Here is a 72,089-nt window from a genome sequence, read left to right as displayed (position 1 = left end):
CAAGATTGGATGTGGATGAGAGTTATACTTGGATAGAGTTCATTGCAGAAGAGAGATTTCAGTTGCAAACACTTGTTCCAGCTAGGTGTTGGAAAAGAAGAAAGAAAGAAATATATCGGCACCAGATACTTGTTCTAGCTATGTGCTGGAGGAAGAGGAAAAAATAGCAACAATGGCCATATTCTCAGAATTTTCCTACCATGGGAGTCAGATGTAGAAGCCTCATGCATCAGGAAAAAAAATGTGGAAGCCTTTAGTGAAGATGAAGATGTTTGTATATCTTTCTTTTGGTGTCAAAGTGTGGGACACACTTTTCTATCTACCAGGGGAGTCTAATGCAAAAGCATATTGTATGAGAAATTTTATATTTAAAAATTAAAAAAATTAGAGAGAGAAAGTGACGAAAATAGAAAGAAAATAATAAAAAATAGAAAAATAGGACAAAAGGAGAAAAGAGGAATTTCTATTTTCAAGGTGCATAGGTGGTGTAAATAGAAAAATAATAAAAATAGTTGTTATTCCATTAATCAAGGTGTGTAGGTGGCATCTCAAAAAGTTTGTGGAAAGTTCCTTAAATCATGCATTTAATATTTGTTGTGATCTACAAAAGATATGTAATTTTCTAATTGGACCACATGATGGTGCTTAGTTGTATTTAGGTGAAAATTCTAGAAAGTTGTAAATATTGTAGAAGGTTGTGGATATTATAGAATGTTGTGGATAAATCACGCATTGGGTGGTAAGTGTCTATTTAAGGAAGGCTTATGTTCATTTTTAATGAAGCTCTTTGAATGTAATCTCTTGTAAGGAAGGTCTCAAGGTGTAGCGAACAAGCTCTTTTGTTGTAAGCTCTTCTAGTTGGAAGCTCTTAGTGAGGAAGCTCTCTTATACTCTGATGTAGGAGCATCCAGAGGTATAAGGGCAATCCTGTGTCGCCCAAAAAAAAGTACCTAGACATAGTTTTTGTTTTATGTGTTTTTATTTTTGGATACCTATTTGGGTCAAATAAAGGTTCCAACTCTCACAGTTCCACTATTAGTGTTCTAGGTTAGAGTATTTAAGCACCTTGGGATATGTGCAAATGCTAAAAAAATAGGACTATGTAATTGAGCCATAATTATGGTGAATTAGAAGGTGTAAATTGGAGGGAGGATTAAAATTGTAATTTAGAACATTCCAAAAAAAGAACCAGGTCAAAAGGCTGGACAGTTTGAAAGTTATCACAGTTTTTCAATTTTTGGAGACCTCCTAAGAATGCTTCAAAATTAGGTTCGAGGCATTAAATGACCTTGTATAGGGCCAAAAAATTTGGAACAAGAAAAGCTTGCCCATAGGGCTATAGAGCACTCTGAGAGCTTTCTGAAAATGCAAATGGTTCATCGATCAGAGCTACAGTTCAAAAGTTATGCCTCCCGAAAGTTCAACTACCATTTCTAGATTCTTCTAATTTTGTACTGACTTCTAAAGTGACTTATGGAGCCTTCCATCTTGGCGGTGGATGCCTACTGGAACTTTCTAGAATGGATTCCTAATCCCTAACCCTTTGGGGTCTATTTAAGGATATTTCTGGCATTGTAAAAGGCAGTTCAGAGTGGAGTTTGAGAGAAGGTACTAGGAGAAGAAATTATCTCCAGATTTATGCTATTATGAGCCCATAAGGCATGTTTTGGAGTCTGTTTCTCTGCACTAAGTGTACTATAATATTTTCATACTTAATAAAATTTTCCCTTTCTTGTTGGTCCATTTTGCACTTGGGTTGTGCCCCCATCAAGTGGTATCAAAGCAGGTTTTTCTGAGTGTGTGGATAGAGCGTTGACTGTGAGGCAGTTTGCACAAGGACTGTGTGGTTGTGGGTTTGAGTTAAGAAGATGCATCCATGAAGAGAGCATGGTGGAAGGGCTAGAGCTATTAATCCTAAGGAGGTTGGAACCCTCCAAAGGTAGGTTCAAGCATTGCAGGAGCAGCTCCGTAGAGGAACAAATGTTGCCGCAAGTGATGAAAGTGAGGATGACAATGAAGAAGAAGAAATTGGACCAGAAGGGGAAATTGAAGGGGAAGTACTAAATTAGGTAGAGGAGAAGCTTTTTAGGGCCATAACTAAGTTTGGGATAAGACCTACAATTGATGTGGGTGTATTTTCAAGAAATCTAAAACTAGATGAGTTGATTGACTGGATTAATGAACTGGAAGAGTACCTTGAGTATGAGGATATCAGGGATCCAGATACGGTTAAGTTTGGAAAGGCCAAACTGAAAGGTCATTCCAAAATCCAGTGGCAAGAGGTTCAATTGGAAAGAACTATAAGAGGAAAGGAGAAGATCACAAGGTGGACAAACTAAAGAAGCAGTTCATTCATGTTGACTACAAGCTTGATTTGTTTAAGAAGATGCATGGGTTAAAGCAAGTAGGAAAATTAGACTAGAAATATACAGAGGAGTTTTACCGACTTCTAATTAGAGAAGGGCATGTAGAAGAAAATAAGGAGAAGGTTGCTCGTTATATCAGTGGATTACGACCTAGCATCTAGGAAGAATTAAGTCTGGTAAGAATGACCAACATTGAAGAGGCATACTAGTTTTCCCTACGAGTTGAAGAGAAGCTAAATAAAAAGTTTGAAGGGAGACAAAGAGGGTGTGATCAAGGAGGAAGGGGCAGTGGTAGGTCATCTAGAGGTCAAAATGAGACCCAAAATAAAAATGAAGATGTGGGTACTAGCAGGAACTAGAGGAACGAGGATTTCAACAAGGATTTTAACCCATATAGACTTAATGCAATCAGATTTCCACAATCCATGATTTATAATGTTGATTTTCTGGAATAGATTGTGTAGAGATTTTTTATCAACGTTTCGAATCACACTACATGATCCATCATCAGGAAGAGAGAGCAAGAGGTGTCAAATTATGTAAGAAGCAGATTTGGCATAGGGTCACAATTTAAGGAGACCAAGAAGAGAGGGACTGCACACACCCCAACGCAAGTCAAAAGAAGTCAAAATAAAAAAATAGACAAAAAACAAGCATGGGGGAGACAAAAACCACCCAAGACACAAAGAGAAAGCACCAAGAGAGACCATTATAAATGATTTGATGCGTGCATGTTTAGAGGGTGTTTTTAAAAGTCTACCCATTAGTAATAAAAAGTAATAACAATAAATGCGGGGGAATAACTAAATAAATACAAAAAATAATAAAAAGATAAAATAAAAGAAAAAATTTTAAAAACATAAGAACAAACACCTCTCAATCTATATGTTTATGTAAGTATGCAAGTGGATAATATAAACAAGCGTCCAAATATCAAAGAACTCCCATCCTAAATTAGAAATTGAATGAATATATATAAATATCTATATATACTTACGAATAAGTGGGCAATATATATAAAAATGAGAAAAACAAAAACAAACAAGTGGCACAAAGTAACATATATATATATATTTATTAATGTATATATATTAATGTATATATACAAATGTATATATCTATATATATATATATACATAAATATATATATATATATATATATATATGTATATATATATGTATATATGTATGTATCTATATATATAAATAGAAATATATATATATGTATGTGTCTATATAGATATATATATATATGAGTATATATATATATATATATATATAATGTGCACACATCACGACTAGAAGAAAACAAACGCAAAAAATAAATGAAAAAATAATAAACAACCCCCATACCCAACCCACGCCAGGAACTGGATACAAATGATACCACAAAGCAAGAGAATGCAAAACAAATATATAAATGAAATAAACTAACGCAAAAGTAACAAGGGAATCAACCCCACACGAAGGGACGAAAACAAAAATGCCAGGAGATAATGCGGAGGAGAGAGGAAGAAACACCAAAGACACAAAAGAAGAAGTGGCCAACCTGGGGTAATGTGCAAGGCACCAGAGGAGAGGAGAGGGGGAGAGAGGACAAGAACCGAGGAGAGAGGAGCAGCAAAGCAAGACGGACGGAGAGAGAAAGAGCTGAACCGACGCAATGAGGGTGTTACTCCGCATAAGACACCAAAGGATGCCACGAGGGGTTGAGAAGCCATCCATCATCATGATTGAGGTTGATGGGGTGGTTAGCTTTGACGTGATGCCAATGATGTCCTGGTAAGCTTTGACGTGGTCTCTCTCTTCATGAAGGTCCCTATCCCTGATTCCATTGAAATCGTGAAGCGCAAGACCAATGCGGAGATTGCCAGTCTGGTCGAGCTTTGCCTCAGGTCAACCTTTTTCTCCTTTCAAGGGGTCATCTACGAGCAAGTTGATGGTGTGGCCATGGGCTCCCCTCTCTCCCCTATCATCGCCAACCTGTATATGGAGCATTTTGAAGAGGTGGCCCTTCGTTCCTTTCCTCTTCAACCTAAATGGTGGAAAAGATATGTAGATGATACTAACATTTGTTGGCCTCATGGGCTGGACAAGTTAGAAGAGTTCCACCAGCACATCAACAATTTGACCCCCTGTATTTCTTTCACCAAAGAGCTAGAGTCTAGCAACCAATTGCCTTTCCTTGATGTTTTGCTCATCAAGAAATCGGATGGCTCCCTCGACCGTCGTGTGTTTAGAAAGGCCACCCATACCGACCTATACATTCATCTGTCCTCCCACCACCATCCTAGCCATAAAACTAGCACTCTCAAGACCCTGGCCCTAAGAGCCTATAGGATTTGTGATGTTGATAATCTAAACCTTGAGCTCAACCACCTTCGCCAAGTCTTTCGGCTGAATGGTTATTCTACCAGGCAAATTTCTAGGGCCCTAAACCAAGCTAGGTCCCTCCACTTTGCCTCCTCGCCCCCTTATCTTCCCCCCCCTCGTACTCTGTTTGCCTCCCTCCCTTTCGTGGAAGGCATTTCCCATAAGATTGCCAAGATCCTGTCCAAAAATGGGTTGCATGTTGCTTTCAAGCCCCTCTTCAAGCTCAAGAATCGTGTCCCACCAATCAAAGACCCCATAGATCCGTATGCCAACTCAGGGGTTTACAAAGTGGTCTGCTCTTGTGGTACACCCTATATTGGCGAAACAGGTCGCTCCTTCCACACCCGTATCAAGGAGCATGTGGCAGAAATTAGACATGATAGGGTTTACAAATCGGCGCTTGCTGAACATTCCTCCTTGACCAAGCATCACATATGTTTGGAGGACACGCAAATCATTTCCCACGAGGACAACTATTTTAAGAGGAAGCTTAAAGAAGCAGTTGAAATTATTAACCACCCCATCAACCTCAATCGTGATGATGGATGGCTTCTCAACCCCTCATGGCATCCTTTGGTGTCTTATGCGGAGTAACACCCTCATTGCGTCGGTTCAGCTCTTTCTCTCTCTGTCCGTCTTGCTTTGCTGCTCCTCTCTCCTTGGTTCTTGTCCTCTCTCCCCCTCTCCTCTCCTCTGGTGCCTTGCACGTTACCCCAGGTTGGCCACTTCTTCTTTTGTGTCTTTGGTGTTTCTTCCTCTCTCCTCCGCATTATCTCCTGGCATTTTTGTTTTCGTCCCTTCATGTGGGGTTGATTCCCTTGTTACTTTTGCGTTAGTTTATTTCATTTATATATTTGTTTTGCATTGTCTTGCTTTGTGGTATCATTTGTATCCAGTTCCTGGCATGGGTTGGGTATGGGGGTTGTTTATTATTTTTTCATTTATTTTTTGCGTTTGTTTTCTTCTAGTCGTGATGTGTGCACATTATATATATATATATATATATATATATATATACTCATATATATATATATATATATCTATATAGACACATACATATATATATATATATATATATTTATATATATAGATACATACATATATACATATATATATATACATATATATATATATATATTTATGTATATATATATATATATAGATATATACATTTGTATATATACATTAATATATATACATTAATAAATAAATAAATAAATAAATAAATAAATATATATATATATATATATATATATATATGTTACTTTGTGCCACTTGTTTGTTTTTGTTTTGCTCATTTTTATATATATTGCCCGCTTATTCGTAAGTATATATAGATATTTATATATATTCATTCAATTTCTAATTTAGGATGGGAGTTCTTTGATATTTGGACGCTTGTTTATATTATCCACTTGCATACTTACATAAACATATAGATTGAGAGGTGTTTGTTCTTATGTTTTTAAAATTTTTTCTTTTATTTTATCTTTTTATTATTTTTTGTATTTATTTAGTTATTCCCCCGCATTTATTGTTATTACTTTTTATTACTAATGGGTAGACTTTTAAAAACACCCTCTAAACATGCACGCATCAAATCATTTATAATGGTCTCTCTTGGTGCTTTCTCTTTGTGTCTTGGGTGGTTTTTGTCTCCCCCATGCTTGTTTTTTGTCTATTTTTTTTTATGTTGACTTCTTTTGACTTGCATTGGGGCGTGTGCAGTCCCTCTCTTCTTGGTCTCCTTAAATTGTGACCCTATGCCAAATCTGCTTCTTACATAATTTGACACCTCTTGCTCTCTCTTCCTGATGATGGATCACGTAGTGTGATTCGAAACATTGATGAAAAATCTCTACACAATCTATTCCATATAGACTTGTACATGTATGTAATCTTCATTCATGTTTAGTTAACGACTGAGGAGGAGCTTACATAGGTTGATGATGTCATTTTTTCAACTATTTCATTTGGTCTAGAGTCATCTATGCTACATTATGTTGTGTTCTCATTGTGTTTCTATTTGATATTGGAACATATATGGTTTCTAATCTTTCTTTTCTCATGCAGGTATAACCTGTCAGTGGGGGACAAAGTGTGGGGGCTTGAAGTACATCTCATCAATAAGGGAGAGGTAACTAAGTGTTTTAAAAGTGATTAAATATCAATGCATTCTTGTAGCATTTGTGTGTCAATGAAATTTAATTACACGCTTTATTGTGCAAGGTGTGGTTACTAGTGATGAGTCTAGGAAGATTTGGCATCACAAACCCTATGGCATTTCCATTCATAGTGAGAGACCTATCATATGTATATATATCATTTATTTTTTTATTTTCCTTATTTTCATTAAAAATTGAAAACCTAATTTCCATGATATTAATGACCTGGCTTTTGCATCTCACAGGAAACACCTAGTGTGTAAGAGGCTAGACATAAGAGTTTTGTATCTTTTCTCATGCAACCATTATTTCTAGAGGAGGGGTCAACATAGATAATTTTTAGTCTAAATTCTTTATTATATGTTATAAATTTTGTATTCTATTAATTATAATGTTATAGTTTAAGTTGTAGATCCATCTGAAAATAATACTTGAAGATATACAAACCATAATCAACAAGGTGTGAGCATTGCTAAGGACATATGAGAGGACTCCTAATCATCATAGAAGGTCAACGAGAGAGGTATTTATGATGATTTTTTGAAACTATAAATATTCATTAAAAAATGATCATTATGCATTTGAATAATTTAATGTTAGATATATAAAATCATATAAATTCAGTAGACTAACTTTGGGTTTTTCTTTTTTGTTTATGTAGGAAGCATCTGATCCACCTAGTATAGTGAAGAGACTACATTTTGATGATCCATTTGCAGCATAGGATAGTATGGTTTTCAAAGGATAGGTCATGAGACATTTTGAGATGGCATATGTCACATTGTATACAAAAACTTTGATATTATACACATTTTGATGGCACGATCAACCATATTTTGTATATGGATCTATGTATTTTGATATATATTTGCATAATTTATCTATGGGTACATATATTTTGATATATATTTTTTTCATTAATGTTCACAAGGATATACATTTTAATTTATTATAGCATTGTTGAATTTATCATGCATCATGTGTATTGTTCATGTTTATGGAATATCATTCATTTTGATCATGTTCGTTATATTTGATTCAAATGTACTAATTTGTGACAAACATTTTGTCAACCTTTAGGGTAAAATTTTAATGAAAAATTTAATTTTAGATTATATCATATATTTTTAACTTGAAATGATGTCTATAGCCCCTTAAAATGTCTATAGTTAGCCAAATTGATGCCCAATTTGGTCTTAGGAGCCCATCTTTGGTCTTAGGGGATGCTTTGGTATGTAGTTGTTACAAACATTATAGGGGATTTGTGGTTAAAATAGGGTGTCTATAGGGTCTACCCATCCATTTAGAGCTAAAAACATTGATGATTTGATGCCAAGATCAATAGTTCGAAAGTAGGGCAGTGATGCACCAATGAAGTGGCGTACACTGCAAGTTTTGACATCAAGCGAGATCATTTTTCCAAATCCAAATGGAATATGATCTCTCTGAGATGAGAGAGGTTATTTTAGACCTTGGAATCACCATCCTATAGCATTCAAATTTTCACCAATATCCCTCATGAGCTCTAAGTTATGATCTTTGAAATATCAATCTCCAAATGCACTTAGAGCATCTTAGAGACACTTTGGTAAGGGGTGTCCATGGACATTGTAGGCTCTCTCTGGTTAGAACAAGGGTGTTACTAGGGTTCACCCACCCATCTAGAGCCAATGAAGTTGAAAATTTGATGCCACAACCAACAGTTTAAAAATTACACAATGATGCACCAATGAACTGAGGCACAATGCAAGTTTTGGCATCGAGCAAGATCCATGTGTCAAATCCAAATGGAATGTGATATCTCCAAACTGAGAGAGGTTATTCTAGACCTCAACATCACCATCTAGTAGCATTTAAGTTTTCACTAATAAACCTCATGAGCTCCATGTTATGAACCTTAGAATATCAATCTCCAAACACACTTAGAGTACCTTAGAGACTCTTTGATATAGGGTGGCTGTGAATGTTTAGGCTCTTTGTGGTTAGAAAAATGTTGTCACTAGGGTTCACCCACCCATTTGAAGCTAATGGAGCTAATGATTTGATGCCACAATCAATGGTTTCAAAGTCACGCAATGATGCCAATGAACTGAGGTACAATGTAAGTTTTGGCATTAGGCGAGATCACTGAGCCAAATCCAAATGGAATGTGATCTCTCTGAACTGAGAAAGATTATTGTAGATCTTGGAATCAATATATTTAATAATTTTAAATTTCAATGATAGCCCTCATGAAATCCAAGTTATGACCCTCAGAATATTGATCTCCAAATGCACTTAGATAATCTTAGAGACTCTTTGAAACAGGGTCACCATGAACATTGCAGGCTCTTTGTGGTTGGAACAAGGATGTCACTAGAGTTCACCCACCCATCCAAAGTTAAAAATGCTGATTATAGAATGCCATGATTAGTGGTTTCAAATTTACACATTGATGGACCAATGAACTAAGGCATACTACAAGTTTTGGCATCAAGCAAGATCATAGTGCCAAATCCAAATAGAATGTCATCTCTCTGAACTAGGAGAGGTAATTGTAGAACTTGGCATCACCATATTGTATCATTTGAAATTTCACTAATAGTACTCATGAGCTTTGAGTTATGACCCTTAGAATATCAATCTCCAAACACACTTAGAGCATCTTAGAGACTCTTCAATATAGGGTGGCCACTAATGTTGTATGATCTTTGTGGTTGGAACAAGGGTGTCACTATGGCTTACCTTCCCATGTAGAGATAAAAAAGCTAAAGATTTGATGCCAAAATAAGTGGTTTTAGAGTTATACAGTGATGCACCAATGAATTGAGGCGCACTACAAGTTTTGGCATCAAGTGAGATCATTGTGCCAAATCCAAATGAAATGTGATCTCTCTAAATTGGGAGAGGTTATTGTAGGCCTCAAAATTAGTGTCATGTATCATTTGAGATTTCACTAATAGTCCTCACAAGCTCCAAATTAAAACCCTTAGAATATTGATCTCCAAACACACTTAGAGAATCTTAGAGATTCTTTAGTATAGGGTGGCCACAAATGTTGTAGGATCTATCTAGTTAGAACAAGGGTATCACTAGGGTTCACCTGCCTATCTAAATATAATGAAGTTGATGATTAATTTGATGCCACAATAAGTGGTATCAAAGTTATGTAGTGATGCACCTATGAACTGAGGCACACTACAAGTTTTGTTTTCAAGAGAGATCATTGTTCCAAATCCAAATGAAATGTGATCTCTCTGAGTTAAGAGAGGTTATTATAGACATTGGCATCATCATCCTATTGTATTTGACATTTCACTAATATCCTTCACGAGATATTAGTTACAACCCTTGGAAGATCAATCTCCAAATGCACTTAAAACATCTTAGAGAATCCTCTATATGGGGTGGTCATGAATGTTGTAGGCTCTCAAGGGTAGGAACAAGGGTGTCACTATGATTTATCTACCCATTTAGAATTAATAAAGTTGATGATTTGATGCCACAATTAGTGGTTTCAAAGTTACGTAGTGATGCACCAATGAACTAAGGCACATTGCAAGTTTGGCATCAGGCAAGATTGTTGTGCCAAATCCAAATGGAATGTGATCTTTCCAAATTGAGAGAGGTTATTTTAGAACTTGGCATCACCATCTTGTAAAATTTTACATTTCATCGATAGCCCTCACAAGCTCCAACTTACGACCTTTAGAAGATCAATCTCCAAACACACTTAGAACATTTTAGAGACTCTTTGGTAGGGGGTGGCCATGAATGTTGTTGGCTCTCCATTGTCAAAATAGGGGTGTCACTAGGGTTCATGTGCCCATCTAGAGCTGATGGAGATGATGGTTCAATGCCACGATCAGAAGTTTCAAAGTTACATAGTGATAACCCTCATGAGCATGAAGTTACAACCCTTAATTGACAAGTTTTTATAATAATTATAATTTGTGTTAGTATTAAGTAAAAACATCATTTTTTAGCTCCCTCCATATTAATTACATTGATTAAAAATATCATTGTTGATTACATTAAATCAATAAGTTTATGTTTACAATATCTCAAGTGTTTCATCATTATTACATCAATACAAAACTACAAAAAATTGTAGTGTCAAAATAATAATAGATCTTTCTTCATTCCGCTCCTTATTGTGTTTTTATCTTCATGCAAGACTACTCTTCATGATGTAATTACATTACAATATCATTAAAAATATCAATATTATGACTACATAATAAAAATTTAATTGAATTTAAACAAGATGGTCATTGGTCCATCGAATCATTATGAAAAAAAGAACATAAGAAGTAAATATACCTAGTCAAGTGTTCATGTAGGGTCCTCTCTCTACTTTAGGGTCTCTAATAGGGCTTCATGATCAACATTACTAATAGTAAGAAGTTCTTTTACTTTTGGTCTTCCTTGATTCTTCAACAACTTCATATTTGTTTCTATAATAAGATGTGAATATATGAGAATTATTTTGTGCTTCTGATAGTATTTGAATGTGGGAATTTCATTCCTTCTAAGAATGTATGTTCGCAACCATGTTCCAACAACAACAAATAAACCATTATGATATGTGAATCCATCATCATCTATAATTGGTTGTGCAATCTTTTGCTTACCTCTTACACAACATACTAACCAATAATATGATTTCTCATCATTCCCATGTGGTGCAACTAGTGCAAAGATATGTCCTAGCTGAAGAAAATCTAATAGATGGTTATGCTCAACTAAAATTTCCATGTTATCATTTCTGATAGAGGGTATGAAAGAAAAAGGAGTAAGATAATGTGGATCCCATGTATCCACCCACTCACTCAACTCACAGTGATGCCAATCACATTGAGAAAAACTAGGGAAAAATCAAGCTAGCTATCATGTCCAATGGTCTATGTACTAGAATCAGATCTCTAGAATGAATGCATTTTTTGAGAATATCTAATAGTAGAAAAATATAATTCATCACCTATGGACCCCTCCTCAACCGACCAAAAGAACTTACATACTATTGAATCAAGATTCCCCCTCCCCTGTGATAATGCTAAACTACACCAATCAACAAGGCTATGAGCATCAAGAAACTTTGCTCCTAAAATATTCAATTGCTCCTTAACTAGAGCTCTCTTCACACATGCCTCTACTCCATCATGTTTCCCTTTCCTAGGGTTGGACTAAAAAAAATCCATATATGAGGAACCCCTCTCTCTACATGCATCCTACACAACCAATAAAATATGAGAGCATTCTTGAATTGACCTATGCAATTATCTGACCAAATGATATTACTATCCATGGAAATATCATACTCTTGAAAGAAATAAAAATAATTCTTGAAATAATGTTGCACAAACTCATGAGAGTGAGATCTATCATCACTCATGTAAACATGGATTTCTCTAATAATCTTCTGATTATCTTATGCACTATCAAGGGCATGCCTATATGTTATGTGAAAAATTTATACAATATGAATGGAGTTTTAATACTAAGACTGTCTCTCATTTTGGGGCTGCAATGTGTAGTTCTCTGCATATTAAACAACTGATATAATAGTTCCAATGGGAAAAGTATCCTTACACATTCTAAATTGTTGATCCTACCACTGAGACATGTGACTATGCCTTGCATACTTGTAGAAAATATTTATCTTGAAATCTGAAATAAAATTAGCCACACTAATTTCTTTTGAAACTAGCTCACATCTAGAGCTCTCACCTCCACTCTTGAATGTGTATTTGATCATTTCATATACCTTTGTTTTTACTATTGTCCTCCCAAGATCTTGTTTGAACCCCTTATGGAAACATGTTATAAAATTGGATAAGCCACCACATTCTAAACATTTTTCATTTAAGAAAGCATCTCTATAAAAGAAACAACAATCAACTCTAGGAAATAAAAATTGATCTAGCAAGTTTCTTGGTGATTTTGGAAGCCCACTAGCACCACAATTCTTCAAAATTTCATTCCTATGCAAAGTAGAATGGATGAAGAATAATAGTTCATGGTGCATAGAAAAAATCCACATGATATTTACAAAAACATATATTTTAAATCTTAAGTGGCACACAATAAAATGGCTTTATGGATTCAAAAGCCCTTTGTGATATATGCAATATTTGATGAATCTCTCTAAATTGTTTGAACAAAATAGTTTGACTTACCTCCAAATTGTGTTTAGGATGTAGTGTGCGATCTCTAATTTTGATTCTCTAGTTCAATGTGTCTTTAGCATTTGGTGAGACTCTTGAGCTAGAGTGCCAAAACTATGTAATTTATTTCTTCACATCATTAGTTGGGTTCTTATCAAAATGTGGAAATCTCCCACCAAAAGCCCATTATCATTTTTAAGAGTATCATCAACTATCTCTCATCTAGAAAGTGCTCTTCTCAAATTAGTATGATTTAGGTTCAGGTCAATACAAGTTTGTCTCATATATCTACCCTTTTGATGACTTACCAAAGAGGTTGTAATAACCCTTTGAGCAAATCTCTTGTCCTTCTCCCTACTATTTTCTAGTTTCTATTGAGAGCACTAAAAAGATTCTTCACATTTTCTTATTGACACAAATCTTTGATTTGGAAAGTATGGGTCTTACCTTTTGCATCTTTAATAAGTGCACAAAAAGTTGACATTACTCCATCATTGCCATGTTGCCAAAAAACATCTCAATAGATTTGAAGCCCATAACTGAATGGTTCTTTGTGATTTTTTCCCTTCCAAATTACTAATAATGGTTTTATTAATTTCAATTAACCATTTTGGTGTTCTAGAACCTTCATTTTAGTTATAATTAGGAGATATGTAAGGTTCCTATGCATTTTCATTTTTGACATTGTCAATCTCGACATTCTCCCTATTTTCAATCTCGATATTGTCATTATCAATTGGTAAATTATCATTCCCCAATTGAACATATTCCTTTTCTAACTCTATAACTTCACTTTCAATCAATACATTATCAACTTGATTGACATTTAGCATACCTTGTCACTTCCTTCCGTGATTTTCCCTACCTCTTTCCCTATATGTTACAATGTCTTCATTCGATACCTTCCTTTTTTGTTAATCCTTTTTATAGCTAATGCTCCCCATTCAAATAATAATACAAGACACCTTATCAAGTTTTGTAGCCACCTTTCCAAATAAATTTCCCCAAATAGTGTTTTCTCTACAAAAACACTACTAAAACCCATAAAAAAGCCAAAAAATGTGATTCTTGGCTCTGCACTAATAAAATATATTTTGGTAAAAGTTTACTAGTAAATAAGATCAGGTACCTAATGTCATATCAAGTACCCGAAAGCTACGCCCAAATAATGGGGGGAAATCAAGTGGGAACATATTTTTTAAACTAGGAATATTTTTTAATGGGACAATTATATAAGTATATATAATTTAGCTATTATATATTATTATATATTATTATGTATATTATATAATATAGTATTTATTATATATTATTATTATTATGTATTTATTAGAATTACACATTGTTTATATATTAGTATTTATTATATCATATATATATATGTGTGTGTGTGTGTGTGTGTGTATTTATTAAATCATATTTATGTATTTATTATAATTACATATTGTAATTGATCATATGGGTCAAAGGGGGTCGTAGGTTAATCTATGACCCCCTTCGACCCATTTTATTATCACATATGTCCCTAGGGTTACTAGAACCCCTAGGGACATATTGTAATTGATCATATGGGTCAAAGCGGGGCGTAGGATAACCTACCACCCCCTTCAACATATTTCATCACAACATATGTCCCTAGGGATCCTAGGACCCCTATGGACTTATTGTAATTGATCATATGGGTTGAAGGAGGTCGTAGGTTGTCCTAGGACCCCCTTTAACCCATTTCATCACAAATATGTCCCTAGGGGTCGTAAGACCCCTAAGGATATATTGTAATCAATCATATGGCTTGAAGGAGGTCATAAGCTAACTTATGATCCCCTTTGACCTATTTCATCACAAAATATGTCCCTAGGGCTTGTAGGAACCCTAGGGAAATATTGTAATTGATCAAATGGGTTGAAGGGTGTCGTAGGTTAACCTATAACACATTTTGTCCCTTCCACGACAATATATGTCCCTGGGTATCCTAGGACCTCTATGGAAATATTATAATAATTCATATGGGTTAAAGGGGGTCATAGGCTAACCTACGACCCCCTTTGACCTATCTCATCACAATATATGTCCCTAGAGGTCCTAGGACACCTATGGACATATTGTAATTCATCATATGGGTCAAAGGGGGTTGTAGGTTAACCTACAACTACTTTTGATCCATTCATCACAATATATGTCCCTAGGGGTCCTAGGACCCTGAGGGACATATTGTAGTTGATCATATGGGTCAAAGGAGTTTGTGGGCTAACCTACCACCCCCTTCGACCTATTTCATCACAAAGACCCCTAAGGACATATTGTAATCAATAATATGGGTTGAAGGGGTCGTAAGCTAACTCATGACCCCCTTCAGCCTATTTCATCACAATATATGTCCATAGGGGTCCTAGGACCCCTAGGGACATATTGTAATTGATCATATGGGTTGTAGGTTAACCTAGGCTAACCTATGACCCCCTTTGACCTATTTCATCACAACATATGTCCCTAGGGGTCTTATGACCCCCATGGACATATTGTAATTGATCATATGAGTTGAAGGGAGTTATAGGTTAACCTATGACCCCTTTTGATCCTTTCATCACAACATGTCTCTAGGGGTCTTAAGACCCTTAGGGACATATTGTAATTGATCATATGGGTTGAAGGGATCGTAGGTTAACCTATGACCCTCTTCAGTCCATTTCATCACAACATATATCCCTAGGGGTCCTCCCTAGGAACATATTGTAATCAATCATATGTGTCAAAGGGGGCCATAGGCTAACCTACAATCCCCTTCAACCCATTTCATCACAACATATGTCCCTAGGGGTCCTAGGATCCCTAGGAACATATTGTAATCAATCATATGTGTCGAAGAGGGTTGTAGGTTAACCTAGGATCCCTTTTGACCCACTTCATCACAACATATGTCCCTAGGGGTCCTAGAGATCCTTTGACCCCTAGGGACATATTATAATTGATCATATGTGTCCAAAGGGGTCCTAGATTAATTTGACCCATTTCATCATAGTATGTCCCTAGGGGTCCTAAGGGTCCTACAACCCCTAGGGACATATTGTATTCGATCATTTGTGTCGACCCCTTCAACCAATAAGAAATTATATTTAAATTATATACTACTACACAAAATTATATTTATTTAATAAAATTTATAATACAATAAAATAATTCCTAATACTATGTTAAAATATAAATTCTAATAGATATATTTCATGATATATTTATAATTCTATATTTATATACATTTGATACTATATAAATAATATTTACAATACTATAGATAATATAGAATACCATATAATAATATAGAGTACTATCATCTTAATATATACTATGTAATTATATTTAATACTTTATATAATATAATAATAAAATAATTAATTATATAATGTATATTAATAAAATAAGAAATAATAATATTCATTTATTATTACATCTTAAATGCAAAACATATTTAAATATGTTTGTAAATGAAAAACATATTTTTAAATGTAAAACCTTTTTAAATGTAAACATATGGTCCTCTAGATGTAAACATATGATCACCAAAATGTAAAACATGTGGTTCCCAATATTTCAAATTTTAAAATTTGAATTTGTTGCTAGTTTTCAAGTATCTAATTCTATATCAGGTACCCAATCCAGATTTGGGTGCCCGATCTAGTTTTAGGTACCCAATTAGGCTTGGTATTTACAAGCCTACTTGTTCAACTCAAAAAATGTGATTCAACCATGTTTTCCTAACATCTAGACTTTAGGTGATCATCAGACGACTCTTTTTCCATCCAAATTCAATGAAATGAAAAGGGTTTCTTGAGAACACTTTCAAGATTCCATCAATATAATTGTTGTCAAATTTTGAGTTTGATTAGTATTTATTAGTAAATGTCTAATGAAGATGCCTATTAAGTGTTGATTGACATATAGATTAAAAAATAACTATAAATTTCAAATGGTATAATGTTTTTGAAATACAAAAGTTTTGTCACATTCTATGCTTTGCCTACTAAAAGAAAAGAAAAAGAAAATTTTAATTTTCAAAATTTTCAATTAATTAAGGTGGTCATACATGGGATTTTTTATTCTAAAAATGTTATAGTAGAAAATTCATAATTAGTTATTTATTTGGAATAAAAATACCCAAAAATATGTAGTGTTGGATGATACTCCAAAAGATGATGTTCTAGCCATTCTTCATGATGTGCAACAACCACAACAACAAATACCACACACACCAGTGAATGTTACATGGTCAACAAGGCTAATTAGATCTCAAGAAATATTTTCTCCCTCTATGTATTCTATTTTACTAATAGATTTTGGTGAACCTAAATGTTATGATGAAGCTATGCAGGTGGATACTAAGATTTAGTGGGAGTCAGCAATGAAAGACAAAATGGACTCTTTGCTGAAAAATTAAACATGGGATTTATGCAAGTTGATTGCAGGTAAAAGGGCTTTATAGAATAAATGGGTTTATAGGTTAAAAGAAAAGTATGGAGGTAAGAAAATATTTAAAGCCAGGTTAGTGGTTAAAGGATTTGCATAGAAAAAGGGCATTGATTTTGATGAGATATTTTCTCTTGTTGTTAAGATGACTTCTATTCACACTATTTTAAGTATTGTGGCTACTGAAGATTTTCATTAGAGTAGCTTGATGTTAAAATAGTCTTCCTTCATAGTGATTTGGATGAAGAGATATATGACTCAACCATGGAGATTTGAGATCAAAGGTAAGTAGAACTTAGTGTGCAAATTGAAAAAAAGTTTATATGGCTTGAAGCAAGCACCTCGACAATGGTATCTAAAATTTGATAGTTTTATGCATGATCATGGATACAATAGGTGTCATTCAAATCATTGTGTTTATTTTAAGAGGTTAGATGATGATAGCTACATTATTTTATGCTTATATGTTGATGATATGCTTACAGCTAGGTCTAACATGAATCATATTAAGGGGCCAAAATGCCAATTAGCACATGCATTTTCTATGAAGGATATGAGGGAAGCAAAACAAATCCTTGGTATGAAGATTTTCAGAGATAGGAAGAATAGGAAATTGATGCTATCTCAGGCTGCGTATGTTGAGAAGGTGTTGTAACATTTCTCTATGGAGAATGATAAAGCTGTTAGCACATCTTTACCTAGTCATTTGAAGTTGACTAAGGAGATGTGTCCCAAGACACAAGAAGAAGAGGATAATATATCCAAGGTACCCTATGCTTCAGCTATAGGAAGCTTGATGGATGCTATGGTATGTACAAGGTCATTTATTGCACATGTAGTGGGATTCGTTAGTTGGTATATGAGTCATCCAAGAATAGAGCATTGGAATGCAGTAAAATGGATTCTTAGATATTTGAGAGGAACATCCAGTAAGTGTTTACGCTTTGGGGCCTCTACTATTGATTTAAAAGGCAATGTTGAATTAGATTTGGTAGGAGATATTGATACCAGGAAAAGTACTACAAGTTATGTATTTACTATTGGTGGGGTAGCCATAAGCTAGGTTTCTATGCTACATAAAGTTAATGCTTTATCCACTACAGAGGTAGAGTATGTTGCTGCTATAGAGGCAACCAAGGAGATGATATGGCTTCAGTTATTCTTGGAAGAATTGGGACACCCTTAGAGGGATGATTATTGTTTAGAGATAGTTAGAGTGCCATTCATCTTGCAAAGAATCCAGCTCTACATTCTAAGACTAAACACATTTAGCTGCGGTACCATTTCATTTGGTCAATTTTGGATGATGGACAGTTAACACTAGATAAGATACATACAGATGACAATCTAGTGGATATGTTTGCAAGGGTAGTGACACAGGAGAAGCTAAATTCCTCTTTAGTTGCAATTGGTCTTCTAGACTAAACAAGAATAAAAGAATAGAAGAGTCCAAGGTGGTTTGATCTAGTGGGAGCCTCATGGAGTAGCGACATAGCTACAGGATTAGTCTCTAAGTGGGAGATTGTTGTCTTGTGTGGAGTTTGATCAGTCCCCAAGTGGGAGATTATTAGTTTGTGGTGACTGATCTGGGAAGTATTGTACATACTCCATAAATTCTTTGGCATTTGAGGCATCAACCCAACAAAAGTTTTGGTACTATTCATCGATTCACCACTAAATTTTGAGCTAGTATTCACCAATTTATGGCCAACATGTTGTAACCCTAAAGTGGCAAAAATACTTGTATAAAAGGGTGTAGGATTAGGGATTTTTTCATTCTGAGTGATGCAAAAATTGGTTCTTATGGTGGTATTGAGCTATAAGGGATTACAGATTGTAATCAAGTTGTAATCACTGGATTGTAATAATATTGAACTTACTATTTGGTGGACATAGCCTAGGGATTAGGTGAACCACATTAAATATTGGTGTCTTGTGTTCTTTCTTATGATCTATTATTTTTTGATATTATTTATATTTGCATGTAATTATTATTTTTGTCTGAGGTTTAATCCTAACAGACATTGGGTACATTCAAATGCTCTATGTCCTTCTTCTCCATTGTGAAAACATTTCCCATACAAGCCTCCTCTTCTTGATCCTTGTCCTCTACCTCTTCTTATGTGATCTCTATTGTTCTAATCATAGAAATGATTGGAATTGTTTCCCCTCTAGTTCTAACTACTACTTCTAGTCTCATCCTTATTCTTTTGATCATCATTACGACTACCATAAAATCATCCACCAGATCTTCTACCATGACCTCTTCCATTGTTCTTATTGTCAAACTTCTTACTTAGTTTCTCCTCAACTCTTAGGGAAAACTAGCATGCCTCCTCAATACTAATCATTCAAACTAGACTCAGCTCATCCTAAATGTTGGGCCTTAACCTATTAAGATAATGAGAAACTTTCTCCTTATTAGTTTCTACATGTCCACTTCTAATGAGAACTTGGTAGAACTCTTTGGTATACTCTTGAACAGATTTTCCCGCTTGCTTCAACCCTTACATCTTCTTCAACAAATCAAGCTCATAATCCATAAGAATGAATTTTCATTTTAGCTTATCTTCCATCTGATCCCATCTAGTGATTTTTTCATTTCCCTTTCTATTTCACTCCAACTGAACCTCTTGCCACCAGATCTTTGCATGTCCCTTCAATTTTGCCTTTGCAAACTTGACCCTATTAGGATCATCAATAACTTCATACTCAAAGTACTCCTCCAGTTCATTGATCCAATCAATTAGCTCCTCTGGGTTAAGATTTCCCAAAAATGTGGGAAACTCAAACTTATGTCTTTTTCCAATCTTGGAGATGACCCTAAAAAGCCTCTCTTCCTCTAGATTTAGAAATTCCTCTACTTTGACATTTTCTTCTACTTCATCCTCATTCTTGCTTTCATCTCTTATGGGAAGATTTAGTTTTCTATGCATTTTTTCTTCTAATGCTTGCATTTGTCTTTGGAGGGCTCAAAAACCCTCAGGTGTAACACCTATAGCTCTTCTGCCATGCTCTCTTCATGCAGGCATTTTCACACTTTCGCTAAAACCCTAGTGCATACTAGCTCACAATCGGCAATTTGTCTACACACTCAGCCTAAACCACAGTCCTAGTGCAAACTACCTCACAATCAGTGATCTATCCACACACTCAAGAACTCTAGCTCTAATACCACTTAATGTAGGGGACTCCCATTAATTCATAATAGAAAAAAAAAAAATAGCAAATGTGAGAACAAAATATGGACTTCTTATTATTGCCACAAATGTGGAATTATAGTATTCTCAATTACAATATGCTAACCCAAATGGGTGCCTTCATTAGAGTAATCTGCAAGACAGTGCTGTGAACTATCACCTAGAGCTGAGTTCGAGCCTTTCTTAAATAGGCAGTTTAATGCCACTTAGGAAGGTTCTAGATGCTCAAACTTAATACCTGGGGCTGATAGACCCTAACAATAGACATAGAGTCAACCAAATACATCTTTGACAAATTATTTTAGAAATTTTGGTAGCCCAACTTCTGAAGGCCATAACTCACAAATCATTGCTCTGATTTGCTATTATAACCAACCTTTAAAAATGCTAGCTCTTGATCTACAAGATCGAAGTGACGCTAGTGCCCTTTTGTCGAGTTTTCAGACCTCATCTAGGCACTCTAAGACATCCAATAGTGAGCCTAAATATTTTTCTGCAAATTTTTCCACCAAAAATATACAATAACTTCTCTGATACTAATGCTTGAGCAATGAGATTTTTATGGTAGGCTTACAACTCTAAAATGAACCTTCCTGTAGAAAATGAGAACATTTCAAGCTCGCATGACAAATTTACTAAAAATAATAAGTTCTCATAAATAGTAACTACCCTATCTACTAGTCCTTATTAAAATAGAAAAGACTAAAAATTTTATGTTTTTTGGGTGAGACAAGATTGCCCTTGCACCTAGGATGCTCCTACATCAAAATGTTAAGGAAGAAAAGGTAGAAAGGAAACAAGATGATTAAATAGAAAAATTTGCTAATGGTGATGCAAGACCAATAGCCCCAGGACTTTTCATTGAGGGAACAAAGGAGGCAAGACAATTGAGTTCCACTAGTGAACACAAACCAAAAGGGATCGAGCCTAAGGAAATTAAGGCTATTCAATTAGTCACTTAAGGATTAAGCATAATTGTTCAAATACAAGGCTTGTAGCTATCACTATTAAGATCTAGTACCCCTAACTCCAAAGGTAAGAGGATAAAGAAGAAGAAAGTGAAGTCAACTAGAAAACCCATGATAATTGATGAAGTTATTGTGATTCCAAATTGGGACAAAAATAACTTAACCTATGAAGAGATGATAACTGTATAGGAGTTATTAGCTAGAAAAACAAAGCTAGAAGAATTGAAGAGAGAGAAATAAAAAAAGTATTGTATGAGATAAGAGATATTTTCCTAGAGAATATTGATGTGGAACATCTCAATGAACAAGCTCCTATTATGGAGCAATTAGTTCAATTCATAGAAAAGCTAAATGACCCTAACATAGATGCTAATGAGAAACTGCTACAATGGTCAGTGAGGAAATTTGAAAGGAATGTTATAGAGAAAGTCTCAACATAATTTATACTAAGGAAGGTTAATCTTTCAAACCTTATTAATATTTTGGAAGTTGTTAAGAATGTCCATTCTTTGTATAAGAAGTTTTATGATGTTACATATTTTACTAAGGAAAATCAAGAGGTAATAAATAAGCTATAAGATGATTTACAATGTTTATAAAGTACATGGATCATGAATGCAAGTTCAAGCTCATTTCATTTTAATAAGTTAACATTTTCCCAAGAGAGTTTGGTCAAGTTGATGGTTGTGGATGGCAAAATAATGGATAAGCTTATCTCAATTCAGACAATATTGATACCTCACTTGGAGGTTATGAAAAGAGAGCTACAATATGTTAAGGAATTAGTGCAAAGAGATACAAATCTATCTACTACTAATAGCTTGGTAGATCTTGCAACTATGATATAACTTAAGATTCAAGTTTTGGAGTTAGTAAGAACTAGTTGGGACAATTCTCTAGCAATGATATTGCAGATTCATAATCCATTTTTGGACAAGTATGGTTTGTCCCCTACCCCCCAATAGCTATAGGTGAAAAAAAAAGGGGGAATATAACATAATTTTTGATGGATAGAGTGTACATATATATACTGAGAGAAAATTTAGTATGTATATAATGAATGTCGAGTGTAAGGTATGAAATCAGTTCATAGTAGAGAAGTTTTGAGATTTTGAAGGTTTACTATTTTGAAGTTTTTTTTTGTAATGATCATATCAAGATCACGACCAATTTTTTTCCACTAATGACAAAGGACGAGATTGTTAAATCCTTAAGGCATGTTTTCTATTAGTGTCAAACACTTAGTCAATTTCTAGGAAAAAATGTTTAGCCATTACTATGACCAAGCCATCTTAATAGGCTGAACAAATGAATGGAGTGATGTACTTATTTAGCTAAGATTGAGTAATTGTATATGTTGAGTACACACCATTATCACTGAGTAAAATATTTCAAGCCAAGTAATGAAGAAGTTGAGTCAGATAGAAGTATAATTCAAGCAATTAGAAAAGGCCAAGCTCAGTATGAGCCAAGGGACATCAAATGTAATTAGTTAAGGTTGAGAACCAAAACACTATAGAAGCTGAGTAAGATATTTTTGTATAATTTTTTTAATGGCACATAATTGTATGTAATAATTTTTTGTCGAGTTGGGAGTACATTTAGAGGATCGAGGAGAGATTCAAGGAGTTGATGACACATTCATGAAAGGATAATTAATTCCAATGCAATGTAATTAACAAATCAAAAATTTAGAAGGGCTAAGAAACAAAAGGGACATATCTAGATCATTCGTTTAGATCTAGAAACTTTGTGAGATGATAGAAGTTGTGTGAAGGTACTAAGCTAAGGTGAATTAGTGAGATAAGGATAGAGGTGATTGAGCAATGAAGCATAGAGTAAAAAAGATACATCAAATAAGAGGAAGTGATCAAGGAATTGGATAGAGGATATATGCTATCAAAATTATAGTGTGTATCAAAGAATTAGGTATTGAACATTCTAATAGGTGTTTTTAGGGTTCAAATATCTTAACAAAGTAGCTTTAATAGGGTTTTTTAAATCTCCTAATAGAGTACATTCACTTAGCTATGATGTAAAATCCTTTAGCCTAGGTAGGACTTAAGAGTTTTTAAAGAATTTAATAGGGTAGATACCTTGTAGGGTAGATCATCAAAAGTAATCAAACATTGTAGCCTTAATAGGAAAAAAGATTATTGTTGCAATAATGAGGATTTTGTGGGTGTCATCTCCATTGAAGTTTTACCTTCACCTTAGAGGGTTTCTATATTACCAAAATGTGTCTTAATGTGTTATGTATTTATGAATTTTCATTTGTGCAATTAGAAGTTGGATTTGATGATATATTGAATTCTATGGTTACATTGGTATGAGATAAATGATCAAATGAGGGTTTATGTGATGATATCAAATATGTTTCATGTTTGAAAGATGAAATTTTCATGGATCTTGATTCACCCCTCCCCCCTTCTCAATATCTAACTTTCTCTATTATATTTCCAAAAAGATCTACATTGAGGAGGAAATTGATTCTAAAGGAAAAATTATTTGTATAACTGAACCTAGATCTATGGATATGTGCTTTATATTCACCGAATTGAACCCTTAGAAAAAAACTCAACCATGGGGTAACAAAGCTTAATATGGTTCAAACAAAGAGTGAAGTAAATTTGAGCTCAAAAGAAGACATGTAGAACATTGAGGAAGGGCATCATGATCTAGAGGAAGGAGAGATGAGGAAGAAGTCCCTACAGAGAAATGTTGAACATTAGGGAAGGAAACAAATATAGATACAACTTTGAAAAAGCTAGATAAAAATAAGATTATGGAGGAAGTTATGATCTCAAAAGAAAACATGGAAGATGGAGTCTAGAGACTCAACAATGGGATCTTGGGGAAAGTTGTGGGAGATTTTGTGATGAAGGATCTTAGGGTGAAATGCATACACCTAAAGAGAAGCACCAACAATAGGCCCAAATATTTAAGAAAATGACAAAGAATATGAAGCTTATCAGTGAAATGTTACAAGATATTCAAAAAAATAGGATGAGATAAGAAACCAATTAATTTACTTGTATAGCCTAGAGGAAGTTTAGGAAATAGAGCATAACTAGAGCAAGGAGATTGTAGTGTCTTAAATGGGGGTAAACTCTTAGTTAAATGAATCAAAAGAAAGGAAAGAAAGAGACTCAAAAGGTCAAGAAAGAATAAACATTCTAAGATGAATGAGTCAAAGTTTAATATAAGAAGATATCAATCATATGGTTGAAGCTTTACTTTGGAATTTGACAATAGATCTATAGGTAATAAGAATGAAAATTTTCTACTAGATTATAAATAATTCAAAAATGGACTTAGAATTAGATATTTTAAAATATTTAAAGAACCAAACTAGTCTAATAACTTAGGAATTAGAAATGCATGTAGATAATATAGTTATTAACACGATTAAGCACAAACCAAATAAGAAACAAAAGTTTTATAAAATTTGGAAAACACCTATTCGAGGTAAATATATTTTTGAAGAAGATACACTAGTTAATCTTAAAAACATTGAAGGGAAGATAAATAAAAAATCAACTTTTAACATGATCTTAGATTGGAAACATAAATTGATGCAGGGAGCTCCCCTTAATACCATAAACTTATAACAAAAACATAGAAATAACAAAAAATGTGAGAACAAAATGTGGACTTCTTATTTGCACCACAATTGTGGAATTATAGAATTCATAAGTATAATATGCTAACCTACATGGGCATCTTCATTACAACAATCTACAAAAGAAAAGCTACCAACTATCACCCAGAGCTGTCCTAAACAATGTTCAGGCCTTTCTTAAATAAGCAGTTGTATGCCACTTGGGAAGGTTCTAGATGCTCAAACTTTATACCTAGGGCTAATAGACCGTAACAACACACATAGTGTTGGCCAAATACATCTTTGACAAATTATTTTAGAAATTTTAGTAGCCCAACTTCTTAAGGTCATAACTCACAAACTGGTGCTCCGATTGGCTATTATAACCACTTTTCAAAAATGCTAGCTCCTGATCTATAGACTCTAAACTATGCTAGCTCCCTTCCATTGAGTTTTTAGACCTCATCCAGGCACTTTAAGGCCTCAAATGGTGAGCTTGAAGATTTTTCAATAAATTTTTCCACCAAAAATCTGCAATAACTTCTCTGATACTTATGCTTGAGCAATGAGATTTTCATGGTAGGCTTACAACTTTAAAATGAACCTTCTTGTAGAAAATGAGAACATTCCAAGCTTCTATGAAAAACTTACTAAAAAGAGCAAGTTCTCATAAATAGTAATCACCCTATCTACTAGTCTTTATTTAAATAGAAAAGACTGAAATACAAATATTTTTGGGTGATGCTAAAACATTAGACACCCAAAGTAATTTGAGAAGTGATCCTATCACATCTTAGGTTTTTAGAGGAAAACCAAGATAGTTAACCTCCTCCTTTGCTAGCCATGACAAATCCTCAACTAGTCTCCCTTTCCATTTGACTAGATATTCCTCATAAGTTCTATTTTTGGTACTTTTTCCAACATGACTGTCTAGTATTTCCTCAATCTCCTTTGTAGCCAAACTAGTTACTAGAATGCTCCACTGCACTTCTACAACTTCATCTCCATCACCTCCTTCATAATACTCTATTAAATTTGAAATATTAAATACTAGCAAAATATTCAATTTAGCAAGCAACTCCACTTCATACACATTTCTAGAATCATGCCTCTTCACTATCTTGCATGGTCCAAAATTCTTCATTGTCGACTTATTATATGTATCCACTAGAAAACACTCCTTTCTCAAATGAACCATGACTTCATCTCTAATCTAACATTCCTTATATCTCCTTTTCACTCTTGCCTTAGCCTTATACTATGTATTCATCTTTATGATGTGCTTCCTCACCTCCTCATCGACGTTCTTCAAATGTTTAGCAAATTTTTCTAGTTTAGCACTACTTATCTCTCTTTTATCCAACTGCCTTAGTTTAGAAGAATTTCTAGGACTACTCCTTTATACAATATGGAATGGTGATTTACCAGTACTCCTATTGATAGAATTATTATATTCAAATTCAGCCTATGGTAAAATCATATCCCATCCTTTTGGTTTATCTCCAACCAACCATCTTAGTAAGTTTCCCAAAATAGGATTCACAACTTCTATCTATCCATCAGTCTATGGAAGATGTGATAAACTAAACTTCAAATCTATCTTCAACTTCTTCCATAATGTATGCTAGAAATACCCAAAAAAATTTGTATCTTGATCTAAAACTATACTCTTTGGTAGACCATGTAATTTCACCACTTCTCTGAAAAACAACTCTGCTACATGAACATAACCAGTCTTCTTGTAAGGAATAAAATGTGCCATCTTTGAAAACCTGTCAACCACCACAAAAATAGAAGCATGCCCATGTTGTGTCCCTGATAATCAAAGAAAAAAATCCATGCTGATATCCTCCCATGGCTTCTTTGGTACAAGTAATGACTAATACAACCCTGTATTCTGCTTCACTCCTTTTGCCATCTAACATACTTTGCAACTTTGTACAAATTTCATTACATCTTGCTACAATTATGGCTAGTAATAATTTTTAGCAACCAAAGCTATGGTTTTATCTCTGCCAAAATGTCTAGCCAATCCTCCACTATTATTCTTCTTGATGAAATTCTCCCTCATTGAACTTATGGGAATGCACAACTAGCTTCCTTTAAACAACATATTATCCTGGATCATGAAATCCAACCACTTTGTCCTATCAAGTGTAACATGTTCTGTACAAGCCTTCTACGCTTCACCAAAATTAGGATCATCTAGACATAATATGCTGAGTTCCTTGAATTCAACCACCTCTATCTTCATTTTTGTTAGCAAAACTTGTCTTCTACTAAGAGCATCTTCAACTTTGTTAGACTTCCCACTCCTGTGTTTCAAAACAAATGTGTAACTCTACAAAAACTCAACCCACTTTAAATGCCTTTGATTCAATTTTCCTTGACTATTCAAATATTGTAAAGCTTGATGATCAGTATATAAAACAAACTCCTTAGGAAGAAGATAGTGTCTCAAATTCTTCAATGCTTGAACTATACCATAAAATTCCTGATCATGAACATAATATTTTCTTTTTGCATCAGTCAACTTCTCACTGAAATAAGAAATAGGTCTATCTTCTTGGCTCAGAACAACTCCTATTACAGTACCACTAGCATCATAGTCTACTTAAAATACCTTGTTAAAATTAGGAAGTGCTAAAATAGGTTTCTCAATAACTTTCTATTTCAATAGATTAACACTCTTAGCTCCTCCTACAATCCACTTAAACTCTTTCCTATCCCCTCTCATTATTTCAGTCAAGGGTCCACAAATACTGCTAAAACTTCTTATGAACTTTGTTTAAAATGTAGCTAGTCTATGAAAAGATCTTACCTCTGTTGCACTCCTTGGAGTAGGCCATTCAAGGATAGCCTTCACTTTCTCTAGGTCCATTTTCAGACCTTCTCTTGAGACTAAAAATCCCAAGTACACCAACTCTTTCTTTACAAAACTACACTTCTTCATGTTTATCAACAACTTTTCTTCCCTCAACTTATCAAACACCTTGCAAATATGAATCAAATGTTCCTCTAATGTCTTACTAAAGATAAATATATCATCTAGGTAAACAATAACAAACTTACCCAGAAACTTCTTTAGTACCTCATTTATGAGCCTCATGAAAGTGCTTGGTGCATTGGTTACCCCAAAAGGCATGACTAACCACTCATAAAATCCTTCCCTTGTGTCGAAAGTTGTCTTCCACTCATCACCTTCTCTGATACAAATCTGATGGTACCCACTCTTCAGATCTATCTTTGAGAAATACTTAGCTCCACTCAAATAGTCCATAATATCATCCATCCTTGGCAATGGAAATCTATACTTCATTGTGATCTTGTTGATAGTGTGATAATCTGTGCACATCCTCCATTCTCCATTCTTCTTTGGTGCTAATATGGTTGGTACAACACATGGACTTAGACTCTCTCAAATCAACCGTTTGTACAACAACTCATGAATTTGCCTATTCAACTCTTTACTTTTTGCTTTTGTCATTTTGTGCACTGCCTTGTTTGGAAAAACTACCTCCTGGAACCAAATCTATTTAGTGACTAATCTTCCTCACTAGGGGCAATCCTTTAGGTACATTATCTGATACTATATCTATCATGTTCCCTATTTTGCCCCTAAATTTTAAAATAATAATAATAAAGAACAACATAAGGAGTCTAATAATAAATTATATTATAATTTATTACATTTAGTGTTCATATAATAAAATATGAGAACATGATAGGAATAAATTATAATATATAATAATATGATATATTATTATATTATAATATTATATTATTAATAAAAGATCAAACAAATAAATAATATAATTAAGAATGATAAGATATAAAATAATATAAATGAACATAATAATATGTCATGAACCAAAATTAATATAGTTCTTATTTAATGTATTTGATTAAATATTTCTTTGAAATATTCCCACATTACAATTATTTAATTAATTCTGTATTTGAAATTATTATATGAGATGTCTTTCCAATTAATTCCTATCTCTTTTGATTTCTATCCTATACAATAATTGCTTTCTTCAAAATATATTAAATTGTATATGTCAATTAAATCTAAAAATATAGACTACATATTAATTTAATACATTAATCCAAATCTTTACTATACTTATAAATATTTAATGGAAAACCTAAACCTAAACCTAATGTTGGGAATCACATAGACACGACTCTCCAATGCAACAAACCTACATGTATTAATAGCCCTAAGCACAGTCTCTAAAGGGACATGAAGAAAAAAGGAGATCATAAAATATAATGAGTTTGAACATGGGATAACGATACTCTATATACATTAAGCAAGCTTGATGCTGTATCAGGGTACAAGGAATCATCACGTAGTACGAGCGTTGCCAAATCATTGTTCCGTAGTGAGAATATAGGTACTATCACAATTTCCTCCTGTACATTTCAAATAACCAATTGTATAATATTTTGAAGGTATCGAAATAAATGTTAGCTATGTCTTATTACAGTAATGTTAATAAATACATATGTTATTAAGTAGGATTATGAAATACGTAATCCCTATTTCATGCCTTGACACATATAATCAGAATTGTTGGGATTTTTGCATGAGAGTATTATTATATTTATGAACTCATAAAACATTACTGCATGCATATTAAGATGAATATTATAATAAACAAGAAGTACTCAATGTTATTAAAATATTCATATGTACAGATTACCATGTTTACATTATACACACACATATATATATATATATGTGTGTGTGTGTGTGTGTGTGTGTGTGTGTATATGTATGTATATATATGTATATATATATACATGTATATATATATATACATATATATATATACATACATATATATATATATACATACATATATATATATATATACATACATATATATATATACATACATATATATACATACATACATACATATATATATATACATACATACATACATACATACATACATATATATATATATATTATATATATATATATATATATATATATATATATATATATATATATATATATATATATATATATATATATATATATATATATATATATATATATATATATATATATATATATATATACACGTGATAACAAAGGTTCCAAGTGGATATTGACACATAATATAATAATAGATATTGTAATCAAAGGATACTAGTACAATAAATTTATATATGTGTTTGTGTGTGTGTGTGTGTGTGTGTGTATTTTAATAACATTAAGATGTATTTTGAATTATAGTGTAGAAGGTTGTGTCTTCACCTGAATTATGAAATTTTGAGATAGGGAGTTGGTGTGGGGAAAGGCAGAGTAATTTTGAGTACTTGTCAGATACGCTTGGAGCTTGTTTCATGCGCCCTCTACACTATCATTCTACCATCTCGGAATGATCATAATCAGGAAGAGAAGATGACCTGAAACTATGAGGAGAAATCTTCTATGGAAACCAATAAATTAACAATAATGCTCAACTCCTCACATAATTTAATAGCAGAAAGGATCATAGGTTGTTTAAATTTGATGATTTCCTAATTTATGCCTGAAATTGAATATTAGGTTAAAGATTTTAAAAAGGGGCCATCACAATATCAGGAAACTCTCTCAACATATCTACAAATTTTGTAGGTACCTCCTCTACTTCTTCTTTACTATCTTTAGGAATTATAGCAAAACACATATGCTCATGCTTCATACCTTTAAGAAACTCTTTTCCATCAACAAAACATATCCTAACAGCATTACATACCTTTTCTTCTTTATCCTTCAACAACTTCAACTTATGTTTCACTCCATATTTAGTTAGAGTGTAGGTATTTGCTAACCCATCATGTACAATGTGCCTATCAAGCTACCATGACCTACCCAAAAATATATGACATATGTCCATAGGTATGATATCACATAGTACCTCATCCTAGTAGCTTTCAATCTTGAACTTCACTAAGCACTATTCATTGAACATGACCTTATGGTCATCTTGCACCCAAGCAATATGGTATGGATGTGAGTGTTTTTTCCTTTTTAGCTTCAACTTGGTGACCATCATTTCTGACACTAGATTTTCAATACTTCCACCATCAATGATCACATCACAACACTTATCTTCACATTTGCACCTTGTGCAAAACAAGCTCCTTCTTTGTTCAGGTTCATTCTCACCACTCAACAAGACTCTTCAATTAACTAGGACTTCTCCTCTTTCAACATCTTTGGAATGTGAGGATCTGGCATCTTCATCAACATGTGCAACACTCACCTAACCTTCTATTCTTCCATCTATCCTTCCTTGGCACTGGGTAGATTCAAATGTTCTATGCCCTTCTTTTCCATAGTGAAAACATTTTTCATGAAAGCCTCCTCTTCCAGATCCTTGTCCTCTACCTCTTCCCCTCTTATCTCTATTGTTTTGATCATGGAAATGATTGAAATTGTTTCCCCTCTGGTTTTTACTACTACTTCTAGCCTCATCCTTTTTATTTTGATCATCATTACAACCACCATAAGATCATCCACCAGATCTTCCACCACAACCTCTTACACCATTCTTATTGTCAAACTTCTTGCTCAGTTTCTCCTCAACTCTTAGGGAAAACTAGTATGCTTCCTCAATACTACTCATTTGAACCAGACTTAGCTCATCTTGAATGCTTCACCTTAACCCATTAAGATAATGGGTGACTTTCTCCTTATCAGCTTCTACATGGCCGATTCTAATGAGAACTCGATAGAACTCTTCAGTATACTCTTGAATAGATTTTCTTGCTTGCTTCAACCCTTTCATTTTCTTCAACAAATCAAGCTCATAATCCATGAGAATGAATTGTTGCTTTAGTTTATCTTTCATCCGATCCCATCTGGTGATTTTTTCCTTTCCCTTTCTATTTTGCTCCAACTGAACCTCTTGCCACCTAATCTTCACATGTCTCTTTAGTTTTTCCTTCACAAATTTGACCCTATTAGGATCATCAATATCTTCATACTCAAAGTACTCCTCTAGTTCATTGATCCAATTGATGAGCTCCTTTGGGTTAAGATTTTTTGAAAATGTAGGAACCTCAAACTTAGGACTTTCTCCAATCTACGAGATGGCCCTAAAAAGCCTCTCTTACTCTAGATTTAGAACTGCCTCTACTTTGACATTTTCTTCTACTTCATCCTCATCCTCACTTTCATCTCTTATCGAAAGATTCATTCTTCTACGTATTTTTTCTTCTAATGCTTGTATTTTTCTTTGGAGGGATTGAAAACCCTCAAGTGTAACACCTATAGCTCATCCACCATGCTCTCTTCATAGAGACATTTTCATGCTTGCATTGAAACCCTAGTGAAAACCACCTCACAGTTGGTGATTTGTTTACATGCTCAACCCAAACCATGGTCCTAGTGTGAACGGTCTTAGTTGGTGATCTATCACAAACTTAAGAACTCTAGCTCTGATACCACTTGATGTAGGGAGCTCCCCTTAATATCATAAACTTGTAACAGAATCATAGAAATAATAGAAAATGCTAGAACAAAATGTGGACTTCTTACTTGCACCACAAATGTGAAATTATATAATTCATAAGTACAATATACTAACCCACATGGGTGCCTTCATTACAACAATCCACAAGACAAGCTACCAACTATCACCTAGAGTTGTCCTAGACAATGTTCGGGCCTTTCTTAAATAGGTAGTTGAATGGCACCTGGGAAGGTTCTAGATGCTCAAACTTAATACTTAGGGCCAAAAAACCCTAACAATACACATAGAGTCGGCCAAATACATTATTGACAAATTATTTTAGAAATTTTAGTAGCCCAACTTTCAAAGGCCATAACTCACAAACCATTTCTCTGATTAGCTATTATAACCACTTTCCAAAAATTCTAGCTCATGATCTATAGGCTCAAAACCATAGTAGTACCCTTACATCAAGTTTTCAGACCTCATTTGGGCACTCTAAGGCATCCAACGGTGAGCTTGAAGATTTTTCAATAAATTTTTCCACCAAAAATATGCAATAACTTCTTTGATACTTATGCTTGAGTAATGAGATTTTTATGGTAGGCTTACAACTTTAAAATGAACCTTCCTATAGAAAATGAGAACATTCCAAGCTCATATGAAAAACTTACTAAAAATATAAAGTTTCCATACATAGTAACCACCCTGTTACTAGTCCTTATTAAACTAGAAAAGACTGAAATACAAATATTTTTGGGTGATGCTCCTACATCATAAATTTAAGGATCCAAAACCCACATTAGCAGATTAAAACAATGAAGATGAATAAAGAAGAAAAATTGGTTAATAGAAAAAATCATGGAACTAGATAAGGAGGAGGAGGAAGAAGATGAAATTTTTGAGGGAGATAAAGAGAATCATATTTTGAAAGATTTCATAGAAAATAATACCTCATTAGTAAATTATAACTTAGATCCAGATATTTTAGAATGAACCAAAAAAGGAAAGCTTACATTTTTAAATACTTTAAAAGAGTCTGATAAAGTAAATCACCATAATAAAGAAACTTGTTTTCATTCTTGGGATTTAGTCAAGAAAAGGTTGAAACAATAGCTATATTCCTATTGAGGTAGAGAATTTCTTAAGAGAATCTGAATTGATAAATCAAGAATAAATACAAGATAATTAGAACATTCATAACCTATAATCTAATAAGTCAAGAAATATTCATAATTGGGAGGAGTTTGGATTTCAAGAATTAGAAGATATACAACAAGACATGGATGAGAGAATTGGAGCTAGTAATGAATTCAATAAAATAATAGACAAAGAAATGAATGAATTCGATAAAGAAATTAGTAACAAAATTATTAAAGAATTAAGGCAAGATCCTACAACACAATGGTAAATTGTGAGCCTCTTATCCAAGATGTCTTGGGTTTAACTCTACGCAAGATTAATAAATAATAATAATTAATCACATCACATAACAATAATGAATCTTGGCTTTGGCCTCTTACTAATCAAAAAAAAAAAAAATTAAAAATTATAAAAGAATTAGAAAAGGAATATTTAAATAAAAAGGAAGAAGTTTCAATTAATACTAGTGTGCAAAATTCTAATAAAAACATATACAACCTTGCTATTGAAGCAAATGTGAAATATTTAGAATTTCCTTAGCTAAACTTAGAGTAGCTATAGATCTGGCTAGAAACTAGAAAAAGATTAAAGATATTTTGAATGTAGGGAAGGGAAAGTTCCCTCCCTCAGAATCATGAAACTAACTTCATGGAACATTAGGGGTCTAAATTTCCTTAACAAAAATACTTATTTAAGCATAATTTAACATTATTTAAATTAGATATAGTATTAATTTAGGAACCAAAACTCAACAATGAAGAGGGAGAAAACCTCAAAATAAAATTAGGTTTTTGAAGAATAGAACTGGTAGACTTAGTTGGGGCTTTTAGAGGGACTGGTATTATATGGGACATAAGGAGGATTGACTTATCACCACTTACATCTAATATAAACTAGATTTGGGGTAAAGTTAAAGGTTTCAAAAGTGATACACAATTTATTATTATTAATGTGTATGGTCCAACACCAACAACAAACAAGAATCATATATGGAATGCGATATATAATTTTCTAAAATCTAATCATTTAGAAAAAAAATCATTGGTGGTGATTTTAATGCTATTCTTGACTCAAAAGAAAAAGAAGGTGGTTCTTTGAACATTAACTAGGTTATTTTTATAGATATTCCATCTTCTAATAGGATCTTTACTTGGAATAATAGATGAGTTGGCTTTTGTAATATAGCTAAAAGATTGGATAGATTTATCTTTAAAGGAAATTTATTTTCTTTTAATCATCATTTTAGTACTGTCATTCTCCCAAATGTAGGCTTTGACCATTTTTTGGTTAGGCTAGAAATTGGGGAACCACAAAAACCTTGGAGAAATCTTATTAAGTGTGAAAAAATTGTGGTTCTTAGATAAAAATTTCCTAGATAAAGTTAAACAATAGTGGCATGGAGAGAAATTTGAAGGATAAAAAATATTTTGTTTTATATATAAATTGAAATTGTTAAAAGAAAAATTAATAAATGGAACAAAGATCATTTTAATGATATTTTTAAAGACAAACTAGAGAATGAAGGAGAGTAAAAAAAAACCTAAACAAAGAAATCATTAAGGTAGGAATGGTCAATGATAAATAGAACAACAACAAAAAGATCTTTTGGCTAGACAAGAAATTATCCTAGCAAAAGAAGAAATATTCTAGAAACAAAAATCTAGAGAAATTTGGTTACTAGAAGGAGATAGTAATACAAAAAAATTCCATAATAGTACTATCAATAGAAGAAATATAAATAGACTAGAAAAAATCAAGGATCACACATGAAGGGTAAGTGAAAATCCAAATGAAATAGTAGAAATTTTTGTTAAATATTATACAAATATTCTAAATAATTTTGATTCCTCAAATTTACTATCATAAATAATTGTAAAGAACAATAAAATCGTAAAGTAGAATTTTACCAAAGAAGAAATAAACGATGTCATTTTTCAACTTAACCTAGATAAATCTCTAGGTCTAGATGACTTTTAGGCCTTTTTTCTTTCAAAAATGTTGGGATATTATAGGAGAGGATCTTTGGAAAGCTATCAAGGCAACTAAGAATTCTAGTTCTCTTTTGGCTGAAATTAACAACAGATTATCAACTTTAATTCCAAAGAAATTTGAATATGAGGAGCCAAGAGATACGTCATATAATTTATTTAAAAAGTTCTAAAGCCTTAGCCAATAGACTAAAAAAATTACTTCTAAAACTCATTTCAAAAGAACAAATAAGTTTTGTTCCTAATAGGTTAATTTTTTATGAAATTGTTATTAATCAAGAATTGATCCATTTAGTACAAACTAACAAGTATTCTTGTATGCTAATGAAATCGAACATTCAAAAACCTTATAATAAAGTAGAATAGATATTTTTATGCAAAACTCTCAAAGCTTTTTCTTTTTTCTCATCAATGGATCAACATAATATTTAATTTTATTTCAACAACAAAAATATCCCTTCTCATTAATGGATGCCCTTAAGGTTTTTTTTAGTATATCTAGAGGAATCAGACAAGGGGATCCTGTATCACCCTTTCTCTTCATAATTATGGTAGAAGTTTTTGGAAGAACTATAAAAAAGGCCCGATCTTAAAGGAAAAGAGTATACAAGTTATTGATGTAGTCTCTAATATTACACATCAACAATTTGACTATGATACTACTCTTCTAGGAGAAAGTACATTGGAAGAAGACCAAAATTTTAAACAAATAATAAATAATTATATGGAAGCATCAAGACAAAAGGTTAATGCTAACAAATTGAAGATCTTCTTTATTATTACCAAAGAAGAAATAGAAAGAGATATATGTAGAATAATGGATTATAAAAAGGAATATTTCCATGTAAATATCTTGGTATTCAACTTGAATTAGAAAATAAAGAAGGTAAAGCTTGGGATATTATTATAGAAAAAGTGGATGAGGTAATGGGAAGTGTGAAAATAAAATGGTTAACTAAAGAAGGAAGAATGACTATGATCAAAGTAGTACTTTCAACCATTTCCACATACCATGTCATGTCTTTCCCTTCCCAAAGGTGTAAAAATTAAATTAGATTCAATACTTAAAAGCTTTTTTTTGGCAAGGTACTAGAGAAAAGAAAACACAAGCTTAGATTAAATGGGATAATATTTGTAAACCTAAAGAGTTTGGTGGACTAGGTATAAAAAACTTAAGTTGGCAAAATGAGGCATTGGGGGTAAAACTTATTTGGAGAATGTTCAAAGAACATGATATTGTCAAATTATTATATCATAAGTACCTAAATAGTAACAACCCTTTATCTTTGTTTAGAAAAATTAATCCTCCAAAAGGCTCTAATATTTAGAACTTTATGTTGAATTATCATCCATTAATAACTAAAGACTTAACCTCAGATATAGGTCTAGGGAAAGATGTTTTTTGGGAAGATTCATGGGATGGACTTTCCTCCCCTAATAGTGCATATTTATCTATAAATATAAAAAATACTTTATCTATAGTTAGTGGGGTAAGTATGTGAGTGTTTACAAATTTAAAATTAACAATAATCAATATGGAAGGTGGCAATGGAAATCCTAAGATGAAACATCTCTTTCATTACAAGAAAAGAATGTCTTCAATCAATTCCTTAGTAATAGACAGATAAATCATAAAGAGATAAAAGATAGACTTATATGGAGAGCATAAAAGGATGTAAATTATAGAGTCAAAAGGATATGAAAAGATCATAAATTCTCAACAATGAGATAAGATTGATATCCCTCTCAATTTATGTTTGGATCTGGCATGCTTATCAAAAGAAAGTATCTTAATGTGGGAAACTCTTCAAAATAGAATTCTTATAATAGATATATTCACAAAGATGGGTTATGAAGAGTTTTCAAGATGTCCACTCTGTGAAAATGATTCAAAAACTTATGAACACTTACTTTATGCTTGTCCTTTTGCTAAGACTTGTTGGTATTGGTTATGTAATAAACTAAACTAGAAAACTACACTATCTATTAATCTTTTAATTTTTTAAAGAAGCTAGCTTATGGAAGCTCTAAGATCTATAGTAATTTGTGGAATATATCCCCATCTATTCTTTTAAGAGAAATATGGAAAGAAAGGAATAGAATAATCTTTTGTGAGAAAAAAATGGATGTAACTTCTTTTTTTAATAAACTAGAAGCCTACATTACAAAGGTTACTAACAATAATCTTAGAAACACTTATAAAGAGGAAGGATCATTTTCAGATTGGGATGCAAAAATGTAGAAAAATTGGTTTAACCTTATCAATCCTCCATTGATGTACTCCAAAGCCAATAAAATTTATAGGAATAGCTATAAATGGGAACCTCCTCCTATAGGTTGGACAAAGCTAAATTTTGACGATGCTTCTAGGGGTACTCTAGGATCAGTAGGTTTATGATGTGTTATTTATTTAGATAATGTTGTAAGCCTAACTAAACATGTCAAACATTTGGGCATAATGTCTAATAACTTAGTAGAATTAGAGGCCTTAATAGAAGGATTAATCTTAAGTTGACAAATAGGAATTAATAAATTAGTTATTGAAGGGTATTCACAAATTATCTTAAATGCTTTATGAAAAAGAGAAACTCCAAATTGGATCCTTAATTCCAAACTTGAATATGACTTAGCCATATTTAAAAGATTTGAAAAAGTTATTATAGAACATATATATAAGGAAGGCAATAGAGAATTAGATGATCTAGCTAATAAAGGAACAGATGGAGAAGATATTCTTATAAGAGAAATTAATAAATTAAGGATAAATTGGTTTCTTTTCTTATATTATTTTTAGAAAGAATTTGGTTTAGAACCTTTATGACTATAAATTTTTAAAAAATAAATCAAGGAATGAAAAGTTATGATTACTTAGACAAGAGCCTACAACACAATGGTAAGTGGTAAGTCTCTTATCTGGGAGGTTTTGGGTTCGAGTATACTTGTGCTTAATAAATAATAAGAATTAATCACAACACATAATAATTAATCTTGGCTTTGGTTGGCCTCTTACTAATCAAGGAAAAAAATGTGGGTTTACAATATTAAATAATTGATTATAAATAGACGAAATATATAATAATAATAATAATAATTTATTTTAAGATTTGGGTGATCAAGATCAACTTTTCACATGGAATTATAATGCATTTCAATAAAATCATGATTAAGATTGCAAAAGATAATATAATAATGAAACACCTCTACCTCTTCACTTAGCTCAATACATTCAAGATACATCAAATTGTCAGTTGAGAGAAACTATAAAAAATATTAGGTATTAAATTGTCTCATAATTTTTTTCTAAAACCAAAGTTGTGTCTTATAAGATAAGATATATAAAACCCCATGTCCTCATGCACCTACTTAGTGCAACTTTAGGCTATATTTTAAACCGCTTGAGTGTCCCCATGAAAACTTTTAATCTTGGAAAAGGATAAATTGGAATCTTCTCCTACTTTAGTGAAAAAACTATTATTTAAGAATTGAAAATAAGTTGTGGGGAAAATGGGGAGGCAAGAAATAAGTAGTAGCTACTTATTGTGAAAAACCACATGTGTCATCATCATCTATTTTCCATCTCTTTTCTATATTTCTTATTATTCTATTTCCAAATATATTTATAATTATTATATTTAAAAAATCTTCTTTAAAAATACTATTTAAGAGGTTGCTTAAGAATGAATAGCAAACTTTACCATTCATGGGGCCACCTATGAGCAATTTTTGCTAGCAATAATAAGCTAAGTAGCAGCATGGGGACCTGCCCTAAGAATTTGTGTTAGAAATATGAGTTTGTTGAGATTTATTATGAAGATTTTAAGCATATATATATATATATATATATATATATATATATATCAATGAGTATTTTATTAAGTTAAATTATGTAAAATTTGTTAAATTAATATTTTAGGTGACGTATGATCTATTATCAAAATGGAAAAAGACAATTTTGATTATCATGATGTAAAAGAAAATTTGTAGGGATTATTATATAGTATGATTTGAAATATTCAATGTGGAATGTCATTTGAAATATTATTGTAAATAAATCACATGTAGTTGAATCTAGAAACAACAATTACTAATTAATAGATTTGTGAAATATAATATTTCACCAAACTATTTATTTAATTTTAATTTTTTCAATTGGTACAAAATATTAATTTTTTTATTTATTGTGATAATATTTAGTTTATAAAGATCCTTTTAAATTTAATAATACAAAGCATGAGATAAAATCAAATTTAAATTATCATAAGTTTGAAATAAATATAAAATAAGATCAAATAAATTTTTCAAATATATTATTGTAAAAAATCAAGGTAGCGTCTGCATTAATAGATCTATTAAGTTAATCCAATCTCATTTGAGAGGAGATAAGTGATGTGGGTTTCTTTGAAAAATAGATGGGTCAAGGAGAGTTTTGATTATGCATTGGAAAAATTGGACTCCTTTGGATTTGGATTCATTACAAGAGGCTCACCGAAGATTATTATTGATATAGGTGCATAGAAGTTGAAGGATGGTTCCAATAATCTTATAGAGGCTCAAGTGACTCTCAAAGAATTTTTCATGGAAAAGAAACTTGGGGTGGAATTGTTTTTGAAGGTCACTCATTGATAATATTGAAATATCTTTAACAAGGTCAGGCACTAATGTGAAATATCAAAAAGTATAATAAAACTACTTATGGCTAAGTGCATAAACATGGGGGATAAAAAGGGGGTTTAAGATGCCACATTTTTTCCTCAAATGACTAAATTTTGAGCTTCAAGAAATTGAAGATGCTTGGACTTAAAATTTCAAGATGTGATAATAACAAAAAGTTGTAGTCCTCTAAATTGAGTTTCTAAACTACCAATTGTTTTTTATAATAGTGGAGTTTAAGCACTCAAAAAAGGGAGGGCACCAAAAGTGATAATTTCTTTGTGAAAGAATGTAACATAGTGACTAGTGTGATCCCCCTAAACTATTACCTTATTTTTATAAATAAATAAAAATAATTTCTTTGGTGAGAAGTTAGCTAATGCCACGTAGTTTCTCCCAATTTATTTTTATAATATTTAATGTATATTTGAGCTTTAATAAATTTTGTGATTGGTCACATCCTTGAAAATGTGAAAATTTTGTGTAACCCCTAAAAGTCATTAAAAACTAATCAAAAATCAATTTTTTTTTAAAGTATGTAGAATAGAGTCTAATTTCTATAAATCTAACTTGTTGCAAAATTTGAATACTAGGCCAAAATCTAAGCCCAAAATACTACGTGTTATTTTTTGACAAAAATTAAGCATGCATTCAAAAGAAATTAGAGACTAAAGACTTAACATAATAAATTAAAAATAAAATATAAGTTTAGATAGCTAATAGAGAGATCTACAATAACATGTCATCCAATTTTATCGTCGTTGAACCATGAGTAAACCTAACAATATGCACTCAAAAAAAGTTATGATTTTTTTGTATCCTTGTTGGGAAATGCGTCTCATACTTTTTTGTATCCTCCAATTCTTTGGGTTGGATCTCAAAGGAAAATATAAGCCTTAGGGTTGGTGGATTATAATGCATTTTAAAGCATACACACATAATAGTATGCATGCATTCTATATAAATGCAAATTTGTTATATTGAGGTTGCATTTGGTGCAACCTCAAAATATGATGTATCACATAGCGTGTATGCCCTATATAATTCATTTAAAAAAAGATTAAAAGGGAGGGAGAGAGAAAGAGTTATAAATTGTGGATGTGAGAGGACACCTTAAGACCCAATAAGATACCTTAGGACCCATTTTGGCCCTTTAAACACCTTAGGACCAATTACTGCATGTTAGTATATTGAATAGATGTAGTTTCAATCTTGTGTTCATCAAGAATATACCTTGCACCATGGAGTACTATATCATGGAATTTGTTAATATTTTTATTCTTCACACAATTCATAACTAGATTCTCCATGTAGTCAATATAAGAGTTTGATTCATTGATATAATATATTCTAAGGTCTCCACCTCAACACCCTCCTTTACAATAGAAGGGATAGTGACATGTGTAGAGTCTTCTCTAACTAGATGCCTAGTGTGATGTAGGTGATCTGAGGACCTTTTAGGTCTTATTATAACCCATTATGCTATAGTAGGACACCTCAAGAATCATTCAAACCTTTTAGAACACCTTAGGATCCCTTACCACATAGTAGGCTATTGAATAGATGTAGCTGAAATATCATGTTTATTGAGAATATATATTATGCTTAGTGTGGTATATAAGGGTCCGAGTCAATGATCAATATAGATTATGGGTATGATCTTGTAATTGAATTCACACTTGGTAGTTTTAAAAGGTCTATTATCACAACATCCAAATCCCACTATAGGTTCATTTTAGATGTTAAAGGTTGAGTGCATTAGAAAAGCTTATATAAAGGTTAATTTTCTTGATATCCAAATCCTTTGGATCTCACAAAACCACTGGACCTATTGGTGTCAATCTATGAGACTCTTGAAGCTCAAAAAATATCATAGGAAGTAGGGGGAAAAAACTTATGGTTCAACTATCATCTATTTCCACAAGTTTCCAATAGGAGAAGGAATGTTCAAGAAAGGTCTATATATTATTATCCTTGGATGTCTTCCATATCCATCATTCAAATTATTAGTATATGGAAGACATAAAACTATTAGAGGTCTTATGGAGTTTTTATAAAATTGAGATCTATTAGATTAGAATATTTAGAGATCTCATTATAGGTTAAGGTGAGATGAAAAGGTTAGGGAAATACTAGGATTTGATAGAAGTATGTCCTAATAAAATTTTCTTAATTCTACTTGTCTCCATATAAGTCATTATCTTCTTAGATAGTCAAGTAGCGGTATGACACTAGTATTATCCATAGTAAACTTATGAATTTTTTCATTAGTTGTTTATTGTATTGATGATGTGCAGAATAATTTTTCTCTTGACTTGATTTCAAATTTCAATGTCTAACTTTTGGCCCTCACAAAAGACTACTAAACTAGTGTCAAAGCCACAAACCCAAATATAGACAAAATGACTACTTTAAGCTATTGTGTGACTCTAGTAATTTCTTATGGTGGATTTATGGTTAGAGAAGAGGGATAGGTGAAGAAATTTATAGGTACAACTATGGTATTATCCCTATTAAAATTGTAAATCCACATCATCTTCTCATTGTAATGATGGTGTGAAGAGTAATTTTTTTCTTGACATGCATTCACTCTACAATGCGAGTGAAGAGAAGCTGTTAGTTTTTTCTAGTTCCTTTTGATGTAGAGGAACAAATTTTGAATCAGAAAACTCAGTCTCCTTCCATCCTTGACACTAGGATTCACTTGGTGGAATAGGTGGGTCACCTTTGCACACTCCTTGTTAACAAGTTATCTCCAAAGCATCCAAAATGTCTATTCTAGATCATGTAAATCTCTGGGCACTAATTTCTCACTATGTGTTTGACTTCAGGACCTCACAAAAGGATAGAAAACTAGAACTACAAATCTAGAAAACCAAATACAGAAAAAATGCTACCTTAAGTTGTACAAATTTTGTGATTTTGTGTGGTAGATTTATAGTTAGAGAATAGGGAGAGGTTAAGACTTTCAAAGGTATGACTGTGGTATCATCCCTAGTAAACTTGTCAATGCACATTAACTACTCATCATAATGATGATGTGAAGACTAAATTTTTCATTTATATGCTTTCACTTTTCAATATGAATGAAGAAAAGTTGTCAGTTTTTAGTTGTACTTTTTGATGTAGAGGAAGAAATGTTGAATAAAAAAACTACAAGTATTCACTTAGTGGATTAGGTGGCCATCTTTTCACACTCCTTGTCAATCAGATGTCTTGAAGGAATCTAAAATGTTGCTTCCATCTCTTGTAGATCTATGAGTGCAACTTTCTTATTACATGTCTAACTATAGGCCTTCACAAATAATAGTAAACTATAACCCTCATGTCACAAATTGAAATGCATAAAAATGCCACTTTAAGCTATTGTACAACTTTGGTGATTTTTTCTTATGGATTTTTAGTTAGAGCATGGGGAGAGGTGAATTCTTTTAGAGGTACAAGTACAACTCTAGTATTATCCCTATTAAACTTATAAATGCACATCAATTTTTTATCATAACAATGATGTGAAGACTAAATTATTTATTGAAATGCTTTCACTTTGCAATGTGAATGAAGAGAAGCTATTAGTTTTTATCTAGTTCATTTTGATGCAGAGGATGAAATGTTGAATCAAAAAACTCATTCTCCTGCCCTTCTAGACACATTTTCTGGATTCAATGAAACTTCATACAACATATCATTTGTAAACTTGTATTCTACATATGTAACACAATCTTTTTTGTGCATTCTTGAAGAATTTCCCTATAACGCAAGAATAAATTAGCCCTAGTAAGCTTATAAGTGCATATAGTTGTGTAAACAAATTTTTGAGGATATTTTGTATTAAATATAGGGTGTGTGTGCTTTATTGCATACATATTATAGTAAATTACTACTATAGTGTGTTAGTGTGTGATTTTGTGTGTTGTGCATTGGTCTAGGATCAAAAAAACTAAGCCATAGTGCATGCATTCTATAGTGTGAATGTGCTTTTGAGGACCAAAAATATTTTTGGTATCTTATTGGTCCCCCATCTTTGTGCACTTCCCCTTATAAATTTCTAAAATATTAGTCTTTAAAATATCACGTGTGTAATAAGTTGGAATGAAGTGACAAACACATATCCAAGTTGGTAGTATTGTTCATTGAAGAAATAAAAGCTAATTATTTTGGAGAATTTTGTAGATTTAGGATACAACAAAAAATGATGAAAGTATGCTACCAATGGAATATCACTATTATTTAGGTGAAAAAATTAAAGGTTTATGGAATATTGGGGATAAATGACACTAATGTATGCACCTTTTTCTCTAGGAACTCAACTTTAAATTGGGTAATTCCTAATATTATCTCTGCAATGAGTTTTGTGGAAGTGTGAAAACACTATAAAGAGGGAGTGACTTGAAGTGTGGATGAAACTTTTAAGCTCTTACTGTGAAACAACATCTCAATCTTTGTGTGAAATCTCATTAAATCATGAATGTTTCAAATCCATAATCCATACTTATGATTTTTTTTGGATATCATATTCAATTAAAAATTCATGAAAATAGAAAACCAATACAAAGTTCATGTCAATATCATCTCAATGTTCATGGCATAAGGTTTAGAATTGGTCACCAAGGTAGAAGAAGAATGAGTGATACATAGATGTGTTGATGAAGAATGAGTTTCAAGTTAAATGTAATGTTATTTTCATATATCTTAGAGAAAGGAGTCAAGGATGATGGAGGAGATTGGCATGATGTAGAGGAAATTGAGATGGTCTATGGTCCTACTTTTTTTTGGAGTACAAAGGAATGAAGGGAGGAATGTGTAAGGATAAATGAGAAGTAATGAAATAAACATAATTTTATCACATAAACTAACACATCAAAGAGGAATCAAGGAAATGTATCCTTTCAACTACAATTCTAAGGTAACTAGATCTAAGAAGATTAGTGCCAACTAAGTGATAACAGAGCACAAATATAACCAAAGATCTAATGATCATAAAGTTAGAGAAAGAATACAAGACCATTAAAACCCTAGTGTAGAAAGAGCTATGAAATTTTATTAAGACATAAGTAAATATTCTAAAATAATTAGACACATTAAATGAATCACCTTAAAAAGGAATAGGAATATTAGATATGATTTTTTGATATTTGTTCAACTTTAATTAGAAAATAGTCTGATCCCTCAACTTGAAACTATGAGATCTCTAAAATAGAGAAATCATTCAACTATTTGGAAGGTTCAACTTTTGTTAGTAGGATTGACTTTTAGTAGTAGAGTTGACTTTGTAGGTCTACAATGCATCCCTTCTCATCAATTCCTAATCATGAAATAGTTTATGAATCTTCAAATTTTGATGAAAAGGGTATGTGAATTTGCAACATGTTTTCCTTCTAAGATCCACATCCTGTAATAAAAATGGTTTTGTTTTATTGATGGGGGTTTTTCCTTGGTCAAACTCTAGTTTAGGAATTAACCTTGGAATTTAAATAATTAAAATGTCAAGTAAATGCACGAATTTAATTTACAGTAGTATAATCTCTCAAACCAAATGAAATGATCTCACTTTACTAATTGAATCAAATCAAGAGGAATGTGAAAGTAGAAGAAAGATGAATGCAAGTAGAAACCCTCTATTGTTGACAACTCCATCAATGAAGGAAGCTAGATCTTGAAAGGTTGTAGCATGAATATGAAATATAGATGATGAATCCCAAAAAGTAACTCCTTTAAGATCTTTGAAAGCACCTTGAATGATAGAGATCTCATATCTAATGGATCACAAAAGGATCTCCTTGAATGTACTTGAAGATAGCTTGGATTCTTGAACACTTGAATTCTTGAAGACTTGAAGGATTGAGTAGTTGAACACTAGTGTGTGTGAGATGATATTATTATTGCATGATGAAAAATGAGGCAAATAAATATTCTTATAAAGGGCACATATTAAACTTTTCTCCCATTAGCTGACTAGGCTGCAAAATTTAACACCTCATATCAACCTCAAATTAGGGCCCAAGAAGGGGACAAAAAATGTAAGAATGATAGAATGTCTAAGAGGGGGGATGTGGGTGAATCAATTATCCTTAGGTCTAGATGTACCAATTCAACTTTTACAAACTTTAAACAACTTATTCAAATTCATAAAACCACTCAACCAAGATAGCAACTCATTAGCAATTTAAGTTATTCATTCATCACTTGGCTCTATGTTTAGTATATGTCAACTAATAAAAATAAAAATTAGTAAATAAAATGCATCACACATATAACATTGAAACACATATATGACACCAAGATTTAACATGGAAACCCAATTTGGGAAAAACCACCAAGTAACATGCTACCACTTTTTACTCTTTTGAAGTGAGCTTGGTTAAGAGCCAACCTTGTTAAAGGTTACAAAACACAATGTTAGGTGTGGTATTATCAAAAGATTTAATTACCCTACTAGGAGTGGTCTAGTTAGAGGACTTTGAATCATTCAATTAGAATGTCACATTGATTAAAGGATTTACAAAATAACTATTAGATCAACCTTGATTAAAATATTTTGATGGCCACAATTGTTAGAAAGTAAAAACAAGTTTTGATCTATTGAAATACAAATCACTTTGAAAATTTAGATCTTTATTGGGATCATTTGATAGCTTATTGATTAGAATTCATTATAATCTCCTTCATTGATATGCTTAGAAACCCTTCAAGCAATCACACTTCACCAATCTTCTCACTTTTCTTCTACCACTCTATTCTTCATAGGTTCTCCACAAAATTTCCAACCAACAACAAACCAACCTTAGAAAACATTATTATATATGCCTCCTTAAATAGGCAGCTTTGATCTTTTTCCACTTATACATTTTTTTAGATCTTAGAGTTTGATTAGATTCATTGAATCTATCCATCATTTTTTCCTTCTACTCCTTTCTTGATACTTCTAGAAACTTTTCTTTAAATCCTTGTCTTTCATTGCATAAAAAAATCAATTTGTGCATTAAATAAGTTAGCTCATCAATCCTTATCATCCACTCTTTTTTACCAATTGAAAAATTCAACTATGTTAGCCTCAAACATTATTCTTTCAAAAATTGTTATTTTATTGACAATTGGTCATCACTATATTCTTCTATTGGGTCAATGATGTGTATCTCAGCATCTACTATTCTATCTCACTCGCATTTCACTAGCTTGCTCAATCTTTACTATGCTTGATCACTACTAAATTTTCTTCTTCATCTTTCTCAGACATAACTACCACTCAACTAATACTATTTTCTCTACTATCATGCTTCGTTGACCTAGTGAAACTATCACTCAGTCAAGCTTATTATTTTACTCAACTTCTTATCTTCTCTTCCAAATATCAACTCAATTATCTTATTCACTTCATATAATGATTAAACAACACATTATCTTGTCAAAGACTAACAAATCAAGTTTTCATTGTAATTCAAACATATACTTGCTCCTCTTTACTAATAAACTTCACTACTTCATCTAGTTATCTGTCTTTTCAAATATTCTTTATAAATAAATAGATATGGCACTCTACACTATTTTTAATATCTTACCAGTAAGGTTTGACATCAATAACAACATAACAATTGTTCCAATTATAGTTTCCAACAATCTTTCTCTTTGGCATTGAGGAAATACCTCTAGTTACCATGAAAATGCAAAAGACTTCCTTATTATTTATCATTATCATCTCCCTCTATGATTTGATACAAATCTTTATTAATATCCTTAGTTTCATTCTGATTCTCATTTTTGCAAACAACTGCCTCTTTGACATCTCTTCTTGTAATTCATCTTCTCTCTCTTTCATTGGATGGTAACTTAATAATGTTCTCCTTCTTACATCTATAGATATTGGATGGTAAATTCATACACATCTCCCTCTTCATTCTGATAGAGGATGATAATTGTACATATTCTCCATCTTTGAAAATAATGCCAAAGACATCATCCATTATCCCTCTTTGTTTCATCATACATATCATCTTCTCTTTTTCATTATCTGACTAATCACTATCTAAATGATATTGCAAGATCACTTCCTCTTCCATCTTGACTTGACTCTTTGTAGTCTCATCTTCTAATGATTATGTCCATCTTTTCACATCTTTAAGTAGCTCCTAAAGCATGACCTCCTACATCAATGTGTAATATTTTTTTATCATAATATTTGATGCAATGTTACATGACTTCTTAGTTTTCTTCATATAGAGGAATGACCCCTAACTTACCTCTTAGATACTCAAAATAATCCTTAGGTAATTCCATTGTGAATAAATGATCTATCTACACATTTTTGTTTACATACTCTAGTCTCACTTCTTTGTCTTGTGCTAACTCTCTCAAGTAATGATACTTGATTGTAATGTGTTTTGTCTTTGTGTGCATCACACAATTCTTTAATATATTTATAGCATTTGTGTTATAACAATATATCACAATAGGTTAAGTAATATCTTCCTTCATTCCTTTCAACAATTGCTTGATCTACACAATGTTAGAATAATTAACCACATCAAAAACATAGTCAACCTATTTTGTGGATTGAGAAATATAATTTTTTTTCTTACTTGTCCATGAAATCAATCTCCTTCCTAGAAATAAAGTACCTCCATTTGTACTCTTTTTTTCATCAATGCTTCCTACCCAATCAACATTTGTGTAAACTTCTAGTTCAAACTTATCACTCTTTTTATACCATAATCCATAGTCTTATGTACCTTTCATATATCTTAGTATCCTTTTCACAACCATCATGTGATTTTCTCTAGGATTAGTGGAAAATCTATCAATAATACCAACTACTATGTGAGACCTCACCCTGACCCATCATAGCATAGTGATACATTTTTTGATACTCATGACTCAATATGCCAAGACACTATTGGATACACCGAACATATTATATTATTTCATTTTGAGTGAAGTTTTACTTTTAGGTATTTGGTTTTGTCATTTAATGCTTTATGAACATGTGTATTAAAGTAAGTAAATGCAAAATTAACACTTTGATTATGAAATTGTAATGATTGATAATATGAGTAGAACAAGATAAAACAATTGAATTATCTAAAATATGAATGTTTTAATTTATGAGATTTCCCTGATATACTATATACATATATACATGTGATTTTTTGGAGCTACTGATGTGTGCAATGAGTGTGCAGGGTATTTTAGCTAAGAAACCTAATGAGGAAACAAAACTAAACCCTATGTGCCATTTGTGGAAACCCTGTTGTTCGTATTTTACTCGTATTGTGAGATGTATGAATGTATCATTCTATATTCAGTAAATGTTAATGTTTCGTAACAATAATTTTTTTAATACTGTCACTTGACACTCTTGAATTGTATATGCATTCCAGAATGCTAGTTAGGGTTAATTGTGTAACCTATGGACCTAAGTCAGACTAAGTTAGTGACCTTTTTGCTAATCTATTTTTAATCGAGTTTAGTTACCCCTAATTTGGACTAGTGTTTAATCTACATTTTGGAGTTGTTTGTTAGTCCTAAAAATTTATAGCATTTGTTAGGTCCCAAATTTATCCCTAAGGCCTAAAATCATGAAATCTTAATACCCAAGGGGTATGGGTATGGGTTGGGGGCACTTTCCACCCCCCTAGCCCCTTTTGTTGACTTTTATGGTCACTCAAAAATCTAATTTTTGCTTGGTTGCGAAAATTGATTGATCCCATCATGAGTTGGATGACCTTAACTCCACCTTGAGGTTAGCCTTAGGTCTAGTTGTGTTAGAATCCTCTAGAACTTTTGGGCAAGTAGAGAAGTCATTGGTTGTTTGAGGTGGTTGAGTTTAGGAGCTTATTTAAAGGCAATTTTTGAGGAGGTTTGGGTTGTTCACCCAACCTCTAGTTTTAGAGGGATTTTCATAATTGAAGGAGAAGGAGATGAAAGCTAGCTCTTCTCAAACTTATTCATTTCCATAACTTGTTTTCTTGAAGGTAGGAATACTTTACCTCATTTTGGTTTTATGTAGTGCTTCATGTTTCAATTTTATTACTTATGTATGTTTGTATGGGTGTTGAGTATGTTGGGAGGGATTGGAAATAATTTTTCTTCAATGTTTTTCCTTTGTGTTTGTTTTGAATTTTAAAGTTTTCTTTCATGGGTGTTTGGCATTACTCACCCCTAGATAGGGCAGAAGTGGCCATTTTTCAGGGAAAGGTCTTTAGTTGGACTCCAACAATGTAGAGTCTCTTCTTAGGATGAGAAGAGGGAGAGAGGGTAGGGTGTTATGGGCCCCTTCCTGTCAGCACAAACCATGTATGAGTTTTGGCATGTAAGAATGGAAGAACGAAAGTTCTTGAGTTATAGCTCCAATTGGGCACCTATTTTGGTGTTGTGTCTGACATCTTCTGTTGGAAAAATCCACCTTCTACCTAGTTTTGATTCAATGTTGAACCTGTTGTGAAACCTGATTTGGGAATGAATGTCTGATGTTGTCTCCTTGTTATCTTTGTTTGTCACCTGGTTTGTTTTTGTTCTCTTCACGATCTCAACGACGTATCACAGAAAATGAAATGAGTCCCTTGTTAAGGGCCATGAAAGGAAATTTAAATTGAATGTTGGAATTCAGTTATGTTCGGAATTGAAATCCTGTGTAAATTGTATTTGAACTTTTTGTTGTAGTGGCAATGATGTCGGATTTTATTCCTGGTTCTTTCCCGATGGAGCCTTTGAATCAGGTTGTCAATAAAATAGTGATTGAGTAATATCATTTCTTATGAGGTTTTCATATTTTATTTTTTTCAGTTATATGAATGTATATCAAAAATAAGATAAAACGATGATGTTCAATTTTGCGAATTTCAAGTGCAAATATGTTAAGGCAAAACAAATAAATAAATAAATAAAATTATGTTATGTATGGAAGGTTGATTCAATTTCGTGATTATACAGAATTAAGATCAATCTTGCAATGTTGTTAAAATGAATTTTTCAATTTCTTGGTTTAACTATGTATTTAGCAAATTTTATTAGTGTTAAAAAAAATATTACTCCCTTGTTAGAAAAACACATTTCTTGAAAAATCTTCACTTAAGCAAAATGACACTTAGAAAAATAAAATATGTCTCCTAGAGCAAAAGCCCTCTAGATTTTGTATGGGTGAGATGTTTAATTCCATATTGTAATAGAGAATATTCTCTATGAATCATTTTAAGTTTAAAATTAAAATTCAAAAAAAATAAAAATAATAATAACAAAGAAAATGCATAAAGCTAATGAGCTAATAAGCTAAATATCTTAAATATCCTATATTTCACCTAACTAACTTTAGCATTTACTTTTTTTTTCTCCCTCCTAAAATGGGCTCATCCGTGCCTTGTCATGATTGACACATTTTAATGGGATTGGAGGACAGTTTGTGTATTAACCCAAGTCTTATGCTTTGAATGGGGATTTAACCCTTGTACTCCCACCTTAGAAATTTGTAGCCTCCTTTGTTGACCACATAGCTTGGATGTGGAAGAGCATGTGTTAAGGCAACATTAAATCCAATGCTTAAGTCAATACCTTTAAATTTGTCCCTTACTTTTTTGCATCACATGGGAGCCTTGTTTTATGTGTGGAAGGACTATACCTACTTGTGGCAATCTTGTCAATGCTCAGGTACAATGGGACAACATGCCTCATCCCTTAGAAAATGCTTGGGAAGCGGTGAAGTAAGGGTTAGTGAAGGGAGGGCAGGGGGAGGGTTGGAGATAGTTTTAAGTTAGTGGTATTAGGTTAATGTTATTAATTTTTAAGTTAGTTTTTGGTTAGTTTATTAATTTAAGTTAGTTTGTTTTGGTTAATGTTCTTAATTTAAGTTAGTTTGTTTTGGTTAATGTTTTTAATTTAAGTTAGTTTGTTTTCGGTTAATGTTTTTAACTTAAGTTAGTCTGTATTAAGTAGTTTAAATTTTTGAGTTAGTATAAATTAAATTTGGTATGTGAAATTTAATAGTGCTTGTTAATATTTGAAATTGTTTGTAAGTATAGTTAGAAATGTCTTCTTCATATAAATATTATTAGATGTTAGTTCTAATAAATATTAGATTTAAAATTAAATGGTTAGTAAAAGTTTAATTAGTGTAAATCTAGTTTTCCTTGATAAAGGAAGTTAATGGTTATGTTGCAAATATAAATTATCTTAGTATAATTTAACTTAGATTCTAGTTAATTTAATTTTAGCTATATTATTATTATCGTTATTATTATTTTACAATAGATCATAAATTCAATTATATTTACTTTTAGAATTGAGTTTGATTGTAGTTTAGACAATTATTTCATGTTATCATAGTAATTAGTTCTTTGATGTCTATGATATGAAATAATTGGACTTATACTCCACTCGATCTATATTAGAATAATTACAATATATTGTTCATTAATATTTTACTTAATAATGTTTTAATGGTTGATTCTAATATGCTTCTAAATTAGATGAAAATTATGTTTTGGGTGAGTTGTTAATTAACTTGCAAGTCAACTTTATAGACATATTAATGTTTAGGCCTCTAAATTAATTATTTTAATTGTTAATAATTCTTTGTCAACAAAATTTCAATTTAATAACCTTTACTTTCACTTGTAAATCAAACATTAGAGAATTTAATTATTATTTAACTTTAAGGTAAAATAAAAATTGTACATGTTCTTTCCCTTGCATTTTTTGGACATGACATGCTAATGCAATGTTAGGTATGTTGTGTACAACATATTGCAATTTTCTAATTATTGACATGTACAATGTTTGATTCAGTTCAGTAGAATCATCAGTCTTTGAAAGTTTGTGAGCAGTGACCATAGGTGTTCCAACCAGTCTTGAATCTTCCATACGAAAGGTCTTTAATATCTCCTTGATATACTTTGATTGTTTAATGTAAATACCTCTCTTCATCTGATAAACTTACAATACAATAAAGAACTTGGAATGATTTGTACAAAAATTTATGTCCTCCAAATATGATATCATCAACAAAAAATTCAGCTAGCAATATGGTGTTCTCATATTCACTTTTAAAATATAGATTGTTATGTCATTAGTTCTTGCAAAAATAATTTTCACCAAATAATTGTGTAACCTTTCATACCATGCTCTAGGGGCTTGCTCCAAACCATATAATACTTTGTGCAATTTTTATACCATATTCTTTTTTATAGGATCAACAAATCCTTTAGGTTGTTCAGTGTAGACTTCTTCTTCTAAGATTCCATTTAGAAATGCAGATTAAACATCCATTTGGTATACCTTGAAACCTTTATAAGAATCATATGCAAGAAAACTTCTCACTCCTTCCAACCTTGAAATTGGGGTAAATGTCTCTCCATAGTCAATTCCTTCCTTTTGTCCATATCCCTTACAAACTATTCTTTCTTTGTTCCTTGTGACACCTTTTTTCATTCAAATTATTTTTTAATACCCACTTGGTTCTAATCACAATCTTATCCTTTGGTTTGGGTACTAATGTCCATGTCTTTTTCTTCTCTATTTGATAAATTTTCTCATTCATTATGTTGGTGTAAATAATTATTCACTATTTACACTTACATAAGTTTACTTAGGTTCATGCATTATTTTAATATTTATTTATTAGTCACCTATGAGTATGTGTACTCTTGTGAGTTGTAATGTTGAAAACATAGGAGTTTGCACCTCTTTTATGCACATGGTGTCTACAACACAGGAGTTAGCACACTAATTATGCACATGGTGTCTACAACATAGAAGTTAGCACACTAATTAAGCACATGGTGTCTACAACATCTCTACTTGAGATACACCTTTTCATTCTTATCCTCTCATCTAGAATGATGGATAAGATGTGTTCCTAGTTGTCATGCTTATCTTATGTCCTAGTTCTTTCTAGAGACATTCTAGGTGCCTCCTAAGAGGCCTTTATATACAGGATCTCCTAGTGTGTACACTCATCAGATACAATATAGAGCAATGTATGAGGACATACTCTAATATATTAATCATACTCCTTTTTGGTCTATGGTTGTGCTTGTGTTCAAGTTCTACAATCTTGGGTGAATATTGCCCTAAGAAAAATTCTTACATGGTATTAGAGCTTGAAGATTTTCTCTACACATAGTCATTTGAGACCATTTTTTGCTTCATCACCTTGACTCGAATTTGGAGTATTTATTTTATTGGTAGGGTGTAGAACTAGATCTGACCTCGCCATTGCATCCAAAACATTTATTTGGTCAAAATTGGCTATAAAGTTGCCTACCCTACGCCAAAGTCAATTGTGAAGCAATTTTTTTTGCAAAGCAGCACCCAAAGGAGTGATTTGTAGAATTCGTATGATCATTTTAGATCTATACATTTAATTTTTAGATCTACTTTTTTTTCCTCTTCATCTCTGCTATTTTTTTTGGATTTGCATTATTTTCGAGAAATTTTTTGGCCATAGGAGAGATTTTTTGTAGGTGAATATTAGTGCTTGCTAGTGCAAATCAGATATTTGCATCACATGCAGAAGGTCAAAAAAAACCCAAATTGGATTTTGGTTCATCCAAATCGGACATCTAAGGGAAAATCTAGAGCCATTTGATTTTTAGAGGTGCGGTAACAATTCAAAAAAAAAAATTGTAGTAGCAATTTTCAAACAACGATATCTCCCTCATACAGACTCCTTTTTGTGAGCAATTTTTTTTTTTTTGGAGTAGGATTCCATGATCTACACATTGGTGTAGGAAGTTTGATATCTCTATTCATGAATTTTTCTACAACTCGCAAATCCCAATTTTTTCCACTTAAAATGCTTAGTATGGGCTCATTTGGACTCCAAATCAAGTTCCATTTTTTTTCAACGTGCATATTTTTTGTCTACTTTCTAGATCTTTAATTATATTATAATTTTTGTGGAAAAAAATACTACTTTTAGAAGTAGGTCCTAAATTGGCATGCAAGTATCACACTAAATGTCAAATCATACATTGGGGGGGGGGGGGGGGGGGGTGTGGGGGGTTTCTTTGATTTCTTTTAAATTTTGGGGGTTCATTGATTGATCTCATGGAGTCTTGTTAGATTTGTCAATCTAGTATTAGACCACAATTGACAACAAGGAACTATCACAAATGTAGTGCTTTGATACTTGATCATCTAAGAGACCATCCATAATTGCTTCCTTATCTCTATTCATTGCCACCAAATTTTAATTGGACACATCTTGTGCACCTTCTTCGCTTTCTATATAATAGTATGAGTAGGGAATCTTTTTCTCCTCTTAGAATGTCAAGTTTTCCTTATGATATTTGGATGTCTATTTAGGAAGCATATGAAGATCCATGTGTTCCTCCATCCCTAGAGGAAATTCTACATCTAGTCACTCTAACTATGGTTTCTTCAACTCAAGATAAGATCACACCTCTAGATGCTCATGTTGCTCCTATTGATCCTATTTGAGTGACAGATGCTTTAGATGCAGTGTAGTAGAACCCTTTATGTCTTCCTACTCTACCTTCGTGCGATGACTTCCTTTCTGCCATTGTAGGCCCATTCATGGATTCACACATTGAAGATGTGGGAGACATCCTTGATGATATTCATCTTCTCTTTGAGGTTAATTCTTCATCTATTTCTGTAGTGATAGATTCATGTACTTCAACACAATAGGGTACACTTTGTCTTCCAGTTTTAGCCTGAGGTGATGACTTCTTGATTGAAATTTTAGGTTTGTTCATGGAGTCACACATTACAAACTTGGGAGACTTCTTTGATGATATACCAATTTTATTTGCTAAGGATGATCCTTCTACAGTTGTTGTGAGGGCTCACTTTGACCCTCATGTTCATTCTCTACACGATCAATCTTTATAGGCTGATGTGATTGTGTATCCTTATGTACAGTAATTATCGAAGGTCTCTTTTTCATTTGAGGAGACTCTTGGTTTCTTGAGATAGGCTCTATATGCATCCTTGCTTGATCTACACTTCTTCTTAGCAGTTTTGGAAGGAGCCACCATCAATATCAACACAGGGACACTTGAACATGTTTTAGAGACACCTTACATCATCAAGATTATTTCACCATATAGGGGATGCATCTCCTTTGTACCCTTGCATTTGTTTCTTCCAAAGGGGAGGAACATTATTCAATGGTGATGGATCATATTCTACATTGGAGCATTTCTCACTGGTCAGCACCTTACTTTTAGGGGGGGGACTACCTCATCTCCTTCTTCTCCTTTTTGGTGGGGACTTTTCCTCTTAGGGGGTTGTAGACACTAAAAATTGTCCCGAATGACTTTATTAATTTAATTAATAATGATCACATTCTTCTACTTATTTAATTAAAATTATTTTAATTAAATAGGTTCATTTTTGGCCTAAGTATTTAAATTTAATTTACACTTCCTAGCCTTAATGTGTTAAATTTAATTTAACACATGATTCTCCATTTATTCTTTTTTTTTAAAAATAAATTTTATTTATTTAAATCCTCCATATCCTATTAATTTCTTCTAGACCTAAATTAAATTAAATTTAATTTAATTTAATTTTTATCCTAATCTATAAGCCTAAGAGTATGTGTACTCTTATGAGTTATCATCATAAGGGTTTACATTTCTTTTTAAGCACATAGTGTCTACAACTTGAGAACTTTCTACACACATGTGCCACCTCATCATTTTATCCTCCCAACTAAGAATATGAGATAAGGTGCTTAATTTTTAATCTTTATCCTTATCTTTTGGACACCCTCTAGATGTTTCCTGAGAGTCTTTAAATAGAAGCCTTGTCTCAAGCATTGCAGATAAAGGATTATTGGATTACATTGACACGCCGTCACTTTGAGTCTAGAATCACTACATTGAGAGCCTGCATTGTAGCTACATTTTCATATGGAGTTCATAGTCTGCATATTAGTGATTTGATAGTTGGTAAGATTTACATTTTGTATTGCATCTTAGTTTTTGTTGTTCATTCATATTTAGTTTACATTCTAGTTTTAGTTTTCATTCTAGTTATAGCTTGCATGCATAGATAGTTTTCATAATTTCATGTTCATTGCATCATAGAATACCTTTGAGTGTGATTTCCTCCATAGTCATATCTTGAAAGTATTCTTCTTATCATATAGTCTAGGATCATATTGCACATTCACTTTGCACTCACACTCACATTTGCACTTCCACACAAGGGATTTACTTATTGTTGTGTTTGTGAGAGCATACCAAACACACCCTCCATCAAAGATACACCAACAATGGCTACAAATGGTTTCCCTTGTTGAGTAGTAGAGGTGGTTGAAATTTTGTTTTATTGGTTTTTTTTGTGAATTTCTTTTAAATTAGCTTGATTCCTTAGGCTTCCAGCAATTTGTATATTTTTTTAGCACACATTTTGGCACGCTCGGTGGGACCCACGTCCCTGATCTCACTTCAAAAGTCCGCTAATAAAAATTTCTACAATTTGGATTAGTGTTTTGTCATCTCTGATAGTCTCAGTATCGTCTGCGTTGCGCGTCTATGCACATCAGCGTCTCCGAATATTAGCATCTCCGAGAACAAGCGTCTGTGCTGCTGCCAAAAAAAATTAGGTTATTTTATTTATTTATTTATTTATTTTTTGTGTCTCCGTCTAATTTATTCTATTGTCTACATTAGGGTTTTGTCATCTGTTCTGATTTCTCTATTGTTTGCGCACTGTGATCTGTCGTCTGCGATCCGAAATTGGCATCTTCATTTTTCATTTTAGCATCTATGCTCTGTACTTTGGCATTTGCACTCTACACTTTGGCATCTGCGCTCTGCACGTTGGCGTCTGCGCTCTGCACTTTGGTGTCTGCGCTCTGCACTTTGGCATCTACGCTCTATGCTTTGTCGTCTTCATGTTTTAGCATCTTTGATTATTAGCATCTGCGACTGTTGAGGTTTAAACTAACGATTAATGGTTTTTCGAGCATTTTGTGAGTTTGCAGGTCGAGGATTTGTGTTAGAGGACAAACTAGAGTGTAAAAGGCTTGGTCACATTTGAAATTGGAGCATTTTAAATAGGTACATTTAGTATAGAGCACATTTGGATTTGGGCCTTAAAATGAAATCACATCCAAAGCCTTAAGGAAAATTAACTTCATTTCAGCATCTTCATTTCAGCATTTTCATTTCAGTATTTTCATTTCAGCATTTTCATTTTCAGCATTTTCTTTTAGTATTTTATTTTCTGCTATTTAAAGTTGGAAAGGACCTTGTATGCTCTAAACACGAGTGTCTTCAATTAGAGTAGCAAACTTAAATTTTTGTGGATAACGAACAAGTGTCTTTTAAACCCCAAGTCCACTTACGTATTCTCTCCCCTCGCGCCTTTGGGTGACCTTGGGTGCACAAGAAATAAGTGGATTTGTTTTTCATTTTATTAGGAGGCCTGCTTGGGGATTTCATCACCCCTTGGGACGACCTCAACTCCAGCTTTCTGGCAGAGTATAAGAATCGGGAGGTGAATCGAAAGATACCTCTCTTGGAAGTGTAAATATTGTCACTCTTGGCTAAGCCCCAAAGAACTTTATACCTTTGGAAAGTGAAGGAGGAGATTGGGTTACCGTTTCCCCCCAGCTATGTGGCAGTATTTCCTTTCATCTACAGAATTGGGCCTCATGTACCTAGTGTATATCAAGGATGCCCTTTAGCTAAGCTTTGTACAACCTAGTATCAGCCTTATTAGGATTGTTGTTGTGTTTGGTGTGTTTGTTCAAAAAATCAAAAAAAAAAAAAAAAAAAAAAACACAAAACAAAAGCTTCAAACAAGCCAAAAAATGAGTCAAATTGTGAGGAACCTTTGCAGTAAGATAGGTTAGGTGAGGTCTCTTTGACTCACAGTCATCTTTTGGAAGTTTTTGCACTAGAGTCACGTTTTGAGTTTTGGTTGAGTTTATTTTTGATGTCAAAAAGTTTGAGTCTTGTTTTGTTCTTGCCATGACCAAAAAAGTCAACCAAAGCAAGCATAAGAAAGTGAAACTGTCCAAACCACCTGTCTACAAAGAAAGGAAGAGACTAACACATGGTGACAAACAATTCAGCTACGCGATCAAGGACATTCAAAAAGAGGAAGCTAGGCAAGACCGCTAGGATAGGATCACCTATAATGGAAAACTTCAGAACTGGTCTACTTTCCTAGGTGTAAACCCAAGGTTCTTATTTCTCGTAAATGAAAATTGAATCAACCGTATAAGTGGCCATCATACTTTCATCTTTCTTATTCATTTCCATTTCTTCCATCTTCAAACTTTCTTTTAAGGGAGCTAAAAACCTAAAAACATATTTTTATTGTGACATTAGACCTTACATCCATAAGCAAACACTTTATCCTAATCACATTCTCTTATTTGGGACCACAAGTCAGTCTCCAAATCGCAAGCAATCCATTTAGTGTCCTATCTTGCCTATAAGATCATATTTGACTATCTTTGGTGAGAGAAAGATACTCAAGTCTTATTTGGGATCACAAGTCAATCTCCAAATAGTAAGCAGTCCACTCAATACCTTACCTTGCTTATTTGGGACCACAAGTCAGTCTCCAAATAGTAAGTGGTCCATTTGGTGTCTTATCTTGCCTACAAGATCATATTTGACTATCTTTGGTAAGAAAAGGATACTATTATCTTTCAATATCATTTTGTTTGCTAAACTAAGGTCTCTTGTTCAAATTTGGGTAGTTGACCCACTGATCATCTAAGGTTAAGAGCTCTCATTTTCATTTTCTATTTCTCTCATAAGCCTTCATTCATCATTTGGCCATTCTTGTATGGTAAACACACGATCAGGAAGGTTTACATTCAACCCCAAAACACATTTGTGGGAATCAACAAAGCAATCAAAAATGGAGAATCTTCCTCCCTCAGCTACAACTTCATTAGGGGATGTGCTTCCCTCTAATCCGAATCTTGGTATACCTAATATCCAAGAGCCACAACAACCTTTTCATAATAGCAATCCAAGTGATAATTTGAAGAAGTATACCAAGATGAAGACCCTATTGATTTTGGTGATATTTCTAGTGAGGTTAAGACCTTCCTTGCAGACCCTTACAATGTAGAGATGATGGAGAAATCCATTAAGGCAAACAAGACCGACATATTCTTAAATATGATCACGGATGGTGTTAACGTTCCTACAAGTTTTGATGAGAACATCCTATTTACTCAAGTCAAGAAAGGTGGTGCTCCCTTAGCACCTAGTTCAAGTGCAATGCCAACATCAAGCAAAGGAAAAGGACCTACGGTGACAACTAGTGCAATGCCCACATCTAGCACTTTACCACAACCAACGCTTCAAACCAACCTTGAAATCTTTCAACAATTCATCAATTCTCTATCAAATCTTGCCACATATGCTAATGCTCCACAAAACATCTCAACAACTTCAAATGTAGGAGGCCTTAGTATTAGTCAAGCACCAACTCAACCAATGGTCATTTCTACACAGCCTACACCTTCACCTTAGTTGCATGTGCCTACGACCATGGTAACAACATCGACACCAAATACAATGAGTGCATATCGACAGGGTGGTTCAAATGGAGCAACTCCACCACCCCTGTAGTCACAAGCCCAAACAAACTCTGAAGTAACGCATCTCGCTCAAATGTTTCATGAACTATGAAATGAGGTGCGCAGCACAAACAATAAAGGGGTAAAACACTTGTCTCTTGATGAGATTTTTCCTTTTGATAAATCTTTTCCTGTTACTCCATTCCCGGTTGGTTTTGAGATTCCAAAGTTTGACAAATATATGGGAAAAACATGCCCTGTCGCACATGTAAGGGAGTTCTATATTTTGTGTCAAGAGGTGGCATACAGTGATGATTACCTTAAGAGACTCTTTCCACGAAGTCTCGGAGGCCCTGCATTTGAGTGGTTCATAAATCTGCCTAAGGATTCTCATTCTACCTTCGATGAATTGGCAAATAAGTTCATAGCACAATACTCTTACAACATGGACAATCAGGTTTCATTAAGTGACTTGTGTAATACTAAGCAACAAAATGGAGAAACTTTTGCCAATTTCTTGCAAAGATGGAGGCATCTTGCTAGCCGTATGCCATACAAAATTGAGGACTCTCATCTTGTAGATATGTTCATCAAAAATTTGATACTTGAAATGTCCTTTCACTTGAAAATGGTGAGTCCTGAGGACTTTCCTACTCTAATAAAAAAGGGTAAAAACATTGAAAGTGGACTTTTAGAAAAAGGCACCATCAAACATTATAGTTCTTTATCTTCCCATAATGAATCGAACAACGATAACAAGCCTAGATCATGGTCTAAGAATAGGGGTGTTACACACGATCGTGTTACGGATGTCAAAAGCCTTCGAGGAAGTAGCAACAATAATTACCGCAACCGTAACAACAATAACTCAAATCAAGACAACCAGGGCAATCAGCAAACTCAATTCTTTCTGCGTAACAACTACAATCGTGATTATGATCAAAATAGGACATTCACCAACTTTTGTGAACCATTGGAAGCCATCTTTCAAAAGGTGGTAGATCATAACTTGATGGTGTTTCCTAATACACGTCCTTTTGATGAAAATCAACCAAAACCTAGGTGGTATCAAGAAAATGAATATTGCAAATACCATCGCGTCAAAGGACATGATACCAATAAGTGTTTCAAACTCAAGGTGTTTATCCAAAACCTTGTTGATAATGGAGAAATTGAAGTGGAAGGAGGTCCTTCCTCTAAGAATGCTAAGCTGAAAATATTTCAAAAGCCATTTCCTAATCACAACGATGGTAACAATAATACAAATCAAGCCTCCACATCAAACGATGTACCTTATGATTACTCTACTAACCACATATCAGGGTTTGACTCCTTGTGTGGTAAAATAGATGCCAACGATATATGTGGTTTTGACTCCTTATGTGGTCACATCGAAAGGGTAGACACCCATGTGAATACCCTTGTCTTACAAGTAGCTGATTGTGATGCAACCACTCGACGTGGAAGACTCATTTTGCAAGCAACTACTCCTAATAACAGTAATTCACCAGCTCCACACGCACCTGCTACATCATCCACTCCACAAAGGCCCACTTCATGCTATGACGTATTATCCCAACTAGGTAAGACTCCTGCACAAATATCCATCCTTGAGCTTCTTACCACCTCGCCTATACATAAGGAAATCTTGGAAAAGGCCCTTTTAGAGTCCTGTGTCCCTGATAATATTAATGCCGCCCAATTCACTGCCATGATTGGAAACCTTGCCACTCAACAACATTTGGTCTTCACAGATAAATATTTCCAAGCTCCCAATCCCAACCATAATATGTCGCTCCATATTGAAGTCCTTATACAATGACATAAAATAAAAAGAGTCCTCATAGATAATGGATCTGGTCTAAATCTTTGTACATTAAAGATGATTCATTTCCTGGGAATTCCAGAGGATCTCCTTATTTCTAGCAAAAGAATTACTATAAAGGCATATGATGAAAGAGAAAGGGAATCAAAAGGAGTTATTATGTTGCCTCTCAAAGTTGGACCAGCCATTATCAATACTGAATGTCATGTCCTAGATTTAGATTTTCCATATAACATCTTGCTTGGTAGACCATGGATACACACTCTCAAAGCAGTGCCTTCAACATATCACCAATGTTTGAAATTCTCGCACCAAGGAAGAGAAGTTACAATTCCAGGAGATCCTACACCCTTTGAATTTTGTAGAAGATTGGAAGGTACTCTGGCAAATTTTTGTCCCATAAGTGAGTTTTCTGCAGTCATACCTAAGCCTCTTGTATTTAAAGAAACTGCTTCCCCTACAGTACCAGAAGCAGCCCATGAGAATTCAAATTCTCGTAAAGGAAAAGAGAAAGTTGAAGATGCTAAAGTCAGCACTATAGGGAAAAAGACCACCTTTACTGACTTGGGAATGGGAGAGTATAAGTTCGAAAATGCCTTCTGTATTGGAAAATTACCACTCTCCCCTCGTTCCCTTGGAAAGCCTTCACAATTGTCATCCTCTACTAATAAGGAAACCACGTAAGTTAACAAAATGACATTTGAACATTGGGGTTCCCTTAGTGATGAACACATGGAAGATAATATTTTGGATTGGTTATATTATGATGGCAAAGACAAACTTGTGGAGTTTCCTACGGACAAATATGTCAAAGCACTTCCCATTGTTGAAAGCATGGGATATCATGGTACTGGTCTTGGCCCAAATGAAAATGGAATTAGACAACCCTTAGAAGCTAATAGCTATCCTAAAAGACGCGGCTTGGGTTCCCTCAAACCTAAGGTTACCTTTGCTGACAACTATTTGGCCGAACCTGAATCTAAGACTGAAGAGGAGGAATTCTTCGAAGTGCCTTTCCAATACGTCGAAGATGACCTAAATAATTGTGTCCATACCATTAACATAAATGACCTTTCATCCGTTGATCTACCTCTCACTAACCCTGACATGATAGACTGGGACCTTCAAGATACGCCACCAAGTTTGGACATTTGTAAGTCTGATGAGGCAGTGATGGCACTTTTTGGCCTTAAGAATCTTTGAGATTACGAGCATGAGATCCAATATGATGAAAAAGCCTACTTTGGTAGCCAAATTAACTCTCTTAGTTGCAAAAATGAAAAGGAAAACAAAAATAAAAAAATCAAAGAAACATCCTCTAGTGAAAACCCTTCTAGGGCGCTTTTGGATGATGAAAAAGATAAAATAAAGGACGCATCTTCTGGTGAAAACCTCGTAGAGGCACCAGAAGAGGGAGAGTTGAATTTGCCATTCAAATCCTTGCCGCCAGAAAAGTCATCCATTTTGAATGAAGACACTATTCCAATAAACTTGGGAACAGAAGATAATCCACAGATTACCTACATTGCTGCCACCTTGAGTCCTGAAGAACAAAAAGCTATGACAATATTCTTGAAAAAAGGAAAGATCAACTTTGCTTGGACCTATAAGGATATGCCTGGATTGGATACAGATTTAATAGTACATCATTTGACAGTTGATCCCAAAATCAAGCCAGTAAAACAAAAGTTGCGTAAAATGCATCCTAAGGTAGCACTTCTAGTCAAGGCAGAATTACAAAAGATGCTAGAAGCAAAGTTCATTCGACTCATTGACTATCCTGAGTGGATCTCCAATATTGTTCCTGTAGGAAACACATCTGGGGGCATTCGTGTTTGTTTTGATTTTTGAGATTTGAATCTCGCATGTCCTAAGGATGATTTTCCACTGCCCAACATAGACATCATAGTGGATCTGACAGCTGGACATGAGATGTTGTCTTTGATGGATGGATTTTTTGATTATAACCAAATCAAGATTGCAGAAGAAGATCAACATAAGATGACATTTATCACACCTTGGGGAACCTTCTGTTATCAAGTCATGCCCTTTGGTTTGAAAAATGCTGGTGCCACATATCAATGTGCGATGACTACCATATTCCATGATCTTCTACACATCATAATGGAGGACTATGTTGATGACATCTTAGGAAAATCCAAGACTAGAGAAGCCCACATTGATGTCCTTACTACTATTTTTGAAAGATTGGAGAAGTACAAAGTGCACCTTAATCCAAAAAAGTGTGTATTTGGGGTCAAATCTGGTAAATTATTAGGTTACATTGTATCCAGAAGAGGAATTGAAGTAGACCCTGCAAAAGTAAAGGCCATCATGGATATGCCTCCTCCTTCCACATTAAGAGAGCTTCACAATTTTCAAGGAAGATTACAATCAATCAGAAGATTTGTGTCATAGCTAGCTGATAAAGTTCATCCCCTTCAGCATTTGCTTTGTAAAGGAAATCAGTTTCAATGGGATTGCTTGTGCCAAAAAGCGTTTGAACAAATCAAGGCATATTTGACTAATCCGCCACTCTTAGTCCCTCCAGTAGAAGGACGGCCATTGATCTTGTACATTTTAGCTACTTCAGTTGCCTTAGGAGCACTCTTGGCACAATTAGATGATAATGGAAATGAACAAGCCATATATTACCTCAGTCGAACACTAGTTGGTTATGAGTTGAATTACACTGCTATTGAAAAAGAATGTTTGGCCGTGGTCTTTTGTACACAGAAACTATGCCATTATATGCTTAATCATACTACATTTCTCATTGCCAAAATTGATCCACTCAAATACCTATTGTCAAGAGCCACCCTCACTGGTCGAGCAGCAAAGTGGGTCTTAATCCTAAGTGAATTTGATATTGTGTATAAGGAGTGTAAAGCTATTAAGGGACAAGTCATTGCAGATCAGTTAGCTGAAGCACCTCTTCCAAGCAATCACCCTATTGTGGCAGACTTTCCAGATGATACCATTATGACTGTAGCCCCTAGTATATCATGGAAACTGTTTTTTGATGGATCCTTCACACAAAAGGGATCGGGGGTAGGAGTTTTGTTTGTAACGCCACAAGGGGATTTAATTCCTAAGTCCTACAAAATTTCATTCCCTTGCACAAATAACATAGTTGAGTATGAAGCATTAGTGACAGGAATGCGTCAAGCCATTAAATGGAATATTAAGAATCTTCTTGTCTCTGGAGACTCACAACTGGTTATCAAACAAGTGACTAATGAATATCACACCAAAGATGAGAAGTTGTTTCCCTACCGCCGAATAGTTGAGAATCTTAAGCAACACTTTACAGAAATTGTCTTTCAACAAGTTCCAAGGGCTAACAATAAAGTAGCAAATTCCATGGCCACTATTGCTTCTATGATTGCCATGCCAAAATATAGTCCAAAATGTGAGTTTCTCGTTGAGAATCTTGTTACTCCTGCTTATGAGCAGAATGATTCTGAAGTGGTGTGTGAGATCGTTGGTCCTGAGTCTCCATGGTATGCTGACATTTTTGCCTACCTACATCATAAAACTATTCCCATAACCCTCACTCCAAACCAAAGTAAGACCTTTATTTTCCGAACCACTCGCTATACCATTATAGGTGATACCCTTTTCCGGAAACACTTTGATGGAACCCTCCTTCGATGTCTCAATTCAGATGAAGCCAAAACGGTGTTAGAAGAGGTTCACCAAGGGATTTGTGGTGTCCACTCTAGCGGCTTTGCGTTAGCGAAAAAGATTCTTAAGATAGGTTATTATTGGCCCACTATGGAAGCACATGCCTATCATTTTGTGAAAAGATATATCCCTTGTCAGCAACATGGTGATTTGATACACGCTCCCACCCAAGACTTGCAACCTACCATCACACCATGGCCCTTTTCCTGCTAGAGATTTGATCTTGTTGGTCAAGTGTATCCTAATTCTTCTAATGGTCACAAGTATATTATTTCCACAACTGAGTATTTCATGAAATGGGTTGCAACCATTCCCTTAACCTACATCACCAGCAAGAAAATTTCTAAATTTATCCTAAACTATATTATTTGCCACTTTGGTATACCTCAAGATATTATCACTAATAATGGAACCCCATTTAAAAACCAAGAGGTAGCCACGTTATGCCAAAAATTTGGAATAACCCACCATTTCTCCACCAGATACTACCCTCAAGGCAATGGCCAAGCTGAAGCCACAAATAAAACCCTCCTAAAAATCCTAAAGAAAACTGTTGATGTAGCTGGCCATAATTGGCATCTCCAGATTGCTCCCGCACTTTGGGCCTATCGAACCTCCATTCGCACCCCCACATGAGCCACTCCATTCTCCCTCATCTATGGTTCTGAAGCCATCTTACCCATTGAGATTGAGTTACCCTCCCTTAGAGTCTCTCTACAAAACCTCATATCCGATGAAGAATACCGTGTTGCTCACTTGCAAGAGTTGGCACTCCTTGATGAGAGACGCCTCTGTGCCCTTAACCACCTCCATGTGGATCAACATCGCCTCCAAATACAATATAATAAGAGGGTCTAGCTGAGGGAATTTGAAGTGGGTGATCTAGTGCTACAACATAATATGAAGAATCTCTAGAACCGTGAAAGGAAAGGAAAATTTGAGGAAAATTGGCTAGGTCCATTCGTTGTTACAGCCAAATATGGTTCTGGGGCATATCAGATTGCTACACCTGCGGGAGATCCGCTCCCTGAACCTGTAAATATTCAGCATCTCAAGTGCTTTTATGCTTGAGCATTTGTAGATCTTGTACAGTCTTTAAAAGTCCTAAAAAAACCCAAAAATAAAATAAAATGCCAATCCATTGTCTATCCAAACCCTTTCTTTCATGTCCTACCGTTATTCCTTCTTTTTCATTTGTGCAGAGTAGTACTTAGTCTTTCGCTTGTTGCTAAATCCAACAAAAGATCTCTTGTCTGCGAGGCCTCATTTTTCATTTCCATTCTTGCATGCTTCTTGTCAAATGGTTGTTTAATCGTATTCTGTTGCACACTCTTACGATAGTGACCACACTTGGATACACATAAAATCACCTTTTGGAGGCTTAATGATTTGAGAAGTTTGTTCGTTTCACCAACCCCTGCCGAAATCACACAATCATATTATCACAAAACACTTGATTCAACATTTCCCCATAGGTTGAGTCCTTCCTGTAGGCGATATGGGGATTTTCACTTTTCTAGACTTAAGGCTCTTGGCAGGAACTGTGAGATAAATGACTACTTGGTCATGAAGTCTCTTTTGTTTGGTTTGTCATATTTTCTTTATGTCTTTTATGGTTTTACTATGTGTATGTCTCGGATATTAATGCCTGTCACAATGGGGGCAATTGCACAAAGAAGTTTTAATATTTATGCTTCTATAGCATATAATGCATACACTCTTTTGCAAAATAAAAATAATGGTGTGCTCTCCACATAAAGAGAACAGAATCCCTTGATTTCACTTAGTTAGGGTCCATGTAATATAGGGTTTCGTTCGAGTTGTGCTTGAGACAAGGTTCTATTTATGTCCTCCTCCTATGCTATGCTCCTAGATCTTTATAGGTGATGATTTTTGACAGATATTCATTAGGTTGCATCTTTAGATGGAGTGTTCATTTTTCATCCTTTTAAGTTACATTAATTGTTCAGTATAGATTACATTAGTTTAATCGTCAAATTAAGTTTCTTAGTGCTCATTAGATAGTCTGGTTCATTTTAGCATTAGCATTACATTTAGGGGCACATACATATCATAATGCATAAGTCTCATAATCAGTAGCCAATCTACATCACACATTTGAGCATCATATAATCTATAGAAAAGTTACATCACATCCTGCATCATAAACGTCAGTCTCATAAGCATCACATAAAATCTATACATATGCATCATAAACACTCATACACATATAGAATCGTCGACTCATGTCATGTATATATATCAAAAGAATCAATGTCTGTACAGTCCAAATACATATAGAATCATATAGTACAAATGCATCATCTGCACATATCTTTCAAAATATTGGATCTCTATAAAAAATCCAGGAGCCATGCTATGAGGGTCCTGCTCCTCCTGTGTCACCCCCTCGAGGTGGTCGGCTCTGCCCTACTGACTGCTCTGATCTGGCTCTGCCACTCGTGGTCCAGGAACTAGCCCCTCTCTCAAAATTAGGCTGCCGCTGGTCGGTAGGTACGACATCATGATACAGTGACCTGTAATAGGCTGCCTCTCGTACTACCCATGCCTCAGATCACTTGGCTGAGATGGCCTCCTGCATCACTGTCACACTGGCCCTCGGCGTAACCATCTGTCTCGCTATGTCACACTGCCTGCGATACTCATCGACCTGAGCCTGATATGTCGCCCACTCAGCATGCAAGGTAGATACCTCTCCCCGTAACCTCGCTAGCTCCACAGTGTCAGCATGCACTACCATACCTGCAAAATCCCCTGCATCCACTCGTGCTTGTAAAGCTACTAGTGCCTCCTGTGTGCTATCTGCTCTGACTCTCTGCAACTGTACCTCTACCTGTAGCCTAGCAACCTCTTCCCGTAGGCTATCCCGCTCAGTCCTGACTATGTTCAGCTCCTCTCCTAGTACCTGTCTCTGTGGAGGTGCCTGTGGTGGTACCTGTGCCTATGCCTATGCCTGTATCTAAGGTCCCCTCTGTGGTGGCACCTGTGTTGCTACGACACCCCTCCTAGCAACTGCCCTGCGACCATGTGGTCCATGTTGTGCCCCCTAAGATGGCACTGCTACCATAGCAGCCTGTCCCCCATCTCCTGCACCATCTCCCTCTCCCTGTGTCTGCTTTGCTGGTGGAACTACTCCAGGCACTGTTAGTCTGACTAGCTGGTGTGCTGCCCACCACTGCGCATATGCCGGTGTCATACCAGCATCTCCCTTGTCCTGACCATGAACCCATGGCACTCTATCCATCGGTAACCATGATGCTCGGAAAAATCATAGCATCGTCCCCCAACCCCACAGCCAACCATACTCACGAGTCACTACAGGATACAAGAACCTATCTGGAACCACATCTTAGATGTGCCCAAGCTGTCATCGCACCCGAGAAGGCATATATCGCATGATCACTTGAGCAGATCGACCAATAATCCAACAATCGGTCTATGTAAATGGGAGATACATCTCATCCTTTGTATCATCCTCACCCCCTGCTACCTATACTCTCCCCCAGTGCTCTACTCCATCATAAGGAGTCCAGTCAAACATGATAATCTCATCAAGGCACCTGCGCCAGAATCCCACTGACTCTGTCAATGTATACTAGATAGGAGGCCGATATCTGCATGCATATGGATCTCCAGGCTGCCTGGTCTCTCTCTGTGTGATGGGTTGAGTAACCTCGATGTGCTCCCAAGACCAGACCATCAGTAGTGTCAATCCTGGTCCCATCGTGCGTTGTGTCTGGTATCCACACATATGTAAATCATGATACAACTCTGCTAAGATGGTTTGTCCCCAGCAGTAGACCTCGCCATCCTCTTGTAATAGGGTGCTCAACACCCATGCCCAGCCAATAGGCCACCCATTTCCTGCATGATCTAGTAGCATCTGCCATATCCAAGAGGCTAGAAATACTGCCAGTCTTGGTAGTCTCTGCTCCAAGGCTCCCTGCCAGGATAGCCAGGATCGCTGTACTGGTAGTCTTTGTTGTCGCCTACCGAAGCACTCTCTCAGGAAGGGATCAAATCCCTCACCTACATACTCTAGATATGTGCCTCTGATAGGCACTCTAAGGATCCACCATACATCCAGGAGAGTAACGGTAGCCTCCCTTGTCGGTAGATGGAAGCTCCATCACTCTATGAGAGCCGATAGCTCTACTGTCTGAGCTCTCAAGTCTGGCCACTCATGGAAATGCTCTAGTCCGCACAAATGCACATGTCCCCAATCCACGTCTGTGAGTCTCTCCTGTATAACCATAGTCGGTGGATAGTGCTCCCATGACCTAAAAAGCATCGTACCTTCCTACAGCATGAACATGCAGTAAGTCAATTATTTCATTCCCAGAAAATGGGGCATTTCATGCTTGCCATTTCTCATTTCTGTTGCGTCAGGCGAAGATGTTGATCAGCAGAGGCACTGATCAGTGCAGATGCAAATCTGCAGAGACGCTGGTCTATGCATACACAAAACATCTTTGTCGTCTCTGCTCTGCTTTCAAAGATGACATGGCAAGGTCTGTCGTCTTTGACACCGCTGTCCCTATCGTGCAGATGACAGACTATTGTCTATCATCTTTGTTAGTTTTGTCGCATCCTTAGCATTTGCGTAGACGACAGGATGTTCCTTGTCGGCTCCGCAGGCGCCGGTATCCCTTCTTTGTCGTCTACGTAGATGACAAGGTGGAGACTGTCATCTCCACTCGGGATCAGTTTTTGCTGCATTTAGAGCATCATAAATGCCTCTAACCTAGTTTAGCTATCAAATTACCAAGAGGATCAAATGACTCACCGGTGCCCCCATCGCGGCTGGTCTCTGGTGCTCCCGAACGTGCTCACCAAGCTGCAATCTCTCAATCGGGTCCATAGCTGCTCTGGATGCTCTTCTCGTGGTGTGACAATGACCTTCCTATGGGTCCCCTGGAGGCTTATGTAGGTCCCGTGGACCCCGTTTGTGCCCTTCTCCACTCTGAGCCGTGTCTGTCTCATGATTCCTCCATATTTTCATTCTGTTCTTTCATTTCTTCTTTCCCTTCTTTTCGTTCCAAGACCTTTTCACAAAAAATGCCCAAATTTGTATTTCTTGCGCAATTTTCATGAGGGGGCATCAGGATTCTCCTTCTTTCTCTTGGGCAACCTACATTTTATTTTCTTTGATATGATGTCGTGCCGACACCACATCAAAGAGGGCAAAAATGTAGACACTAAAAATTGTCCCGAATGACTTTATAATTTAATTAATAATGGTCACATTCTTCTACTTATTTAATTAAAATTATTTTAATTAAATAGGTTCATTTTTGGCCTAAGTATTTAAATTTAATTTAAATACTTCCTAGCCTTAATGTGTTAAATTTAATTTAACACATGATTCTCCATTTATTCTTTTTTTTTAAAAATAAATTTTATTTATTTAAATCCTCCATATCCTATTAATTTCTTCTAGACCTAAATTAAATTAAATTAAATTAAATTAAATTTTTATCCTAATCTATAAGCCTAAGAGTATGTGTACTCTTATGAGTTGTCATCATA

This window comes from Cupressus sempervirens, chromosome 10 (genome assembly GCF_028749045.1).
Source record: "Cupressus sempervirens isolate cs-2001-9-10 chromosome 10, ASM2874904v1, whole genome shotgun sequence".
In the NCBI taxonomy this organism is placed as follows: domain Eukaryota; kingdom Viridiplantae; phylum Streptophyta; class Pinopsida; order Cupressales; family Cupressaceae; genus Cupressus; species Cupressus sempervirens.
This window is presented reverse-complemented; position numbering follows the sequence as displayed.